Raw genomic sequence first — 72,089 nt, 5'->3', positions numbered from 1 at the left:
TTAACACTAATAATTAAAATCTTAAAATATGTTAGTAATCTCATTCTTTTCCTTCTGGTTTTCGTGATTTCTCATTCTTTTTCTTTTGTTTTTTTTTAGTATGATACTGATGATGATGATATTGTTGTTTGCATGTTTGCGGAAATTTTGGAACTATATTTTAATTTGAAACTATGGTTATGAGTGTCTTATAGTTTATCAAAAATAAAAAAATTGTCAATAAATATCAAGATTTTGGTCTTTTTCTATTTTCTTGTATTCTCCTTTATCTCAATTTTCTTTATCTCAATTTTTTTTCTCCTGTACTTGTTTCGTTATTATCACCACTATTATAGTGTATGATATCTAGATCAAATTTGTCGTCGCGAGAAAACTAATGTTTATTTTACTAACAAAGTTATTGACTAATTTTAAAAAATATAATTGATGACAAATATATTAATGAATTTTCAAATTTTATTTACTAGCGATAAATTTTTAAAATATTCAATTACCAAATATTTAAAGAAAAAATAATTTCCTAAAAATTTATTGATTAATTTTATCAAAGCTACTAATAATTTTGACACCCATTTTATCATAAAAATTTATTGACAAAACTATGCATCACTATTAAAAATTTTGAATTATTAATGAATTTTATTGACAAATTCATTATAGATAAATATTTTTATCAATAATTAAAATCTTAAAATATGTTGATAAATTCTGATTTACCAACAAAATCCTTATAATCAGTCAAATTAGTCGATAAATATTATTTTATTCATATTTTTGGCTTAATTATTTGGTTTGTCTCATGTTTTGTTGAAAAATTTTAAGTTGGTGTTAACTTGAATTTTTATTTCAATTAAGACTCATTTTTTAAAACTTCATTCAATTAGTGTTTTTTAATATTTAATAAGGATGTTAAATACTTGACATGTGTGTTAGTTTGTAATATTCTTTTACTTTTTAAATAATTCCTTTTAATATTCTTAATTTTTTCTTTAAAATTACTATCCATGTGTCTAATCTATAGCTTATCGTATCCATGTGTCTAATCTATAGCTTATCGTATCACATGTTAATGTAATGTATTAATGTCTAATTTATTATCTTATTTTTAATTAAGTCTCCTGTGTTTGTTTCTTATTCAATTCATTTCTAAATTTAAAAAAATTGAAAAATATCTCTCGAAACCAAATTTATTATATTAAATTAAAATAATTAATGTTATTACATATTAAATTACTTTGTTATAATAATAATAATAATAATTAAAATTTAATTCATATATATTAATTATTTAAACAACTGAATATATTTTTATTTATATAATAAAAATGATTTTTTAAATTATGTTCATTTAAATTTTAATATTTTAAAGTCTGATAAATATTTATTCTTTTTAATATATTTTATGTTAAGTCAGACAATACTTATTATTGGTCATATAAATATTACATTTGTCATATAAGTATTATTATATTATTAAATAAATTTGTATATACATGTTGGCACCACAATCGATATAAAAGTAACTTCTATATATGTATAATTTTATCTTTTCAAGTAGAGTTCTAAATCGGTTTTCGAAACATGTATAGAAAATGAATTTTTTATGTATATTTTTAATCGGTGTAGAAAAATTAATACTTTCGACTCTTGCTTCTATACGAATTTCATAATTAACATAGAAAACTTTGTTTAACAGATATGAAATTATTTTTCTGGACTAGTAATTATCGACTAGAAAAACAATAAATTAACTTTTAAATATTATTGTATGTGATGATTAAAATCGATTAAATTAACCATATATTCTAACTAAACTCCTAATAAGTGATAAATACATTAATACTATGTCTTATTTGACTTTTGTAACTAATTAAAAATGTAATAGTTTTTTTATATTTAAACATTTTTTATTGAAAACCGTAAGACTGCCCAAAATTTTATGTTTGATAATTTAATTAGTTAATTAATTTAATGGCATTCCACCACAAGTCTAGTTGGCGATGGACAACGTCACTCATAGAAGACACATAGGGAAAGAGAAAACAATGAGTTCGTAACTATATTCCAAATCAAATTCAGAGCCATATTCAATCACCGAAAGAAAAGCTTGAACTAAACATTCAAACGACAAATAGTAACTCAAAGCCAATCATTCTTCATTAGATGATAAAAGAGAGTAATACATTGGAGTTCTGAATCGCAACATGAAGAACAATTATTGATAACATATCAAGAAAGAAAATGTAGTTTAATTCCATTTAGCACAAATTTTATTGGCACCTTCATACCTACATGGTTCATATTGACCTATAAACCAATTGCACTGTTTGCAACCTCCACCTTCACCTGCCACACACATATCAAAGCTCTGAAATCCACCTCGCCATTGAAAGAAACAGAAGAATGGTGACTTCCCAGACGGCATACTACCAGAATAGTTCAACTCAGAGAAATTTCCTGGGTGAATAAGGTGAAGTGTAGGACCAAAACTGCTGCAATACATGGTTAAGTCCAAATCTCCACCCAAAGAATTTGTGACTTTAACAAGTCCCATGGCATTCTTTGCTGATAATAATAACATCATAAGCACCCACAGCAGTGAAACACTCCTAACTGATGATGACATAGTTGCACTTTTTATCAATCTTTTTTCTTTGTTCAAGAACTTTTTCGTACGCTTATTGAAGAAATGAATGCTTGTGTAGGTTTTTATAGTTAAAAATAAATAAAATATAGTGTGATGTGAAGTATAAATAATTTACAAGTTTAGTTTTCTTATTAACAGCAAAACTTGTCGTGTTTGGATTTGAAGATAGATTTGATTAGGAGAATGTATTTGAAGGGAAAAAGAGGTGGAGATAAGTTTTTTGGAATAAAGGAAAGATGGTGAGAAATGAAGGATTTTGAAATGAAAGTTTATAAAAATTAAGGGTGATGTCATATATTTGATAGATTTAAAAAAAATGTTTTAATTAATAAAAATAGAAAAATACCATTTTATCCTTATTCATAAAAGTAATTTAAAATAAAATATAATTATTTTTAATTATAACAAACGTAAGAAGTTATTATTAATTATTATTACTATTATGATAATAATAATAAACAAAACCTTGGCACTTAGGTTTTTCTTTTTCTTTATAGATATCATAGGATCACCAAGGAGGGACTAGTGACAAAGTTCAGTTTATTCGTTGGTTTTTTACTTTTTCAGGTTATTTTATTAATTGGTTTTCCTTTTTATTTGTTAGTTTTTTTGTTTTTCAGTAAAGTTATTCATTTAAAAAAGACAAATAAATTGATGAGGTCGGAAAATGATAAAAGAATACGTTGATTGATGTCTGAAATTGTTATTCTTTGGCGTCATAAGAAATTGGATAATTTCCAACGTTAAATAATATTGAAAAATGAAATTTTTTTACGTCAATATCTTATTTTACTTCCGACGTTAATTTAAAACGTTTTCCAATATGATATTAGTACTTTTTTAAACCTTGAAAGCCGAAAACAACAAAGTAAAATTCTTTTCTGCAGTAGTGTTTGTACAAATTGAAGTCCAATAAAAGAGGGACACTTGTGTTAATTACTTCATCTGATCTGGCTTTCTCCTTTCTTCCGGTCGTTTCATAGAAGAAATCTACCAGGTTTCTTTCTTGCAAATCCATCGTTACAAATTTGCTCAAATCATTCGAAAAAATACATCAATCATTTGTTCTTTAGTCTGCGTAAATAGTACGTATCTCACTCGAAATACAGAATGGAATTTTGATAAAATTTTATAAAAGTTAACAAATTCTAAAAAATATTTTAATTCATAATAATAAATGATTATCATTTTATCCTTCCTTATAAAAATAATTTAAAATAAAATATAATTGGTATTAATTATATTAATACAATTATAATTTAAAACATTATAACATTATGTTTAATTCCTAATTTTATTTATTAAGTATATTTATAAATTGAGTAAAGAAAAAATACAATAAAATAAAAAGATATATAGATTAATTAAGTCTAAATTTTTTGGAACCGTGGTTTCCATTTTCGGAAAGACGGTTGCCCTTTATTCGTGTTAGAAATAGGCTTAATTTCATTGTTGATTTCTATTTTCGTCAACTTTATTCGATTCATATTTTATGAATGTTCAATGTAGTCTCTTATATCGTAATTTATGTTCAATTTGGTTCTTTTAGTTCACATCGTTTAAATTGCTAACGGCGTAGAGTCCACATAAAAAAATGGAATGACCTGTCACGCATCTCGTAATATCATCACCATATTCCCCATAATTTTCCTTCCATCAACACGTCATCGTGTACCACACTCAGGCCATCATCTTCTTCACGTCGCCAGACCACCATGAGCTTCGTCATTAGCAAGCGCACAAGCCACCACGAATCAACCAAGAAACCCAATCTGCAAAAGAAACCTTTCACTACAACGAATCAGACCCAAATCTCGAGCCCAAATAGCTATGCATCATTAGAACCACCATCAACATCTCACCATCTTGATCTTCTCCCCAACTTCATGAGAACCTGCAAAGTGAAACCCAAAAAATCACAAAACCATTGAACCTGCAAAAAACAAAAAAATTACATAACCCAAATCGACAAAACCCAATTCACGATGAACCCTCAATTCGCGAAATCGCGCCTCTTTCGTGAAAACCTATAAAATCTCAAATCGCTCCACCATTGAACATGTTCAACCTCCATTGATGATGCAAAACCATCTGCAAAGAACGAAACTCCCAGATCATTTTCCATTAAATCACAGAAACTTACAAAATTAGGGGTTTTGATTTGGGGAAGATAATGATGATGTGAGTCATCCATTATGAGCATTATTGTGTAACAACTCATGATGACTGCCTTGATATTGTGCCGTTAACAATTTAAACGTCGCAAAAAGGACCAAATTGAATATAAATTACGATATAAGGAACTACATTGAATATTCGGAAAAAATGAATCCCATATCAAACAAAATTGACGAAAATAAGAATCAACAATATTAAGCCTTAAAAATATAAGTGTAATCTAATTGTAAATTACATTGAACAAAAGTGCGAAATTTTGACCAATATACTATATGAAAGATATACAAATCTACTATTTAAATATTTTATGTAAAAGATATTGATCTTTTATATTTTTTATAGCAAAAAAGAAAAATATCGACAACATATAAAAAATCATTTTATAATTGTAACGTTTTGAATGATTTTTTTTTTCAGTATTTTCTTTTGCATTTACAATCTAATGTGTTAATTTTGTTGTATTATAAAATTGTCTTTTAGTGATGGGTTAAATATCGAAAACATAAAAAAATCATTTTATAAATGTAACGTTTGGAATGATTTTTTTTTCAGTATTTTCTTTTTCAATCACAATCTAATGTGTTAATTTTGTTCTCTTACAAAATTGTGATTTATTGATGAGTTAAATATATTTTTAATCCCTCAACTATCATGCGTTTTTGTGTTTAGTTTCTCTTTCAAAGTTTGCTTCATTTTCACACTCTCCTTAATGAAACTGTAATATTTAGTCCTTGAAAACCAACAACGTTAATTTTTGAGTGAGCTGGCTAACAGTATGTCACATTTCATGCCATGTATAAACATAAAAATCAAGTTGGTAGGGGTTATTCACGCTGAGCTAAGATTATGGGTTATTCACTTCGAAGGAAAATTAGGACTCTTTAGGAAATCTTCAATTCAATTAAAGAAATCACGATTAGGGTTGTTTTGTTCCATCAAATTGTGGTAGCGATGCTTGGTGTGGTTGCGATGCTTCGTGGCGTTGCAGTGCTTCGTGGCGTTGCAGTGCTTCGTGTGGTTGCGGTGCTTGTTGTGATTATTTGAAAAACATCTAAGCAAGTGTTGGAAGAAATGCGTAAGCAAGTAAATTTTTTCCTTTTGTTTTTTGTTTAGGGTTGCTGTTATTTGATTGAAATTGTTGATGTTACAATGTAGGTTTATAAATGGTTTTCAATGTGTGTTTGTATCACATGGGCAAGTTCGTTAATAATAAGCACTACAAGAAAAAGTTGAATTACATACAACCAAAATCCGTATATAAGACCCAAAATCCGTATATAACACTTGGTTACATACGACTTATATACGGACAAAAATCCGTATATAAAATCATCGTAGCTAAATTATATACGGATAAATCCGTATATAAATTATATACGGATAAATCCGTATATAAATTATATACGGATAAATCCGTATATAATTTATATACGGATAAATCCGTATATAATTTATATACGGATAAATCCGTATATAATATCTGTATATAATATATCAAAAAAATATTTTTTTTTACATACAGATAAATCCGTATGTAACATACAATAGAGAAAAAAAATTTATTTGTAAAAAAAAAAAGCTTTAAAACAAAGAAACTTACAATATAAATGGGTGATAATATAGTGATTAAAAAGTCTTGGTAAAAGCAAAAATTATAATTTAGTTGTTAGATATGTAAAAAATATCTCAATCATATTTTGTATAATTTAAGGACAAATTGATCTTCTTTGACATTACAACATAATAATTATTTTTTTACATATTAAATAACTAAATCAAGATGTACCAAGATGATTTGCCTTTATCATAAAAGTACTACAAAATCATAAAATGAAGTGCAAGTGATGGCAAACTTGTATAAATTGACATAACAAAAAAGAATGAGAACATTACATTTTTGTAACTAATTTATCTATACAAATATTCACAAACAAAATTGGAGTACTTGGCAACGGATCAAGCTGATACTCAGACTTTGTCAAAGTCACTGTTTTGGAATGTATTTCCTTCCACCTCATTGTCAAGTTTCTGCAACACAGTGAATTTTGTCATTGAAGACAATAATCCAAGTTAATGTATAAGTATGTCAAACCTATGCAAAAGAAACAAAAGCAACAAATCATATACCATAAAAAACCAATTCTTCCATTATTTTTTTCATCAGTCAAAGAGAATGGCTGGTGCAAATTAGGTTCTTTACTGACAAGTAACAATTAAGTTGCTTAGGAATTAAAGGAAACGTAGCTAGAATTATGCATTACACAAATGTGAAGGGAATAAGTTCTATCACTTGAAATAATGACAGCAGACAAGACCTTACTAGTATTGCTTGACTCAGCTTTTTTCCTAGTTTTTCTTCTACTTAAAAAAATGGTGAAAAACTCTTCCGAATTAGGGAGCTGATGATAAAAGAAAGGCAGGGATAAAGTGGGTTTTAGACAAGAAAAGGAAAACTGACTGAAGTAGTTTTTAGAAATAAGTTGCACATTCTAGCCTCCTTTTTTCTCTCATTTAAAAATAATTGAAGCAATGTTGTATGGAGAAACAAAGCTGCAAAACGACTTTTACTTTGTTTTTAGAACTCTAGTATTTTGAAAAAAAAGTGAACCAAACAGAGAGGAAAACATTATCCTTTATTTTTCCATTTTGACCACAGAAAATAAATTTGATCACAGGACAACAACAACTCAATTTCCTTTCAAACGTGAAAAGAAAGAGATGATGAGCTGAACTTATATTAACTCCTTAGCTTGTTCTTTTATCAGGAAAAAAAAACATTCTAATGTAGTATTCATTCCATCATAGAAACAGTAATATAAGCGGCGGCAACAACAAGCATGTTTAGATACTATGGAAGGATTGAGGAACAAAAATACTAGAGGAAAAAGACAGTTGTGTTATATGATTACAAGGAGTGCTATACAGATATATAATAGAGCTTATCGAAAAAATATATATAAATATATACTGGAGATTCATATACGTACTTTGGTAGGTATATCAGCTGGAAACAAATTTATAGCTGTTGCATTGAATTCAAATTCACTGCAGACGACAGAAATTTCACATCAGAAACATGCACAGAGCAAGAAGACCATTTTTGAAGGTAATCAACAAAAGTTATAGTAAAAAACAAGATGATGAATTTAATATACCCCCATAATCAACAAAGTTCGAACAATAAAAGAGGAAAAAATATATGTATTTCGTGATTAAGAATGAAGGATTTCAAGGAGTAAGAAGCTTCACTAACATGTCAAACTATATCTATGAGTAATATTTGTTCCCTCACAAGATTTTAGGACCACTTCTCCATGTCCCTCTAGAATGTATACCAGAGCTGTGTTCTCTATACATTTCATAATTGAAAATAAACTTCAAGACATACACCAGTAATATAATATTGGCCATCACAATCAATCAGTCTAACACAGTTTGTAAGGGGTGGACTGTGTCGGGTTCCATCTACACTTTTTTTATGTGTTGTAAAAGGAAGAGAAAATTTTCCATCCAATATTTGCACCTTTTCATCAGAGATCTCATTATATTGTAGGATGTATCAAGTATCTTTTTCTTAAAATATTCTAAATTAATTGACATGATTAGAAAAAATAATAAATATTACAAATTAGTGAAAAAAAGTATTTCTCTTTCAATATGATCAGAACGAATACCAAAGTCTCACTCACTCCTGTTTTGACTTTAAATATAAAGAAATAAGATTAATTAACTTTGAAAAGAAAATATGAATAATTTGAAAAAAGTAATACGAATTACTGAAAAAATTATCTTAGCTAACTTCCTTATAAAAAATACGAACTAGTTGAAAAAAGATTTGGAAATAGGACAGTTTGATACATATGGCATCTTAGTGGTCCCCCTGTTTGTCAGTCTCAAACCTGTTGGTCAGAATAACAGGTGGTAGCAGAGGACCACAATGCCTTAAAACATAAATTCCAATACACACAAATGGCAATGGAAATTCATGACAATTTTGGGCACCTTTCTCCATGACAGAGCAAGCTCTGGAGATATATCATACTTGTTACTCCTTATATAATAAAAGTCCAACAAAACTTTAAAATAAAAATATTATAAGTAGAATTCGTTAAGACATTCAAATAAAAAATAATAATCCAAGAAAGATGGGTAAGTTGATAATGTCATTCAAAGGATACAAGTTGAAAAGCTAAAATGGAGAAAGGCTTTTGAGAGTTAATTGAGATCACAAAGTACTTAAAAAACTCAAAGTTCTACAATACTGATATAGATCATCTATACTAAGAGTGTTCATCATGCTCTTTTCCACTATATAAACATTCTTCCAATACAAAAAATACTGGATAAACTGATATTCCACATGCTAGCAAACAGTTAGAATTATAAGTTTCTCATGCTATTTTGCATTTAATATATTCCACAGTAACAAACATAGCAAGTACAAAGCTGAAATTTAATAAAAACTGACCTGATACTTAGTCTTGTACACATTAACCACAACTGCATGAGCAACAAGTTGGTGATGTGTTGTGAAATAGGGTTCTGTTCCTATATTAAAGTATGTGATTTTTTAGGAATGTTCCCAAAACATTTTAGCAAAGCATTCAAGTGAAAATGTTAATTAAATTGCAAAACTTACACAATGCGAGGACTTAAGAAATGCCCATATTCATCTTCTAAACATTGAGGAAGATCCCAATGAAATAGAGTTACAAATGCTTCAAAACCTGAAATTATTTTAATATAAAAGATGATTAATATTAATGTTTTATCATCACCAATAACATGAGAAGTTGCTATATGTAAAGCATAATAAAAATATCCATAATAAAGTTTTTATTCTTACCATTTGCCAATACCTCAATGATAAGGTTGTTGTAAGAGTCAATTCCTTCATGGTTTATACCTCCACTTAGCTTTCCATATGTGAATATATATGCAGTTTATAGTAGATAAATAAGTAATGATTGTAATGAAACACCCAAACAAGTAAAGCTTACTCCAAAATAATCATAGATCTATATTTAAATTACTCGGAAGAATTCTTGACCATGTAAAATCTATAAACATCCAAATTCATATCCTTCATAACCTGAACATTGTCCTAAAATATAAGATGTAACAAAACATGTTTATTTGAAAACGATGGAAAACAAACTAAAACAACAATTCTTTAAATTTTTTTAATGTTTAACATTTCTTTTAGTTAAACTTTCCCAGGGTCTAGTCTAAGTAATAAATAATCATTTAATTTAGATAGAATGTTCTAAATATATTTATCTAGAGTTTGATAAACAAGCTCTTAATGGTAATCATTAGGTGTAGCAATAATAATCGTGATAAGAAATGAAATTTACAAAAGCAACACTTTATTTCATTAGTGATGATAGTTGATAAATTACATCAAAAGAAATAAAAACTTTGAATCGACAATACCTTGTAGCTGTGATACGAGTCAACTGCAACATCCTCATTGCTTCTGTCTTCTACCTTTTTTGCATGTTAATTACTATATATCAATAATTATATAAATTTTGGAAAAGATCTTCAGTATAACCATAAGAGAAAATCAGAATCATATATATTTACCTGGATATTTGTGAGTGAAGGTATCCCAAATACTCGGTCCTCTACCACCCTCATTGGCTGCACCTTCATACTGCATACATACATAATCAAGCAGAGCAGTCAAGCAGAGTAGTCAAACAGAGTAGGATGTTGTTTGGTTCTGATTTGTGATGGAGAACCCTAGAAAAAGAGGGTCTTTTTTTAAGTTTTTAAAATTGGGTCCATATAAACCCTACCCCGAAAGGCCAACTACATGTGTTGGCCTCCGATCTAGACAACAAAGCTCAAGCCCGCATAAATGCTTTCACGTAAGTGAACGAAAGAAAGAAAAGAAGAGAGAAATTAGGGTTTTCGGGTTTTATGAATTTAGGGATTTAATGATGAATGAAGAACATGATTTACCACATCAATGAACAATGAACGAACTTTGTGTGTCAAGAAGTAGGAAGAACGATCTTCATCAGCGAGAGCCCAAGAGATGAACACTGTGAGTGAACGCGAGCCAGTGGCAGTGAATGACAGACTGAGCTGAGAGTGAACGAGAATGGAGGCAACGGGAGGGGCTGAACTGAGAGTGAGCAAGAGTACTGATGCGTCAAGAAAGGAGAAGAAAGCTAGGGTTCGTACTTTGAGAGAACTTAGAGTACTGACTAAGATTATTAAGATTATTGATTAATTTTGAATGGAATTTGTAAAATTTTTAGATTTTATAAATTGAGGGAAAAGGGTGACTGTAAGAGAGGAAAAAAATGTAAAATTTTTAGATTTTGGAAAGTAGTGGGAAAAGGGTGACCGTAAAAGAGGGAAAAGAATTTTTAGATTTTATCTTTAATAATTATTATTTTTAATTACATACAGATTATACACCATTATATACGGATGTTGGTTTTCACAATTTTTCCCATTCTAACATGCTAAACTTTATATATGAATTTTATATACAGAAAAAATCCGTACATAAAGTTTGTATGTAATTCACTTTCCAAAATCCGTATATAAAATCTGTATATAATATATATATTATATACGGATTAAAATCCGTATATAAATATCAGTAGATAATTTGCATTTTTCTTGTAGTGAAGGGACTACAATATGTTGGGGTAGAGGTACACGTAATAAAAGAAGTTGATCTCGATTGTTGGTCGTACTTTGAAGCAATGAGAATTATTAAATATTTGAAGTATGATGGAGAGTTCAAGCTATGGTGGAAGGGGTCTAAACAAAGACTAGTGAACAATCTTATAATCCAGTGATGACAAGGAAGTAATAAACTTGGCTAACTAAGTAGAGGCAAATGATGAAGAGATTGAAATATATGTGCACTATGTTCGTAGTGATGCACAAGAAATTAAGTTTATTACTTTTGGTGAAGAGGGAGGCAAGACACATAGAGGACATGGAGGAAGAGGTAAATGTGGGTGAGGAAGAGGTAAATATGGGTGAGGAAGATGTCAATGTGGCTAAGGAAGAGGCGAATGTGGGTGATGAAGACGTTAACATGGTTGAGGAAGAGGCGGATGTGAGTGACGATGAGGTTAACATGGTTGAGGAAGAGGCAAATGTGGAGGAGGAAGAGGTTAACATGGCTGAGGAAGAGCCTTATGTTGCTGAAGAAGAAGGTTGAGCTAAAGATAAAGTGGATGACAATGAAGAAGAAAGAATGGCAAATGATGATGATGGTTTTGGGAAGAAGGGAAGTTGATGAACATGTCAGTCATAAAAAGTTGTCAAAGAATTATATTGTTATGAAGTGTAGCAGCTGTAATCAATATGGACATAATGTTAGAACCTGTAGACATGGAAAGAAAACCACAAAGGTACAACTACGACACAAGTTTTAGTCAAGCTAGTAACAATACAAGTTTTAGACAAGTCATGTCATATATTTAATGTTTTTTGTAGACGATTTCACCCACTTAGGGAACAACTTAACAGTGAGTATCTATTTTTTGGATCTTTTTTTTGTCATGTACTAGCACATGTATGGTTCATTAAAGTGCTAAGAGGCCACTACAACGATGTAGCTCAATTACTTATGTTATTTAATGCTAACGAACCACTTTTTAATGCTAAGTGCAGCACCACCCATTTATTTATTTCTACTACTATTTGTACATGTTTTTGGCTTTGTTCATGATAAAATAGAAATGCTAGCATTCAAAATCTACACTTATTTTTCAACTCTTCACCAAAAAAATGGCTTGAAATTGGTGGTTTGAAACTCAATTTTGCTCAACAGTGGCTCTAACTCAAAATTGATCACTCTAGCAACTTTGTTTAGTGATTTCAAATGTGTTCAAACTAAAAACTAACTTCAAATCAAACTGTTACACAAAATCACCTTGCCACTTCCAATCTGGGGCACAACATCTCTCAAGTTTGCTCAAGGTTCAAAATTTTGATAAATATTGTGCCAAGAATATTGACCACAATTAAAATCAAGCATTTACCTAAATAGATGAGAGCAACCACAATCTATGTTCAACAAGCTCAACCAACATCATCTTAATCAGATTTTCAAAGCAATTCGCATAGATACAGAGCAAGCATAAGTGATTTTCATTCAGGTTAAGCATAACATAATCATTAACTCAAGTTATCACACTAGTTGCATGAAAAGTATCCACTAGGTAAGTTAAAAGCTTATAACTAAAATTTAAAAATCAAACTACAATAGGAATTTAAAATAAAACTTTGCTCAAAAGATGTTGTCCTCACTCCATCAGATTCGTCATCCTCCTCCTCATAAATGTCATTTGTCTCCTCTTTATCATCATACTCAACTTCTTCCTCCTCTTCATCATCTTCTCCAGCTTGTTTACTAGTTGTAGCGCGGGTAGAAGCTCCATCTCCCCTACTAGAGTAGGCCTGGTCCCCAGCCATGCTACTCGAGCATAAAATTCTTCTGGTTACATAAGGTTTAGATCGAGAAAAGCGGAGGAGAGTTCCATGAACATTTTAGCAGTGGCCACTCCACTCCTATGGAGTGCATCTAGTTTGGCCTCTAATAAGTTTGTCTTCATCTCAATCAACTGGTATGGATCATCTCAACTAGACAACATATCAAATATATACCATAATTGTCAAGGAATTCCAAGAGTGGCTAGAATACTCAAGTGCTAGGAGTGGATAAAATACTTGAAAACTAGGAGTGGATGAAACTCAACTAGGAAGTGTATTAGAGAGATACCAAGATTGTTCAAGGTTACTAGGAGTGGTGAATAATACTATTCAAATTCTATTTTACAACTACATCTCATTCATTCATCAAACGAAATGTTGTGAAAAGAATTTTAAAACACTATTCAACCCCGCTCCTTTCTATTGTTTTATTGTAGCTTTAATGTCATACCTACTTAGAGTTAAAATTGGCTTTATGCAACAACTAATTTAATAAATAATTGTACTTTATTTATCTATAAAAACATTAACAATAAACATATTATTTATTAAAGTAGTTTTAGATTTTAATTGTGTTAATAACCTTATTTTCATTACTTATTAATTAATGTAATTAGTTATGTTCTTGGTCCCTAAACTATTATGTAATTTTTATTTTCATCCATTTTCCAAACTTTGTTCTATTTAGGTCCCTCTCTTTTTAGAAAGTTATAGATTTAGTCTTCCGTGACCAATATTGTTAGTTTTTCTTTTTACGTGGCAAACAGTGTGCCACTCTTTAAGACACATGTATTGTGTCCCCAAGTCGGCAGATAGCTCGGTGGAAAATGGTGTGTCACGTCGCCAGCCCGATTAGGTCAGCAAGATACGTGTATCATGTCCCTAGGTTGGCAAGATATTCAAATAGCTTGGTGGGAAATTCGGATAGCCCAATAAAGTGCATACTAAACTCATAGCTCGGTGGAAAGTCTAGATAGCTTGGTAAGGTGCAAGAAGAACTTAGGTAGCTCTCTAGGTAGTCTAGATAGCTCAAATCCTTATCGACCTATCTAGACTTTCCATCAAGCTATTTGAGTTTTCCATGTACCTTACCAAGCTATTCGAATATCTTATTGGGCTATTTGGATATCTTACCGACCTAGAACAACAATACACATATCTAGCAAACCTTACCAGATTGGGGATGTGATACATTGTTTACCATCGAGCTATCTTGCTGATTCGGAGGCACAATATACCTGTCTTAAACAAATTGGGTATTGTGGTGTAATTCAAACAATATTCAAATTCGTTTTCTGTTACTTTCAGTTACTGTTTTATCAGTAACTAAACTTTGTATATAAAGCTTTACTTTTATCCGTTTTAATAATCAATAATATTCATTCATTCACTTTTGCTGTTTGCTCTCTTTCTGCATCCCACTTCTCTGTTTCAATATTGGGAACGTGACACGCTGTTTGCTACGTAAGAAAAAACTAACGACATTAATCATGGATAACTAAATCCATAACTTTCTAAAATGTGAGGAACATAAATATAACAAAATTTGAGAGAGAAACGAAAACACAAAAAAAAATACATAAGGACAAAAATATAATTTACCCTTATTTAAAATTAAGATAAAGTTGTCATCAACTTGGTGGATCTATTTAAACAACCAAAAAGTTAACCTTGAGTTGGTTATGTGAAGAAGTTATGGAAAACTAGACCTTTGAATTGGTCCGTTGACAATTTTGTAACAATTAAAAAAATGAAAATTTTGGTGATTGATAATTTAATGATAATTATTGATTATATCAATTGTATTTATTTATTACTTAAAATGTTATGTTCTCAAAATGAGTAATGATAAAAAGACATCTAAATTAAAATCTTCAGTATTTTTTTTAAATATTAACATTAATATTAATTTTCGTATAAAAAAGCATTAATTATTAATAAAATTTAAAAGAAATTAATAAAATTTAAAAGAAATTAATAAAATTAAAATTTTGATATTAATATTATATTTTTATTCTTATTATATCAAATCAAGTATTTACTCAGATTTTATTTTTAATATTACAATATTTTAAATATTACAAACTTAAAGTGTTCTCTAACTAAAATTAAAGTATTTGTTAATGTTGACTGGTATGTTTCTATATAACTAATAAAACAATCTCTTAGAAAAACTCAGAAAATAACCATATATTTTTTACACATGTTCATTATTTGGGTATTTTTTTTTGTCATTTCAGACGTTCAATTTATATTTCTCCCATTCGTCTTTCGTTTGGCACGTGTTTCATGTGTTGATTTTTTCGTAATTTTTGAAGTCCTTTCACTACAAAAAATTAGATTTTTACCGGGAGTTATTTTTTCCGTTTCCGGCGGTTTTAACCCCCGGAAAATATGTTACCCGCGGTTAGAAAAACCGTTGGAAAAACCTGCGTCGCTAAGTAATTACCGGCGGTTTTTTTAAAAACCGCCGCAATTAGCGGGGGTTTTGAAAAACCGCCGGTAGTAGTGGGGGTTTCACTAAAACCGCCGGAAATAACCAGGGTTAAGCAAAACCGCCGGTAATTTGTGAGGGTTTATGAAAACTGCCGGTACTTTTGAGGGTTTTCCAAAACCGCCAGAAATGTAAATAATTTAATTTTTTTTAATATTCAAATGACTTGATTATCATTAATAAACCAAAATTAAATAATATGGAACCAAAATTAAATGTAAACATTAAATATAAACCAAAATATTATTATATAAATTGTAAACATTAGAAATACAATTAATGTTTCTTAAAAATTAAAATTAACATGTTATGAATAATAATTATAGTTTTGTACTTCTTCAATTGTCTTCTTCATTTGATACTTTTTCATTAACTTTGTCATTTGGTACTTCTTCATTTTTTCCATCATTTGATATGCTTCCTTTTTCAAATACCTAAAACATAAAACAATAATTAGTTAATGTTTTAAAACGGTTCAATTCACTAATATCTCTTCTACCCTCACAAAGTAAGCTAGTGTTTGTGAGATGCACAACCTGCATGTGGGTCATCACCATTTATGCTACACCAACAAAAATTAATGCAAGGATTTTCCTAAGCTGCTTGCTTTGCCAACTTTTGGAACATAAAGTTCTAAGCTTTCTCTTTACCTGTTTACCTCTTCTTTTTTGAAATTATACACTTGTTCTCTAACTCCTTCAGGGTCCGCTGTTGCAATTTGTCATAAAAGTAGAGTGCATATTCAAAGACACATTATACCTTGTCATTTCTAAAAAAATTGAAATTAAATCTTACCATTTCTGTGTTTACTTAATCAGCAGTAGTGGATTGTGTATCTTTCAATTCTCAATGCATATTTATATACACACTAGATTACTGAGTTTGGAAATGAAATATAACTCTTATTTTAACTGCTATTTCCACTGTTTTTACTTAGAAGTTGAAATCATACTCACAGAATAATTGGGAACAGGATGTGACCATATCAGAAAGATGGCATGTAATTTTCACCAAACAATACAGCTCACCCATTGCCGAAGGAAATGGGGGAAACAACAAAGAAATACAGTTAAACGAAAGAACAATATAATAGAAAGTTGGCCATAATTATAGTCTTGTAATGCATTATGTATAATTACTTTTTGGAGGAAGATGCATGTTGCAATAAAGTCACATACGTCACGTGAACCTTTATCATAAAAAAACCATCCCATCAAAACGGGAAAACATAGGCAAAATAACTAAAAATGGCTTATCCATATATTTAAGACATATTTTAGATATTAAACAACTATTAATAACATATACAATGTTGTATTTGAGTTTTGATCTGATGTTATATTCTCGTGTTCAAGTTTATGACAGATTAAACAATCATTAACATTTTTATCATAAATTTATTTAAATTTTTCATGCAATTCTGATCTCTCTTGCTTGTTATTATGTACTGTAAATTTTTGTAACATGTTATTGCTCTCAGTTAAGAATTGTTTTAACTGATTCCCTTCCCTTTTCATTTCCAGAAGATCAGCCTCAACCTTTGGGATGCTTTCCACATCACTGTACAATCTATTTGATCTCATCCCTGTATTCAGAAACAGCAAATTCTTGCTTCTGCAAATCAACCTTCAACTGCTCAATCTCTGTATAAGACAACATTCTCAATAATCTCTGTTAAAACTTGAAAAAGATAAGTTGATATAAACTCATTAACTACATAAGAAACCGGCCAATAAAAAAACTATTCACTTAAGGGTTCCTAATAAAAAAGAGAAATGCTACATATTTCAATACATTCTTTGTTACTTTCTTTATCAAAATATTGAATCTGCACTCTATCAGAGACATGCAAACAGAGACTATTGCATCCTAGAAACATACTTAGGTATATATAAAATCTACACCCATACCACTATTTATAAAATAATTTATAACCTGGAATTTGCCCCTTTAATTCAACATAAGGCATAAGCACATTTAACATTTCAATAATTAGTTCCTTAGGTTCATATTACTGATATAATTAATGTACATTTTAAAATAAAATACTGACTGATGTTAAAAAAAAATATTCTTTAACATAAACTTTTGAGAAGACAGAAACCAAGTGATGCAAAGAAAAGAAGGCTATGGAATTATTAATGGGGTAGATGTAGATGAAGTTCAAACCTTAAGATTAAGCTCATTATACAGGACCTTTACTTTAACATCATTTCTGGCTTTTATCAAGCGAAGCAGAACTTGTTCTGCAGAAGCTCTCTGGTGTTGCTTCTCATAAAGTTATGCCAACTCCTTCTTTGATATCTTTATCTTCACTTTCCCACTGGCATTAGGAGAAACTCCCAGTCTTTTTTTAAACTACCATTGTAAAATGAGATTAACCACATAGTTTGAACACAACCAGTTTGTCAATATGTCTTGCATAATAATAATTAGTATACCTTAGCTCTTTTTATCTGATAAGCATTATTATTCAATACCTTAGCTCTTTTTATCTAATAAGAATTATTATTCAATACCGTGATTGATGTTGAGCTGCAAAAAACAAAACCAAGTTTATGAATTCATTCATACTTTAAAATATATGGAAGAATGTTAAAAAAAAATTAGAATGTTGAACAAGAAAACCAAGGAAGCCATGACAGAGGATATCACAAAAGGAACACGGTTTTCTTTTCTCTCTGTCTCCATTACCAAATCTATATCCTTTTCACCATCACATTATACTCAAATCAAATTTAAATTTACTAGCAGAAGAAAGGGAGGATGAAAACCCTATATTGCATCGCACGACGATTACTCTGACTGATACCGAATGCGGTGACACGCCTCGCTAGATCCTCCATAGGGAACCAGATTTGGGAAGAATGAAGAAGGAAGAGCAAAACCCCTCCCATCAGATGAAAAAATCGAATGAAGAAAGGGAGGGAGCTCACAACGGTGCCGGTGAGGCCAGAAGCAACTACTGTCGTCGATGACGGAGATCTGAATGACGACAGCTTCAACCGTTTGACGAAGGTGCAGAAGAAGAAGAAGGAGTGGAGAGTGGAGCTGGCCGCACCAGTACCGTCGCCACCATGCTCGCAGTGATTCTGGTCAAGAAGAAGATGAAGCATGGGCACGGTGTGAGAATGAAAGTTATTTTCGAGAAAGACGAAATCTAATTTATGAGCGCCATAAAACGAAAAAATACTTTTACCTTACTGGCAGTCTCTTATTAAACCGTGGAATTTATTTTATTAAAAAAAAATTACAATTTATCTGCGGTTTTCGACAAAACCGTAGGAATTTAGAGAGGTTTTCAAAACCCCCGTTAATAAACCCCTTCTAAAATACGTTAATTTTGTAGTGTTTCCTGGTGGGTCTTTGAACAGACATAAATTTCTCGTCTTAGCCTCTTTTTTTTTTTCAGCTTTTTTATGCGTCTTTTGCATAGCTTCTACCGTGGTGTTTTTGAAAGTCCCTTCTTTGTGGGTCTTTTGAACAAACTGAAATTTCACGTTTAGCCTTTCTTCAGCCTTTTACAACTCGAAGTTGGAGTAGGTCTGATGGGTTTATTTAAAATTGATATGCTTAACTTGTTTGTGCTAGGTTAAGTATTTTAGATATGTTAAAGGTTGGTTATTTGAGTCAAATTGATTCAATCTGATGTTGTTTTGAACATTAAATATCAATTTTGACAAGAAATGAATAGACACTAGCGCAAAACGTGGAAAAGAACGCGAGTAATACGTCTCAGTTTTCAGAAAATCGAAATATATGTAAAGACGGTGACATTTTTACAATTTAAACAAACTTATAGGCTTCGGTTCCTCTTGAACCGAGGCATAAAGGTCAAATTACCTTAGTTAATGGCCAAACCGAGGCGTAATGTTCTACTGTTTCCCACCTAACTCTGAGTGTTCCACCGACAACTTTTTAAAATTGACCTACAACATTGCTTGCAATTAGACTTGAGGCAGTAGAGCGACGTACAACAACGGTTGCCAGCAGACCCGAGGTAGTAGGGTGAGTATAGGCATCGGTGTTAGTAAAGAACCGAGGCACTATCGGTTTTTATCTTCACCCCATGAAGGAAATTACCTACTCTGCACTGTTCTCTTCTTCTTCCTTTGCTCCAGCGAACTCCTCCGCTACATCCAACCTCTCCTTCATCGTCGCCGCTACAGGGTCGCTGCTCCGTCATCACCGCCGCTACAGGGTCACCGCTTCATTGCCGCCTCTATAGTGTTGTCGTGTTGCCTCTTCTCGCGGTGTTCTTCTTCCACATCATTGGTTCCATATCGGTGTTGCTGTCTCTATGCTCCAATCTTGCTCCTTGCAATGCCTGCTCTAAGCACCCGCCTCGCCACCGCCGAGAGCCACCACCACCTCGTCGTGTGCGATGGTTGCGAGCACGGCTTCCAGCTCGCCTACGAGTGCGTCGCCTCTGGAGTGAAGATCAAGCGGTGGTCGTTGGGAGTGAAGCAGCTTCTCGATAACAGCTCCTAGGTTCTAATCCAGAAACCCATCCCCAATTTTAGTGTTGTTATCCCCTTTCTCAGATCTATACTGCTTCAGCTGTTATCCTCTTTCTCTCCCTTTTTTTTTGGTTTCTCAGATCATTTGGTGTTGTTCGTGGATCGCCTGGTGCGGCCCATGCTAGTGGTGGAGCCGCTGGCCTAGCACCCGGTCCAGCCCACTCCCGAGCCCTCTACCACCATGGATGAAGCTGTGGCGGGACCATCCGGCTTCGCTTCGGAGGCCGAGGACGAAAGCGTCGACGAGAACGCGCTGTTGTTGCCCTTGGCGATTTTCAAAGACTGACCAACGTGCGATTTTGATTCAAGAGGATTGTGATGACGAGGTTCAAGGTTCTGCTCTGATGCTCCGTTTGCTTGCATCTCTGTGACTGATGAAGCCAAGATTGTTCACTTACTGGACGGTCAACATCTCTCCCTTAATCACACTATCATTTTGTTAACCAGTCTAAAGATTTTCTATTCTGATTTATCATAATGATGTTTAGATGCAAAAAATATTTGAGAGTGATGATTTTGTGGATTATGCAGAGTGATTCATATCAGGCAACAAGATGTTATAACCTCCTCTATGCTGGTTTTGTGCAAACAAACAGCAGAATAGCCATTAGAGTTGCCATTTCCCCCATTTCATCCTACTCTAACCAATACGGCATCACCATCCTGATTTGAAAGGTTCGTGTTTCTTCTTCCACATGCAAATTACATGTTAAACTTTTCAGTTTTGTTCATTTTCTTTTGTAACACCAATATGAGGACCTGAATATAGGGAATTGGTGAATAAAGTTTCGATGATGGCACATTGGTGGGGATGAATCCTTTGCCTTCTTTATCTTTCATTGTGTTAGTGGATGAAAGGGAGGTGGGGATGAGATTGAGAGATGGTTGTTGAACTCAAATAGTGTGGAGTTTGTTGAAAAGATTGGGCCAAATTCGTACAAGAGGGTTGGGATTGATAAGCTAAAGGGGTGTGATAAAAGGGAATTCTTACGAGTTTGAGCTCCACAAGGATCTGTTGGAACTCGTGACTTGTGGTCATAGGAAAATTCTATAGTTCTGCGGTATTTGCGTGGATGATAATCATGGGTTGTGTGTGCTGACCAAGTTCATGAAAGGTGGATTTGTTCATGACCATTCTTGGATAAATGTTAAAAAAAACCCCTTCTACTGCCTCGGTTCAACTCTAACCGAGACATAAAGCCCCCTCTACTGCCTCGGCTCAATAGCAATTGAGGCCAAAAGTCTGACGAAAAAAAAAATTCAAAAAAGGAACACCATCTACTGCCTCAGTTTCATTTGAATCTAGGCAAAAGCATACACATTTTTTTCTAGGTTCAGAATCGAGGCATAAAGTGGTAGAATTTTTACCTTGCCTGTATTCATATAAGTTTTTTAATGTCTTTAATTTAATTATAATAGAAATATTTTTTATTTGGCTGAGATTTGAGTGTTACAGTTTTAACATTCTCTTTGATAAATGCATTACTTTTATTAAGTTCATAGAAGAATTAATGTATTTTGCTTATATATATAAATAGAAAATCGGTAGTTTCTTTTATCTCGATATTAAATGAAAGTAATTAATTGTCATCAACAGAAGATCAAGTAACGCATTATAGGGATAAAAACCATTACAGTTGAGTTGAAAACTAAGAAAAAATAGTGCCTTTGGAACTATGCAGTCAAGGAAAGATTAACCAATAAGAGGAATAAAATCATAATAAATTGTCGGTTTAAATTTGAAGAAAACAGTTCTATCAAACTAACTGCACTTTATTCTTGGCCAATATTATGTTTACATATTTCTTTTGACCTAAAATTTCTCAGCTGCATGCTTCTAGTTTTAATCCTTTTTTGGGTTTAGATAATAAGAGAGATAGAAGAAATATTAAAATGTGTGTGTTTGTAAGAAGTATTTTCTTAGTTTTGTGGCTAAGGCTACTATCAAGCAGCAATGGGTTTGAAATAAGAACTCATAAAAGTCATGTAAGTGTTACAAATTCTTTAGAAGAAGGATTGATCCTAACCCTTCATTGCAAATCTGCAGATGATGATCTTGGACTGAAAATTCTTTCACCCAATTCTTCTTTCGTCTGGACTTTTAAAGTTAACTTCTTTTCTTCAACATTGTTCCATTGTTCCTTTCAATGGCAACAAGATGTTATTCATAAGTTTCCTATATATGTAGCAAACAGGGATGAGTTTAGATGCATGACTTGTGATTGGACTATTAAAAAAGATGGACCATGTTTGTTTCTATACAATCATTTCAACTCTTGCTATCCTTGGAATGATTAATCACAAAAAGACATCTTCGATCCTAATTTATATATGAATAAAACTGAAAAAAATTCGTCACATTTCATCAAATTTTGATATTTTAGTTTTCAACCCAGTTATATAAAAATATTATTCATGGTTTTTTTTATATTTATATTTATCTTCTCTGTCATTTGGAATATTCTAAGAGATTGAGCATAGTCCAATTCAGCTAAACCATTTGCTTGTTTTTTAGATTATCTCGAATTCTGAAAATGGCTAAGTTAAATAAAAATAAAACTGTTAAAAGAATGAACATAACATTCCATATCTACAAAAGGAAGAAGTTACGAAGAGGAGATTTATGATAATCAGGGTTGTTAAACTATATTTAAATTAATATTAAATTGAATTGCATAATAACAAATGTACTTAAATTATTCTGTTAAAATTATATGGTCATTACTTATGTAAACCGAAAGCTAAAATTAGTATTTAAAGTTTTACTAGAACCAAAGCAACAAAAATACATGCCTCAACGAAAGTGATTCAGAAAAATAAGAGAGAGAACAGACATGATTATTATTAATAATATTGATTAACAGTCATTATTAGAATCATATACAGAATTTGAAGCAAGAAAGAAGATGAGTCTAAGTTTTCCAGTGAAAGCAAAGAGAGGTTCCATTAGGAGCAAACCTACATGGACCATCTTGTTTAATAAACCATGAGCAAGGGTTTGAACCTTCATCCCTAGATTTTACGAACATATCAAAGGAGTGATAGCCGCTGCTAACACCTAACCACCGAAAGAAACATTCGAATTCCTTATCAAAAGAATACTTCCATTGATGGTAAGCTCCATGTTTCACAGTAATGGGAGGACCTCTATCGATGTTGCATTGAATGTCTAAGTCCAGATTTCCCTCAAAAGAATTTCCCTCCAAAGAATTTGTAGCCCTAACAACAACTTCCTCTCCCATACCATTCTTCACCATTGATAATACCAACACAACCACCCATACCACTGAAACACTTCTACCTGATGAACACATTTTCTTCCACTTCTGTTTACATTCTCTGTGTGTATGTGTTTCTCTCCCTCTATATAAAGATTTCACAAGCATTGATTGGTTTTGAAATTTCACATTCTCTTTTTCCAGCATTCACTTTTTAATCTTTCTTTATTTTGATCTGTAACCCCCTTATCTTTTACCAGCATTCAATTTTTGAAGGATTTATATAATAATTTTTAATGCCTTAAGGTTTTTCCATTACTGTTATTTACTCTCTCAATCATCGTAAATTATATGCATTGAATGCATATATTTAATAGTTGTGTTAATAGTAAATAAGGAAATGTTAATAGCATAAAAAACATTTGTATGCTTCTTTAATAAAAGGATTTCTTTCCTCATTATTCTATATAATAAATAAGAAGACGTGGAAAATGATTATATATTATTGTGTTTTAAAATAATTTATAAGTATATTAGTTAAGAAAAGTTACTCAAAATTATTCGTAACACATTTTTCGCAAACCAACAAAAAATTATGCTGTAAAACTAAAATGAACTTGGTTGCAAAATGGTCATTCTTTTGGTTTTGGGTATTCATTCTATTTTTAACTCATCATATGTGAATTATCCTTCCCTTTGTTTTGTCTAAGAAAAAAGAAGAAGAAAACTTCACCACTAATAGTACCATTGACATGTGTCCCTTTTCAACTAGATAAGTCCTCATCTAAACGTGATTTATGTTAATTTATATTATAATATAAGAAAAAATATTACCAAATTTATTTATATTATCCATTTTATTTAGTTGACAAGTGATTTAAAAGTTAAGTTTTTAATCATCTTACATTTTCAATTTCTTTTTTATTTATATTTATTTTATTATTATATGTGCATAGTTATTTTATTTTCTTACCTATTTATTTTAATTTTTAATTTTTTTATTTATATTTATTTTGCTATCACCTGTATAAAATTTACTTTACCTTTTTTTATCTATTTATTTTTTAACATCCCAAAAATACAGTAATAAACCATATAATAGAATTGATTACATTTAATAATAAATCAGTTCTGTCTTACACTAATCAACGTACGCTTATGGCCGAACGACCTTACATAAACTTTCCAACTAAAATGTACAATATAAGAGAAAACATGACCGAACAGTATACAAAAGAACTTACCGAACGGTCAGATTACAACAAAAGAGAGGAGGTGACCGAACGATCACCTCACAATATAAGAGAAAACCTAACCGAACGTTCTACTGTTCGGTTTTGACTTCAACTTCCACCAAGTTTTCTTCTTCCAGCGCCTCTTCCAGCAGCGCGTCTCCTTCTGCTCACATCCACATGGATAATCATTGCAACGACAAGACGGACGCACAAGACGAGACAACATAAGGAAAACACAGGGTAAGCTTATGTAATTTAATTCATGCATCAACATATAAGTTAAACAATCCAACACACAAGAGCATTCAACACATGTATCATTACGAAGCCTATCACTAGACTGACCGTCCGAACTGTATGAAATCTGTGTAGCTACAGGCGTTCGTGCACCCGGGTGATGTAGTAACTGGGATACACTCAACAGCTGCCACCCGAGGTTAGCCCTATCTGTCCAAAGTACCCCTAAGGACTAGGACCTCCTGCCGTTCCCACACATGACCTACCCTCCTCTACGTGAAGACGAGTACTCACGGAACATCAGGATGAACGACCAGCTTACATGCCCACAGTCATACTCTACCAAATCCAGTATTCATACATGAGTCGTTCCTCCCTGGAACGCTCGTCCATAATCCACAACATTTCTATATCACATTTTCTTCATCTTTCACTAATACATATCTCATTTAAACACCTCGTACAAAGATTCATGAGAATTACAAATAACGAACGTTCAACCCGAACTTAAAAACTAGGCTGAACACATAGAGCGAGATCTGGAGATCTTCAAATTTGAGAATAGATTAAGACCGAGGGTTGACATCGGGTCTTAAGAAAGATAGCGAGCACAATAATATATATTCCAAGGACGAATGGGACGAACGTCAATTTCGACATTGAGTCAATTAGATGAACTGACTCTTGAGAACTCACTCAGAACATTAAAAGACTAACCAAGAACGTGGACTCTAGGGTGAAACCAATGAATAAGGATATTTCAAGGCATTCAAGGACTGGTACATAGAGTGATTCACATGAAGAAAACCGAACACTTGTGTTTGATAGAGTTTAGTATCAAGAAATCAAAATGTCAGTCAAAGACTGAACACTATAGAGGGCGAACCCTAGAGGGCTTAAACGAACGCTCGTATTAAAATTAACTTAAGGAGATGGAACAAGTGCCTGGTGTAAGACCGAGCACTACTCAGTACGAGTGCTTGGTGTAAGACCGAGCACCAATAAACTTAACATAAGGCTTGATAAACATAGTACGATAATATTGAAGTAGTGTTTACGAACAATAAAATATACAATTACATATATACTTAGATTTATAACCGAACGCTCATGCACAGTATTCCGAAGTGAAGACGCTCGTCCTCAACTAGGATTCTTCCCAAATGAAAGAATCCACTACAAATCCAACTTCACTAGAAAACCCAACGGTCAAGGACCGTTCAGTAACGTACGTACACTTTCTTAAGGGAATTTCTTACCAAAATCAATATTATTCAAATTCAGTTCTTAACATATAGTTTCACACTTTTATACATTCATACCATCCAATCATAGAAATTTCATACATTTCATGCATCATAACATAGTACCATCATTTTTCATATCCAATCAAGTCAACGAACGTTCATGCAACACTTAGTCATATAAATTAAACTAATAAGCTTCCCTTACCTCTTAAGGTGGTCGAACGTTCACAGATATGGGCTAGGGTTCTCCTTCTAACAGAGGCCTTAACGTCCTACAACACGTTCTACGAACTATAACCAACATAAAACCAGACAGATACTCAGAATGATAGGATCAACTCATGCAAGCCATGAATATGGGTTTGCATGTTACAGAAAAGACACCAATGGAGGAAGGATGAACTTACCAGTTCAGAATCTTAAACTGATCGGTTCAAACGATCGTCCTCTACGCCGGAAGTGTAGAACTGGTGCCTGAAGTGTGATCGAAGAAGAAAAAGAGTGAGTTTTGGTAGAGAGAAGGGAGAGCTGTTTAGAGAGAAGGAGGAGAAATGAAGATCAGAGTTTTTGGAGAAGAAGAGTGCATGCAGAGAGAGTGACGCGGATTTCAGAAAAATCAATTTTGTTTAAAACGAACGTCCGCTCTCCTGTTGACACCTGCATTCCACTATCTGATTTTCGGATCCTCGTTTCTTGACACCTGGCGTCCATTCTGAGGAGTTTTGGGTGCGTTTTACATGAGGTTTGACAATTTTATTTTCAAACTAATTTTTCTATACTATTTTTTAATTCTTAATTTTATCCTTTTTTAACTTTTAATTAATTGGTCATTTAATAAATTATTAAAGAATAATTTATATTTGAGTATAAATTTTTATATTATTCTTTTTATTTTTAATTTTATCTTTTATGATTTATAATTATTAGGTCATTAATAAAATTAAATTTAGAAACATACATTTTTATTTTTATTTCTTAAAATAATATTATTAATAATTTTTTATAAAAGATTGTCTTTAAAGTTATTTAATTATTTAATTATTTTATTCATTTGATTTTTTAATTAATTTATTGTAAAAATAAACAATATATTTCAACTCTATAATTTAATATCTAATAAATTATTATTTTAGTTATTAAATAGAAATATTAATTTTTAAAATTCGAAATTTTCATATCAATATGAAATTGTAACTATATATAAAGTTTGAATTATATTGTTAATTAATTTAATTCACGATATGCATTCCTCAAAATTAATTTAAAAATTTGTTGATTTTTAAAATAAATAAATAATTATTTTTTTAATGTGTTTTCTTAAATACATTTTAATTATATATAAAAAAATTTTAATGTATTTTTAATATATTTATTATTAAAGAATAACTTATATTTAAAATATTAACTCCTTTATTCGACACTAATTTTTTCATTCTTATCCATTTATAATTTATAATTACTTAGTCATTTAATAAATTATTAAAGAATAACTTATATTAAAGTATTAATTTTTCATACTATTTTTCATTTTTGATTTTATCCTTTATGATATTAATTACTTAGTTGGTCATTTAATAAAATTAAATTTAAACAAAAAAATATTTCTTAAAATAATATATATTTATTAACAATGAATAATATATAGTTATAGTGTTATAAAAAAATCTTTTTCATATCATTTTTTTTTCTTAATAAATAAATAATTACTTCTTAGAGACATTTTAGCTATATTTAGCTATATTTAAAAATTTTTTTACCTAAAATATTTTTAATCATATTTGTTAAAAAATAAATTAAAGGATTGTACTTAATAATTTATTTCAAAGGTTTAATAAATAAAAATCACACTTTCTAAAAAGATGGTGAATTATGCTTGAGCGGAGCGAAGCTAGAGGAAACTCTAGTGGAGGCCTGTAGCGATATTGACGTGCAAATCGTTCATCTGACTTGGGTATAGGGGCGAAAGACTAATCGAACCGTCTAGTAGCTAGTTCCCTTCGAAGTTTTCCTCAAGAGAGTTGGAGCCTGCGGACGAGTTCTATCGGGTAAAGCCAATGATTAGAGACATCAGGGGCGCAACGCCCTCGTCCTACTCTCAAACTTTAAATAGGTAGGATGGTGTGACTGCCGTGCCACAAAATTGAGAGCTCCAAGTGGGCCATTTTTGGTAAGCAGAACTGGTGATGCGGGATGAACCGAAAGCTGGGTTACGATGCCCAACTGCGCGCTAACCTAGACCCCACAAAGGGTGTTGGTCGATTAAGATAGGAGACAGTGGTAATTTTTGGGGCTAGTTGATTCCATGACCACTTTTTAGTCATTTATATGAGTTTATGTTGATCAGGTATCATAATTGTATTTCCTAATCATTTGTATTATATTTTTATGTGTAGATAAAACATCTGCAAATTGGAAGAAGTTTCGTTGGTAAGGATCTTAGGAACGGTTGGTTAGATAAAAGAAACTAATTGCACTATTTTTAAGTTATAAATACTTTGGAATATCTAATTTTATGATTGTATGGTAAATTGATTGAATGATTGGTCTATGTGATGATGTAATATGTTGAAATTATAAAAAAAATGAAAAAAAATGAAAATTGTTATATTTTAAAAAATCAATAAATATGTGTTTGAAATGGTCACACAATTAGGAAATTCAATTGGGAAATTTATCAACAAAAAATAAAATTAAACTAAAGAAACTAAAAAGTAATTAAGGTTTGAAAGATGAAAAACATATAAGGAAGAAGAAAAACAGGTGATTCAAAAGAAGACGCAATTAAAACCAGTGACATGAATAAAGCTTCTGAACTCAAATTTGAAAGACATGAACAATGATATCACTCTTTTATTGAGATGAAAGAAAAGGGGAATATCTGGGAAGAAAACTTGAAACTGTGAACCCTAGATTCTAGAACTGATAGCAGAAATTATGAATCCCAATTAGAGCAAATAGTAGGCTTATTAGGACGGTTATAGACCCTACAAGGTCCAGTTTCTTTGATATACCAATGACACTCTTCACAATCAAAATCCCTAGAAGGATTATACATGTTAAACATGTGAGATGCACCTTTCCATTGAAAGGAACACTTGAAAAATGGCCCTCCGGATGGAGACGAATCAGCATTGTTAATCCATTGATGGAATTGACCACCGTGCAGAAGGTAGCTTTTGTTCTCAATATTAGGACATGCAACGGTTAAGTCCAAACTTCCATTGTCCAAACCATTTGTCACTTCAATAAGCACCAGTGCCGAAACCATGCAATTGTTTGCAGATGACAGTACAATGATCAACACCCATAGGAATGAAACACTTTTCCCAAACATAGCCATTGTTCCACCTTTTCTCAGTCTTTGATGATCATCAACATTCATCTATACAAGAGAAATCAGGTTCATCAGAAATATATAATGGGGGAAAAGGAACAACTGTTGCAAGAATAAATAATGACAAACAAAAAAATGAGTGCATTCAATGGTGCTTTGGAAAACAGCTCTAACGACATAAATATTTCTGCTTAGAAATAAAAATTGTCATTAAATATAATTAATTTTTATTTTAATGCAAATTTAACATATTTTTAGTTTAACTTAATTAGTCCTTATTTATTTTTAAATACACATTTTTTTATGCTTAAAAAAAGATTACCTGAATTAGACAGAGTTATCTTTAATTGGGTAGCATTATCAAGTTACTTAATCGTTAAATTCAGTCGATATATAAAATAAATAATTTATTCTATATATATAATATCGCAACCAAAATTACAATGGGACAGCTAATCATGAAAAAATTGGTTTAAGAAAAAGGTTTTAGAATTACAAAATGTGCCCTAACCTAAGACAATAAAATGTACGAAATTAATATGGTTTTCAAAAAATTTAATCTTTCCAAAAATAAAACTATACGCGTTTGGATTTTTTTCGGAAATGAACTAAGAAGGACTCACTTTGGAAAACAGCTAAGTCAACCATTAGAATTATAACAACATAAATATTTCTGCTTAGAAATAAAAATTGTCATTAAATATTAGCACCTACAACCCTGAAACAATACCTAAATGTATGAAGTTAACGTTGTTTTCAAATATTTAATCTTTCCAAAAAAAAAATAACACTATTAGAAAACAAAAATTTTTGGATTTTTTTGGAAATGAACTCAAAAAGAATTGACTCTATTCCTGAGGGAAAATCAAGAATCACAGAGTTCAGACATTCTTTCATTAAAAATATTGATATTTTCTATTTTTGAGAATTATATACATATATTTATATTTTGGAATTATTTAAAAAATGTCAATGTGAATAGTCTCACAAACATAAAAAAACAAGTGATGAATAAAGCTATATTTTTTAATCTTTGAAGATTTTATATATTTTTTATCTTAACATGGTTGAAAAAAACAAAAATATTAAGTACTAGGACAAACAAATACTCATTATTTTAAAACATTATTTAACTATTTTAAAAAAATAGTATTAAATACTAAGACAATTCAGATGATCACAGAGTAATTTTTAAAACATTATTCAATTAAGAAAAAAATATTAAGTATTAGGATAATAGGGACATACTCATATTTGTAAAAATGCTGAAAAATCATTTTTTATAATTTCATAGTTCTTTACCATCTTTTATATTTTGTTTTTTTTAAGAAAAAAAATAGTTTGAAAATCTATGATATACAAATGTAAAAGAGTATAATGGAACATGGAAAGTGAAATAAATGTTGTAGAAAAAATAAAAAGTAAATTCATAACATTAGAAAGTGAGCACAATAATGTAGCAAAAGTGGAATAAGAAAAATGTGTGTACCTTACTTAAAAATGTTAAGAGAAGGATGAAATGAAGTATGAAGTTTAATGTGTAGAGATGTGTAGAGAGGAGGTATGAAAAAGAAAAATAAAGTAAAGTTTTGAAGAAGATATGTGTATTTGTGTGGTTGTTTTTTTATACGATAGGTTGTCTATTTATAAGCAAATATTATAATCTTATTCTTAATTATAAATTAACAGTATTAAAAAAATCAAATCATAATAAAATATCTGAAATATTAATTTTAATTATTATAAAGTATATTTTTTAAAATGATTAGAATCGTATTTTTCTAAAAAACCTAACAGAGCAAATCATTACATAATATTGATTCTAATTATTATTATGCTTCTAATTATCAAAATCACATATTTCCTTAAAATCAAATATTTTAAAATATATTTTTTTAAGAGTCTCGTGAGAGATAAAAGAAAGAGTAGGAGTGAAAATATGTATAAAACTCCTAAATGATTGGACTCACAAAATGAATTAAAAACAAATTGAACTATTTTATTTTATTTTTATTATATTTATTTTTTTGTGCTAAAACTAAAGTTTAAAAATTTTTAAAAAATTTATTTCATTTCTTATTTTTCTCACTTATCATTAGAAAACATATTTTTTATATTTTTCATTTTTTTTATTTTTTAAATGAATTTATTTACTCTAACAAAATTGGAGATTAACATATATAATATATAATATTTAATATATATATATATATATATATATATATATATATATATATATATATATATATATATATATATATATAAAATAATGATGCATATGTTATGAAATGATAATTGTGAATATCTTTAGCTTTAAATCAATGGACTGACACTTAAATCAATGATGTGTGACAATTATTTTTTTATCACCTCATTTAGTTTTTGTTACATATGATTTTATAATTATATAATATTATAATTGCATAATTTTATAGTTTTATAATATTATAGACAAGAAAAAAAGTACAAAGAATAAAGAAAGTAGAAAAAGAAAGAAGTAGATGAAATCAAATATATATTAATAAATTTTAACAAGAGATATTGATGATCAATGAATATATAGTTATTAGTCTGTCTCGACTTTAAACTTGAATAGATATGTTCTAACTTTTAATCAAATCAGTCATGCCACGTACATACCAATTAAACGGTGTTTGTCCAATTTGACGGTAAACTCTTATTTACTTAAATTTTTCAAAAATAAAGATCCAATTTAGAAAACGAATAAGAAGGGGACCTATTTGAGATTCTAGTCGAAAAAAAGGATCTACCGAAACATTAAACATTTAATTACAAATCTGATTATCATATGAAAGGCATCGTTAACATTAAGTGAAATTTGCTTATTCAAAATCTTCAGGTTGGTAAGACAATCTGATAGTTGAATGAGAGGTCTAGATAGCTTAATAAATTGCATGTAGAACTTAGATAGTTCAGTGGAAAGTTTAGATATTTCGATAAGGTGTATGAAGAACTTAGATAACTCTATGGGTAAATTAGATAGCTCGAATCCTTATCGACCTATCTAGATTTCCCACCGAACTATTTGACTTCTCCATGCATTTTATTCAAATGTCTTATCATACTATTTGAATATTTTGTTGACCTAGAAAAACAATACAGGTATCTAATAACTTTATCGGGTGTGACACACCGTTAATCATATAAAAGAAAAAACTATAACGACATTAATCATGAAAAACTAAATTCATGACTTTAACTTTTTAAAAGGTGAGAGACCTAAACAGAACAAAGTTTAGAAAAAAAAGACAAAAACAAAAAATACATAATAATTTATAATAATTTAGGGATAAAAACATAATTAATTCTTATTTAAAGTTGACATGAACTAGGTAGATCTACTTAAAGAAACAAAAAAATCAACCTTGAGGTGGTTACGTGGAGAACTGATGGAAAACTAGACCTTTGAATTGGTCCGTTTTGTAACAATTAAAAGATGAAAATTTATGGTGATTGATAATTTTATGAGAATTGTTAATTATATGAAATGTATTTATTTTGATGAAATTAAAAATATAATATAATAATGAGTTAAATGAAAATAAAAAAAGAAATGATGATATAGTTGAGAGAAGCAATGTTACATTTAGAGGAGACAGGAGAGTAAGTGAAAATTGTTTATTTAAAATCCAGAGAAGATGGGTAGCTAAAACTCATGGAACGAGGGTCTTAGTATTTTGGTTGAGTAGAGGATGTTTTGTTGTTGTTGTTGTGGTTGGGAGCCATTTCAAGCAAACGAGTTTGTTGGAGTAAAAGTAATTACATGGTCCAGATTCTCTTATAAACCATTGGCAGTGTTGTTTACATTGAAAATCAAATAATGTAAACATATTATACATATAAACTTGAAAGTTTTCACCCCATCGAAATAAACATAGGAATGGTGGTTTCGAAATTGGAGCATCGCCAGAATAATCCCATTGATACGAAGTGTTGTGATGAATAAGTCGCTCGTTAGAATCAACATGGTTGCAATACACATGTAGGTCAACATTTTCATCCAAAGCATTTGTCACCTCCACATGAACTTCCACACACATTCCATTTTTTCCATTCCACAATAAAACAACCATAATTAACATCAATTCTATCCAACAAACTCTTCTGCCAAATGAACACATTCTTCCACCCTTTTCTTCTTTTTCCTCTCACTATCACTTTTTTCTTTTTGGCTCAACAATCACATCTATATATAAACATATATGACTCTCTAGTTAATTAACTTTCAAATAATCTAATTATTATACATTTATTTATTAATAATGACTTCTTACGTTATTATTAATTATACTTTTATACAATCATGAAGATAATATTGTTTATTTTTCTAATGAGTTCCGTAAAAGTCTAGGGTAACGATTCACCACGTGTCTAAGTGAATAAACAATTTTTTTATTTTTAATAAATTAGACAATATTTTTAACTTTTTTTAATATTAAGAATTAAATCTCATGAGTAAATACTTAGTTTAATATAACAAGCATTGATATATTTTATCTTTAGTATAATAAAAAAAAATATAGTCTTATTACAGAAGTTTTAATTCTCTTAACTTCGTTAGAATTTCTTCTAATAGTTAAGAGAATTGAACACATATGTTATTTAGAAATTGCCAAATGTGTTTTTTAAGGAAAAATTAATATTATTATTCAATTAAGGTTAAGGTTCACTTCTTTCTTTTTAATTTTACTTCAATGTTTATAATGTATTAATATTAACTTTTTATTTAATACATTAATTATACTCGATAAATATACTTTAATAAATATATTAATATCCTAACCAGCTCAAACGTTTAAATATTAATATTAATTTTTTATTTAATAATTTAATAAATATATTAATATTAATTTTGAACCTTTTTAACTAGTTTTGCACCAGTTCTTTACATAACCAGCTCAAACGCTTACATATATTAATATTAATATTAATTTTTATTTAAATCGTTAATAAATATACTTGATAACTGTACTTTAATAAATTTAATAATATTAATTTTCAACCATTTTAACTATATATATATATATATATTAATTTTTATTTGACACTTTAATAAATATATTAATATTAATGTTAAACCATTACATAACCAGCGTTACTCACTACAAAAATAATTAATTTTAAGGGGGTTATTTACCGGCGGTTTTAAAAACCCCGAGTAGTTCCTGCGGTTTATGTCTAAAACCGCATGTATTTCTGGCGGTTATAACAAAACCGCCCCTAAAATATAATTTTTTAATTTTTAAAATACTTATCAACATATCCCCGCTCTCGCCTTCACTCATTACTTTCGAAATCCATCTAATCTAATTCTCTGAAACTATCACTAAACCCTAACCTCCTTCCCCGCCTTTATCAAATTCTCCCCCAAACCCTTCACTGCACCACAATCTTCTCCTGCTCTCCTTCGTGTTCGTCTTCTCCTGCTCTCCTTCGTGTTCGTCTTCTCCTGCTTGAGATATGTGAACATTTGATGATTTATCTGATGATGGAGGCGTCTATGACTCTGTAGGAAAGGGGAGCCAAAATACCTGCACAGTGTTGGAGCTGTTTGCACTCGCTGCTCCTCCTCCTCCATATCTGTCCGTGGTGTTGCTTGGAATGTTTGATTGTGAATCAAGGTTTAATTTTATTACCCTTTTTCTGTTTCATTTTTGGAATAGGTTTTAGATTAGGTATATTTTTCTGTTGAAAATAAAGCAAGTTTCTCTGATTCTTTTCTTAATATGGTTTTTTCATATGCTTTGCCTCTGAAGTGCCTCTTTCTGATACGAGTTACTTTCTTGTTCTCCTATCTTGCACACTCTGCCTCCACAAATTTCTACAAAGCTTCTGCCTCCACAAATGATCTACCGGTATTTTTGTAGGTCCCAAGCTCTGAAATATTCTTCAGTTTGAATGCTACTATTGTTGGCTTAGCTGTTGATTCTGAAGGACCTGAAAATTTACCTTGGTGTTTTGGCCTTGGTACGTCATTTGACTAACTTCCTGAATTTGAAGTGTTTCATTATGTTCTGTTCTGAAACCGAGGATAATTTTTTACTGAAATACTTCTGCAGCATTGAAATTTTAGATTAAAAAGCTAATAAGGTTGCAATAGTAAAGCAAACTACCTGAAAATGCCCATTCTATGTTTTACAAGTCTTTGAAAACATCAAATGCCTTGTAAACAAAATGGTAATGCTATTTGAAAGAAATGGTATTATTGAACTTAAACAATTTCAAATTTTGTAAGACAAAAGTATTGTGAACTAAATGTGCATTTTTGAGTTAGCTTATCTTGTATATCTGTCTATTGGTTGTGAGAAGTTTACCACTGTCTCAGCTTTGCAATGACATAAACTGTAGTATATCTGGAGAGATCTCTACCTATCTAGGCTATCATGCTTCCAAAGATGTTGAAGAGAGAGAATAAAACAAGAATATGACTGTCACAAATCAAAAAGGCTATTGTTCTAGTTGAGTAGTTATGCATTTTGATAATTCTAAGCAAATCATTTTTTAACACATCTTGATTTCTTATGTTTCAGGGATTGTGAGGGGCATTGACACAGTAAAAGGTGTGCTATATGTCATTACTCCTGTGCCACATAGTTCCTTGGAAAAGGTCAACCTCTTGCTACAGGGTTATATTCAAATTCCCTCTTGTTTGTTGCAGGCAAGATATTGTTTTACATGCTTTTTCTTTCTTCTTAACATAATATTACAGAAATGAAAGATAATATGTTGAAGTTCATTCAATCTGCTTTCTTTCTGTTGTCTCAGCCTTTTCTACTAGTTGCTAGAATGTGTTCAGTTATTTATATTAGTAGGTTTATTCTTTATTGCTGATGGCAGCTAATAGACGAACAGATATTTAACACGATAATAATTATTATTATTTCTGACTGGAATTCATGATTAAGAAAATGTTTCTTCTTATACAAAAAATGACTTATTTTCAGGTTCAGGGATGCATCTCACCATACATGTCAGCAAATACTTTGGCTATAAACTAGTTATTCATGTGTTAGCGAAGAGAATCATTTCAGTAGCATATTAGCAGGGTAACAGCCATTATAGTTTACTTATATTATCATTTTTCCTTATTTGCTATATACAATTTTGTTTACTGTTATTTATATTTATAAACAGTAGATGTACATTTGTGGATATTTAGCATTGAAATTATACTCGATTGCTTGTGGATATATATATATATATATATATATATATATATATATATATATATATATATATACTTTCTTTTCTATTTTTTACAAGATCAATTAGGTATCTTTTAAATACTACAATTTCATAAACTTCCTCGGTCTTCATTTTTTAACGTATGTAATTTTTTTCTTTTTTGTATTTGTTTTTAATTAATAAGGTGAATCAGGTTTGTATTTTTAGAAGATACTCCGATCCTTAAATTTAGTATAATTACTTTTATCATTAATGTGAACGTAAATAAATTAATTTTATCAATATAATATTTATAGTATAATTTAATATTAATGGGTCTTTAGATTTGAATCCAGTGATCCATTTATCTTAATTAAGTTAGTGTTTAACTATATTTTGTTATGTTTAAAAATAAACACTATGTCATTAGTTTTAATCAAAGCTTCACTCATTTTTTTTAATTCTCTTTGCTTTGTTCAATCAACATTAGAACTTTTCATATTTTGTGAATTTTTTTGTTGGCACAACTTATGTTGAGAGATCAATTTCATTCTTTTTAGTAAGTGTATTCTTGTATATATTCTAATTTATTTTGATGATCTAAAAATTCATAATCAATATTATAACAACATTTTTGTATTCACTTCTTGTGTATCAGGGAGTCCTATTAGCTGTGTTACAAGATTTGGAGACTATTCTGCTAAAAAATCTCAAGTGGTAATACAAAAGATTTGGAGACTATTCTTGTTCATTTTAGTGCTTTGATGGCTGGATTTTGTTCCCTGTACTTTGGTGTACTTAGAAATTTTCTAGAAAATATTTCTTGAAATTGCACTTGCTAAGAGTCATTTTTGCATCATTGCTCTTGTATTCTGAATTGAGATTGATCAACTTGGGATTTAAGTGTGTAGGCTTTGCTTGTATGTTCTAGTAGAGGTCTTAAACACATCAATTTTAGCTTTGATCAAAAACACATAATTAATCAATCATGTTTGGTCGAGACTCCTAAATTCAAATCTGCATGCTCCAGCAAAATCAAATTAAAAACCAAATTTGTTTGCTTGCATTGGCTGGTATATGTAATGAAACCTTGTATTTGCTTTGTCAGAAATTATAGTTCACTTTCACTAAATGGCTACTGCATGACTTTTCACATAACTAGTCCTAGCTAGTACAACAACAAATAACTTACCCTTTCAACTTTGTATGCATCACACAATGCGTTTATTAATCCTTTGGTATATGTAAATTACAGCTATAAATATCATCACTTATCACACAGTATAAATGGATCATCTTTTGTAAACTTTGGTCTCATTGGGATTTCAAATGAGTACAAACCCTTGCTTCCTTGTAAACTTTGCCTGCTCTGCAATAGTAACCTCTGCTTGGATTGCAATGACTATCCTGTGAGCAAATGCACACCTCTTCTAAAGCCCATCCATCTTTCACTATCATCACCCCATCTTTTAGTCCAAGCATTTGGTCTGTCCACGTACTTGAGAAAACCCCTTCTGAATCATACTTCTCTTTAACCCTCAAAAATTTCTCTGCATTTTTGTACTTCTTGATGGCTCCTTCAAACGCCAAGTTCCTATTCTTACCCCAATGAGGTAATCCTCCATATTTGAAAATCCCAATTTGCTCAATCTCTTCAACAATGTCTTCATAGAGCCTAGGACTCATAGGGTCCTTGCTACGGTAGTAGGTAATATCAAAGTCTAAAGCATCCTCTTGCTTCCCCAAGTAGGCATTTGAAGCCTTCACATAACGCATGAGAATTCCCTTGTAAAGCATCATCTTGCTTCATATATTGTAAAATCAAAGCCATTCATTGTAAGAAACCATTATAGTTCAGACAGTTAAGCATTAGATGTGATCTTTCTTTGGATTGTCATAATCTCTTTAGTGACAATTCATGATGTATCTCTTTAGTGATATAATTATTGATTGACAATTCTTGCTACTGTTTTTGCAAACATCTTAAGTTTAAATATAAGTATATTGCTGCCAACTCAATAGTTTGTCTCTTTATACAAATGCAATGTTTTTAATGTTGGCATCATTGATTACGTTGTATGTAGGAAAAAATTCAAACATATGAATCTACAACATCGTCTCAATCAAAAGAAATATCAAGTTTAGATTCATTGGCTCATGCTTTAGGAAGCCAAGAGCATTGTGGACGTGTTCGCGGTCTAGGTTTGGGTCCTTGCCCATCTAAAGTCTTTGGAATCCATGCTCGTTCTCATATTGGATCATCTTCATCTACTCCTTCTAATGTTGAATTACAATCCCAGGTTAATGAATATTTAAATATTTATTTGGTTTGTTCCTTTTAAAATTAACATGTTAGGTATCATATTTCTCACTTTTTAAATAAATTTTTCTGTTATAGGTATCTTCATTGACTTCTTCTAATGTTAAATTGGAATCTCAGGTTAATGAATATTTACTTGGTTTGTTTCTTTTAAGATTAACATGTTAGGTATCATATTTCTAACTTTTTAAATAAATTTTTCTGTTATAGGTATCTTCATTGACATCACAAGTCAATGAAATGAAGGCAATCATGACACTTTTGTTGCAAAATCATCAAGGTCCATTGCCTTCACAATTTGCAGTATTTCAAAGATCATCGGTAATAATTGTTAAATTTATTTGTACGATTTTTTATTAAATATATTATCGACTAACTATTATGTTATATTATAGGTATATGATCAAGGGAGTGGACCAAACAATGGATGTAATGAAGAAAAAAATTAGATAGTTATTGAATACTTTTATGAGTCATACTTTTAGTATTGAACATCTATATTGAACATATGTAATGAACATCTTTCTTTTTAATTTTTATGTATGAACAATTAGTTGTATGAATGCTATTAGGTTGAACAATTAGTTGTATGAATGCTATTAGGTTGAATAATGTAGTTTATTTTATACAATATTATTAAATTTTAGTTCATATTAATTTATTGTTTGTTTTGTCAATAAAACCATTTCTATTATAATCTAATTTTATTACATTAAAAAAAAATGAACTATACAAATTCCCGGCGGTTTTAACCCCGGTAAACTAAACCATCAAAAGTAGGGGCGGTTTTGAGATAACCCCAGCTTGTTCCGGCGGTTTTTGACTCGCCCCGCTATTCCCGGCGGTTTCTACAAAACCCCCGGAAATTCCGGCGGTTTCTACAAAACCCCTGGAAATTCCGGCGGTTCCAGGGAACCCCCGCTAATACTGGCGGTTTTTTCAGAACCGCCGGTGCTTGCTTGGCGACGGACGTTTTCCCACCGGTTTTTCCAACCGCGGGAAATATGATTTGCGGGGGTTAAAACCGCCGGTAACATTTAAAATAACCGCCGGTAAAAATACAGATTTTTGTAGTGACTTCAATGTTGTAATATTAGTATTAAACCATTTTAACTAGTTTTGCATAATAATAATAATAATAATAATAATAATAATAATAATAATAATAATAAAAGAAAAAGAAAACATCATATAAATATTTTTATGCTTTTAATTGATTAATTAATATTTTAATTTGATAATTTAAAATAAGGTTTAATTGTTTGGGTGGTTCTCAAGATAATGTATCTCTTTGGTATCCGCTTTTGAAAAAGTGCCAAACTTCATTTACAATCTTCTTAATATGCATCAATTAAGTATATTTTGTTAATTATTCAGCAATGATGTGTCCCCATTTTTTAAAAAGTGTCAATTTCGTTTGAAATTGTGTTAATATGCATCAATTAAGTGTCCATTAGTCTTCTCATTGATCTCTCAATGCATTGTAGTGTCTACTTCTCCAAATCCCACCAAACTTAAACGTAATTGTCTTGACACAATTTGAAATTGGGGTTATGGTCTTCACCACCTTTGTCCAAAAAAGAAAGGGAAAGAAGGAAAAAGGATACAAACATAGTGATATTACAAAAGGTGTCTCAGATCGTCTTCTTTATCATCACGGTATAAATCTTGGTGTGCAATCCTCTGCGGTGTTCCATGGTAGCAAAAACAATATCATGAAGGTCCATCCTTTTTCGCAAAAACCACAACATCTCAATCCTGTTCGGCGTAGACGGGTGAACCCATGTCAAAGACGCAAGCGCAATTAAGGATCACTGGCAAGAAGCTCCAAAGACTCTCATTCTGCTTCGACGCCGACGTGGTGGTGGAGGAGACCCTTGCTTTTGAAAATGATAATTTTTTTTTCTAAATCCTAATCCCAAGTTCTCACGTTAGAAAACCTTATGGGTTATATGTTGCAAATGTATTTTACCACATCGCAACTATTAGAAAATCGTAGTGGAATCGCATTCTATAGTAATGATTCTTCTGTTTCTTTCAATGGCAATTTGATGAGGAGGAAATCGTAAATAAATAACATTCATTCTCCTCCAAGTATTAGAAAAGTATAGGATAAGAGAAGTATTGTAAAATAGATTAGGTTATTGTAAGATATTTGGTGTAGTTTTGACATATATCTTATATTATGATAACGTTTAAACCATACGAGAGATTTTATTATTTGAAGTTATCTTTTATAAATATTTGTATTTATATATTTTTGTATAAATTTAGGTTGTATTTTGTATTGATATATTTTTTGTACATGCTAAGTGTATAACACAGTTGATAGTTTAATTTTAGGGTAGTAGACATTTAGATAGTATAGTAATTGATAATAATAATTAAAAAGCTTGATAGATGCAGAATGAAGAATAGATATTATTAAGATAGAATATATTTTAAGTTTTAAGCCATTTAAAGCAAACAAGTTTAGTATAGTAATACTTACATGGTCCAGCTTCTTTTATGGACCAATGGCAGTGTTGTTTACATTCAAAATCCCACAATGGAACAACCAAATTATACATATGATCTTGAAGACCCCATCGAAAGGAACAGAGGAATGGTGGTTTGGAAGATGGAACATCGCCAGTATAATCCCATTGATAAGAAGTATTGGGTTGAAGAAGGTGCTGCATATGATCAATATTGTCGCAAGAAACTGTTAGGTCAGAATTTCCTTCCAAAGAACTTGTCACCTGAACATGGAGTGTCACAGACTTTGTCACCTTAACATCGACTTCCTCAGACATACCACTTTTTGCAGAGGACAAAATAACAACCATAATTAACAACCATTCTATGGATACTCTTCTGTCAAAGGAAGACATTGTTGCTTTGTTATACTCTTTGCTTCAGGGAACAATATATATATATATAATATACACTACAAAAATAGTATATTATTATAGGGGTTAAATTCTGACGGTTTTAAAAACCTCAGATAATTTCTAGTGATTTTTTTCAAAATCGCAGTTAAGTTTTTAATTATTTTTTTAAATATATTTCTCGCAGTTTTCTTCTAAACCGTCCTTAATTTTTGAATTTATTTTTTTTATAAATAAATTTCTACGTTTTTAAAGTTATATTTTTAGCGGTTTGCTAGTAAAAATATCTAAAAGAATTCCCTCAAATCCTTCTTATTATCTCATGTTTCCTCTTTCTTCTTCTCCATTTTCCATTTTGTTCTCCAGGGTCTTCACAGCTGATAATTTGCTTCTCTATTTTCAAGTTTCCATCTTGTCTGTTTCACTGTTCAGCATCGTCTTCTCTTCACTGCAGTTTTCGACTTGCACTCCTTTTTCGCGATTCGTTAGGGAGTGTGCGACGGTATCCTTCGTCGTTGGTCCCTCACCGATAAGTTATATTCTTCTGCAATTCCTAAATGCTTGACCTTTCGTTTGAACTCCGTTTTTCAACCGCTACACTATTCCGAAAATTCTAGAAATTAGAGAATCTAATACCTATTGGAATTTTGCGAAATTAGTTTTACAAATGTGGATAGAAAATAGGGTTGGATGCAAAGATTTTGTATATTAAAGCTTTCATTGTTTTGAAGTTTATGTTTGTTCTACCTTTCTCTTGCTTTATATGCATTTTCAATTTACCTATTAGAGCTTGACCATGACCTATGTTTTGTTAATTTGGTCATTTCGCATAAAGCATATTTGATTTCGCTTTAATTAAATAGGTTATGAAGTTATATGCACAATGTTGTTTCCTTTCTTAGGTTTTTGTGTCTCATAGAGTTTGTTCCTCCATTGTGCAAAAGAAGCAAAAGAAGGTACTCGTTTTTTTCACATTCTCCTAACATATTTTATAATCTTTTCCTTCAAGATAAAGAATTTGCATAAACTATAATTGGACCAATAATTAATTAATTAAATAATTAATTAAAAACGACAAAGATTAATCAGAACCCTTCATATAATTACTCCTGTTTCATGCTCAGGTTTTATGAATCATTATACAATCAACTTTCGTAGATATTTTAGTAAAAAATTGTAATGATACTAGACAGTACAAATTCTTCTCACCAAAACTAAGCATTTACCTTTTTAAGAGAGATTCCTTACTTTGTTTATTTGTCTTTATCGAAACAAAACAAATATAGGAGTGCGTTTTCACCCTATTAGTGGATTAAAGTAACGGAATAAATTAAATTAAATTAAATAAAGTATATGACAGAAGTTCTTTTGCCCCAAGGACTTAGAAGTTCTTTTTCGTATATCCATTTATTTTATTTATGATTTTGGAGTTGACTTTTATGTTAGCATTCGTCCAGTATTATCTCAGAAAATATATCACTTTCAGTAGTATTGTTTATCACCTGACGAGGTTCTATACCAAGAAAACAGCTTGAGAAGCATAAAAGAACTCCATGTGAATGGATTTGAGTTCGTCCCTGAACAATTTCATTGAGCAGCTTGTAATTTCCTTTTCTTGTAGAGTCATGTGCAATTGTGGCTCTTGTGGATCGAGGAAGCAAACACTTAGTGAATGGGAAAAACATACAGGTTGCAGAGCGAAAAGATGGAAACATAGTGTGAAAGTGAAAAGTACAATGCTACCTCTGGAAAAATGGGTATGAAGTGTTTCTTGATAGATTAGGGGGATGCCTAGTATTCTGTTGGGTGGTTTTTAATTAACAGTGATAGCATTAGTCTTGTGACATGGATTTCTTGATTACTGCCTATATCTATTTTATTTCCAGAAGTCTCCACATTCTGAGTTTGAATACTTTGTGTTTTTTAGTGTCTATTATTGTGCTCTTGTTTTGTTACCGTTCTGTACTTATTTCTTGTGGTTGACTTGACATGAATTACTTCAGTTGGCTGAACACATTCCATTAGAGGGAGTATCCCAGTAGTTAGATCAGCAGCAGGTACTTGCTTTTTTGCAAGGTAAATGTGCATTTCATGTAAACTATTACGCACTGATTGCTTGTATTTTTTTTAATTGACTGGTTCTTATTCCACATAGCATATACATGTTTTCTTTTGAATATATCTCAAGAAACAAATTTATTTTACTTATACCTTGTTGTTTCAGAGAAGTATGAGCCTGTTAATGCAAAATGGACAACAAAAAGATGTGCTGTTTGCAGATGGGTTGAAGATTTGGAAGATAACAAAATTATTATCTGTAACAGGTTTTTTTCCATTTTTTTATAATTTTTTGGGTTTTCAAATGCTTTGTTTCAAATTTCTTAGGCTTTAAAGGTAGTGATTTACACAGGTTCACTTGTTCATTGTGCAGATGCCAAATAGCAGTCCACCAAGAGTGCTGTGGGGAAAAAATGTTTAGGATTTAACTTCTTGGGTTTGTAGAGTATGTGAAACTCCCGATGTTGAGAGAGAGTGTTGCCTCTGTCTAGTAAAAGGCATGTCACATTTAGTATTTTGAAAGTCTGACCTCTTTTTTCTTGTCTATTTCCTGTGATGTTAAATTATTTATGAAAGTAGTACACGATGGATTCAGCATTCTTAAAAGGAGGTCTTTTTCATTATTATATATTGAGTTAACCTTTTAATTATTTAAAAAAAATTGTTTTACTTTGGTGGATCATCAATAATAATATTTTTCCTTTTTTGTCCATTTTCACATTGTTAAGAAATCCTCTTATAACTCTAATCCTGATACAAATGTGGTTGTAGTTGTCTAGGAATTCTAGTGTTATGAATTTGCAATTTGCACCGGCCTTGTTTTTTTTCCTCCATAAGTTTTATCCTTAATTGTCAGTGTCGTGATCAAGTGCTAATATGCTTTTACCACATTGGAAGCACTTGCTTTTCAGGTGGTGCTCTTAAGCCAACTGATGTTGAAATGTTGTGGGTTCATGTAACATGTGCTTGGTTTCGACCTCAAGTTGTTTTCCAAGAACATGTGCTTGGAATCAAGCATTTCATTTACCTTGATATTTATGAAAAGATTGCAATGTTCTATAAAAATAACCGAATTGGTTTTTTTGACTGCTTAATTGGCTTAACTGCATTCTTCTTTTTCGTGCTTCAATTGCGTTTTTCAGATATGTGGCTTCGGAATATGCCAATTCTGGCTTACTGAATGAGAAGAGTGATGGAGGTGGAGGCTTAGAGGGAGATTTCTCTTAAAGAGAAGAGTGACACTCTAGATTCAAAGTCCAATGGAAGAAGGAACCAAATGATGATGAATGAATTGAAGAAGATCTAGTCATTTTAAGTGAACATATTTCTCTTTAATGTGTATTTGAATGATGTTATTATTTATATGGAACAAGTATTAAAACATGTTTATAATTTATTTTATAAAATATTTTAGTTTCAAATTATTTTATTATATGTTTTGTTTATTATAGCATTTTTTTAATATAATCAACTAAATATTACCAAAAAAAACCAATCTGACAGCATTTCCAGCGATTTTGGAACTCCTGCAAGTTTCGGTGATTTGCAAAACCTCTGTGATTCCCGGCGGATTTTAAAATTCCTGTAATTTTCGGCGGTTTTGACTAAAACTCTTGAAAATAGCAGCAGTTTGAATCAAAACCCCCGGTAATCACTACCAACGATGCTTTTTCCAGAGATTTTCGTAATCGCGAAAAATGCATTTATCAAGGTTAAAAACACGACAAAAATAATCCCTGGTAAAATTAGTTTTTTTTGTAGTGATATATGACTGTGTACTTAATTAGTTTTAAAAATTTTTAATTAGGATACATTTAATAAGTATTATAATTTCTTTGTATATGTAGATGTAAATATTATAATTGTATATAGTATATAGGTATGTTAAAAAGGATGGTTAATTTCTTTAAAGGAATAATTAAATAATTAAATTATTACCTAACAACATTTAATGGAAAAAAAGTGTGGTCATATTAATAGTAAATAATAATAATTAAACAAATGAATTTGGTTTGATATTTCATTTTATTCACCAAAAAATTACAAAATCTTCAAAACCAAAATGTCAACATTGCTAAATAAATTTTCTTTACCAGACTTATATGATTTCTAATTTTCTATCATAAATGGATTCTATCATAAATGGAGATACGTAGAGACAATATCAGTCCTTGTCGGATTCACCTTATGAAAATCCTAAACAATCCATAATAATTTTCAAACAAATATTCAAACAGTACGTAATCCAGATTTTTCATTCTGAACGAGAATACATAGGAACAAGGTCAATCAATTGTCGGATCCATAAAACAAAAAAAACATTTTTGTTTCTTTATAGTATTATAATTGGGGAAAATTAAATATTTTTGAAAAAATTTGTTTAGTTAATAAATATTTTTGAAATATTGGTTTCTAGATAAATGTATTTTTTAATATGATAATAATTTGAATCAATATTATGTTAATAATTATAAGCAATATTCCTTATGATAATTAGATATAATATCTTGATATTATACTATAATTTGCTACGTTAGTTTCTTTTCAAAAGAGAAAGATATGATCCTAAAAATTGAGAAAACTTTTGACAATAATCAATGTCTTAGATATTATTTGATTTTTTTGAAATATATTGCAACAAAGACCATTTCTTTTCTCATATCTTTTATTGTTAATTAATTCACAATTAAGACAAGATTACCATAATATTACAATGTGTATATAAATACACACTATCATACAAAAAATGAAGAAAAAAATACTGAGAGACACGCATAAATAATAGGAATAAAAAGAGCGGAAAAGGGAATAAGTTCTCACATAAGAGGGGGCTTTGCAACAATAATTACTAAAAAGGAAATGGTTGGAGTATCAAAAGCTACGAAGATATGTCACCTCCAATTGTTTTTTTCTTTTGATTTGGATATTATATTATATTATCCAAGACCATTTCTTTTCTCATATCTTTTATTGTTAATTAATTCACAATTAAGACAAAATTACCATAATATTACAATGTGTATATAAATACACACTATCATACAAAAAATGAAGAAAAAAAATACTGAGAGACACGCATAAATAATAAGAATAGAAAGAGCGGGGAGGGGAATAAGTTCTCACATAAAAGGGGACTTTGCAACAATAATTACTAAAAAAGAAATGGTTGGAGTATCAAAAGCTAGGAAGATATGTCACCTCCAATTTTTTTTTCTTTTGATTTGGATATTATATTGTACTCAGTTTTCTTTGACACTTAGCTATGACATTTTTCTCTAAGGGAATTATTTAACTACTCGCAAATATCTTGTTTGAAATCATAAAAAAACAAAAGTCTTCCTTAGTTTCCTTTAGTATTAGTTAGATCTCTTGCAGCGTTATACCTATTTTCAAATTTCCTTTTCTAAAATAAATAAATAAACAATTCCAAAAGGTAAAGAATATTTACATATTATTTTTTAAAAAAAAATAAATTATAAAATAAAAGATAAAGATGCTTTCACATGTATGAACAATCGTGTGATTGCCCGCATCATACTAGTACTTAATTCTTTCTCTAAATAATTAAATTTTGTTTTAAGAAAAAAATATAAGAAGTTCACTTTCTCAAAATCCAAAAGAATCCATAATAATTTTCAAATAGTACGTTTTGTAGAACATTCTTATTTTTTGGTTTTTCAAAATAAATTATGGGGACGATGTGACATCCCCAAAATATACGACATGCATATATAATAAAGACGTCATTCAGTTATAATATTGGAAAACAGTTAGAGACATATGGCAGACTATATGAGTTATAGTCATCCAAAATAAGATCAGATTTGGTCTCTTAACCATAGAGGACCACTGGAAATCGTCATCAGAATAGTTCTACTAATCTAGATCCTAAACATACTAAGCTGCAGCATCACCGTCTTCCAGCGCTTGCTCCACAGACACCTCCTCTTCATCTGCTCACATCCAATTGGATGATCATTGCAAAAGAAAACACATACCCCAAGCACACAAACAAGCAAGGGTGAGCTAGTTTTACAAACAAGCATACTATATTAGAGTAAACAATTCATCAAATACATACCTTAAGCCAAGCAAGTTAAATAATACCAAGAAACATGTCATAAACTAGACTTGACTCGTCCGGACTTAGAATGATTACCGAGCTATGACAGGTCATGCACTCGTGGTGGCTTATGAAACTTGGGTTCCCCACCCTACCACACTCACGAGGCTAGCTTGTTCCGGGCCTTGAGGCATACTGGAAGCCCCCAAGACTAAGACCTCCTGCTACTCCTCACCACATGGTTCAATCCTCCCTACTTGAGAATGAAAGACCATTGGAGGGTCAGGATAACCCCCAAGATTGAGCTTCCCTGTAGATCATTCTAAACACTACTGCACCACCATGAATCTTCTCCTTGAAGATCATGGAATTACGTCAATCCACCATACTCTTAACCACATATCCTTTTTCTTTAACCATACATCACATTGTTGAATATTCTCATACATTCACATATTTCCCACATAAATCACATCATACTATGCATTCCAAGCAATTGATCCAATCAAAGATATCAAAAGAAGAGACTTGACCCGACAGGAGTCACATAGCGCATCCTATTCGCAAGGCGAGATAGAAGGATCTCGCACAGTGCACACCTTAATTCGCATAGCGAATTGAGTCGCAACATACATCAGACCCCAAACCTCTCGCATAACGCGCCCAAGTCGCTATGCGAGAACTCAGACAAAGACCAACCTCCCCAAAGCTCTCGCTATGCGCCCTACTCGCCCTTCGAATTAAATGGGCAGTGATCCCAGACTACCACCATTGGCATAGCGACAAGATTTGTCATAGCGAGTCCAAAAACAGTGAGCACCATCCTCTGGTAATTCGCACAGCGCACCAACTCCCATATCGAATTACCAAGACAGTGAGCACCCTTTACAGGGTCTCCCTATGCGAGACAACTCGCATAGCGAGTCTGCATAATCTGCAGGACGCAGATTCTGCATAATTATGCAACTCACACATCCTTTACCATTTTTAGTTATTTTCCCCAACTTCTAACCCTCCTAATTCTTGTATCACGCCTAATTAAACTTGTCTAGATGATTATAAACGTTCTTAGCATGATTCTAAAGCGATCACTACCACTTTTTAACTTAAACTTCCAATTCTCATTAACCCAAAGACCCAATTTCGATTCTACCATTTTGAACATGACTTTACTCATTTTTATGATTCTAACATGCTCTAATTGACTCATATAAGCTAGCCACACTGTCCAATTTCACTCAAGACCACCTATGCTCAAATTCCCTGCCTCAGTTCCTCTCCAAGGACCAAAAACAATACTTTCTTAACCTTTTACTCCTCTGACAAGACTAACACATGATTTTCACCTCATCCCCACCTTACTAACCCAATTGGTCTTCGGAGAAGAATCAGACGTCTGAACGCATCAGTCTCACCTTCGACGCCAACACATATGACTAGTCACAACTAACTGGACCAGGCCAGGGCTGCTCTATGATCAGGGATGTGCCAACTCAGGTTTTTAAGATTCTTCTATCCTACCAACTCAGTACTCTCAACAAGTCACACAAATTTCACATATTCACCAATACAAATCAACATGCTCCCTACAGAATATAATTCAACGGTAATAAATCACAAATTATCAAGCATACATACCATACAGTTCAAACAAAACATAACTAGCTCCCCTTACCTTGAAGTTGAGCAGTATAGCCAACTAGAGTGCCCTAACTGTGCCTTCACAGAGAGAATTCAAACGGTGCCCTACAACCACCTAAATGGTGATGAAAACAAATCTTAGAGCTAGAATAGACAGAGAATAAAAAAGGAGCACCACTAGTTGCATGCCCTAGGTTCAAGAAAGGTGGAGAAGCTGACTTATCCGTCCAAATCGAAAACTAATCGGATAGATAGGAAGCCCTCAACTCCGTGAGCGAAAGAACACCACCTAATCGAAAATGCAACGGTGGAAAGTGGTGGAAAAGTAGAGAGAAGTCAGAGCAAGAAGAGGGAAATGAAACTGAGTTTAGAGAGAGAAAGAGGAAGAGCAGAAATGAATAATCTGGCTTTTTGGGGAAGGACCCTTACTAAGGTCAGGTTCCCTTAATCTGGGCCTCGCTGCCTCCAACTAGGGCCCAATAGCCCTTTTTATTTACAGGCCCTTACAAACGACTCCTAAAATATTTTTTTCTTTAAACCCGTTTATTTTTGGTTTGCCGTTTCGTTGCGATATTGGTTGTGATAATAATTTTTGAATAAATTAATAATTTAAATGAATAAATATTAGTTTTTTTCCTATTTTTTAAATTTTATTAAAATATGTATCCAATTTTTATTAATTTTTAATATAAATTTTTTAAAATTGTATTGAAAAGTTAAAATTATGTAAAATATTTAGTTATAATGTTTGAATAATGTTAACATTATTAATTTAATAATCAAATAATAAATAAGTTTTAATGTATGTTATTTATGAAAATAAAATTATAAAGTAGTCAATGTAATTCATATTCATTTATGAATTGAATTTTCACTTAATAAATTAATAAAATAAATTATTATTAATGACTGGAATTTGAGTTGACTCGGTATTATTTATTTAATTTTAGGTTCAAATATAATACAGGCTCTCGATCATATGATAAATGCATCATATTTGTAATTTTTTACATCTTCAGTGTTAACAAATATAATGCAAAGCTGTTAAAATAATGAGTCCAATTAAAATAGTAAAATTATACTAGAGAAAAAGAAATTTTATAGTAGATTTGAGAAAATTTAAGTTATTTTTAGTGCACTTAATCCTTGCCTACGTACGCAATTGTTTTTTATTTGTATTTTTTTAAAGAAAAATAATAAAATTAAATATATTTTTGAATAAATAAGATTTGAGTTTTTTTTAATAATAATATATAGAAAGCAAAAAACATGTTATATGGATGTACTTGAAATATATATATATATATATATATATATATATATATATATATATATATATATATATATATATATATATATATATATATATATATATATTATGCGATATTAAAATGTTTAACAGTAATTAAATGGGTAAACGATTATACGTTCACGATTTTTTTTTCTAAGTAATGTTTAGATAAATAAATAATTTAAATGAATAAATATTATCTGAAACCGAGCCACTACTACAAAAAAACAGTTTTGAAGTCAGTGTTTTTCGGTTTTTATATTGGACGTTATTAATGTTGGAAACTGATAATTTTTGACGTTAGCAACAATTTTTTTTGTCATGTTAATCAACTTTTTTTGTTTTATTAATAAATAATGATCTACTTTTATACATCTACAAGGCATAAAAACAACAAATATAATCTAGTTTATATCATTTTATAGAGCATGAAATATATGAAATATAAACTAAAGCAAAAGCGAGGATAATATTTTTAGTTTTAATAATTATGGTTATTGATTTTGGTTGGATACTTTTACTATTTATTAGAATTCCTATTAAACACGTGGAGCTTACTTTTGGATCTTTTTTGAAGTATAAAAATAATTTGAAAAGTTAATTGCGATAGATTTTTAAACGATCATAAAAAAGGTCGTTTTCTATTTTTTGTTAATTTTTTTTGTTTTTTTTTCAAACTTTGTAAAAATATTTCAGATAGTTAAAAGTTGAATTTTGATCTAAAATTTGTTCGAGGGGCTTCTTATGATATTTTGGTGCTTTGGACAAATTTTTAAGTCATTTGGAATTGTTTTAAATATACTTTCAATTTAACTTAAGCTTTGATATATAACGTGTAGTATGAACAACAAATGTATAACCTATAGTATGAACAACAAACAAGTTCAAAATATCAATATCAATATCAACAAGTTCAACCTTCTTGAAAATGAAAACAAAAACTAACATTTTTGAAGGTGACTTTGTCGAAATAAAGTGTTGCTGTCAGTGAGAGAGGAAAAAGAATTCGCCTATGAAGGAGAGCACAAAATCAATCGATCAAAATGAACGAAAATCATTCATAAATTAGTTAATCAACATGGATTTGTATAAAATGAAAGAAAAATAACATATGTTGGTCGCCAAACTTCGTTTAAGAAAAGATTACATTTTGACGTCTTATACCCTTTTGATGTTTGAAACAAGGGCATCTAACTTCATACGTGAGTACATTTTTGTAAGGGCCGAAGGGCTCATTCCCCTCAGTCCTTCCAGAAGCCCAAACACAGTTGTTACTCCAGCTCTAGTTGTTGAGAAACCGTTAGAGGAGAAAGCCAAAAGAACCACAAAACAACCACGTTACCTAAAGGATTATGTGGTCATGTGTCCAGCAACTAGTAAAAAGGGGAATTCAATTAGCAAGAAATGGTTGGAATTATTATTGTATTTTTTCTTTTATTGCTATATGCACATGATTAGGACTACAAGGCAAAGCCGAGTGCATATATAATACAGTATTGTAATATAGAGGAGACAAGAATATAACAGTAAATTTTCCTCTCTCAAATTTTCTCTCTTCTTCACTGAATATTCTCTTTTCTCTACCATCTCCCTTTTCTATTTCCTGCAGCATCCTTACAATTTTAACCTTCGCACCAAAGATTTTAATGAAATTTAGCGAATATGACGTCGAATTTCTCAATTTTTGAAGACCAATAATTAATTGACCTCGGAAAACTCCAAATTTCGACTTCTTAAATGAACTTCTATTTAAAAAATTATCACTGGTCAATTTTAACGTTGACTTTTTTGTTTTCTAACGTTTAACGCGAAACGTTGAAGCCTTATTTTGCACTAGTGAGTGTAAACATGAGCTGACGTTTTTCTCTTTTTTTTCCAAATTTTATTAAAATATTTAATAAGTTTTTATATTATTTTTAACTTGTACTTAGAAGTTAAATTTATGTAAAACATTAATAATGTTGCTTGATTAAAGTTAATAGTATTAGTTTAATAATTAAATTTTAATGTATATTATATAAAAAAATAAATTTATAAACAATAATAAATATATTAAAATGTAAAATAGGAACAGAAAATAAACATTGTAACATTCCATTTTAATAGCACAAAACCACTAAAATAAGAGTTACAAAGATGATAATTACTAAGAAAATCTACATATTTCAAAAGAAGAAGATTCTAGACTTAAAGAACAAAAAATCTATTAATGTTGTTGGTTCACCCTCAACCTCAAACTTCAAACTGAAACAACTAGAAAATATGCATGATCGTATACATGATCATATAAATAATCTTGTTTCCAATTCATATTATAAACCAATTCATACTTCACAATAAGTATTATAAACCAATCATTCAAACAATCACCTATATTGAACACACCTTAAGAAGTATATAAAAACATAGTTGAAAATTATGATATTTTCGCTTAGTTACCAGATCTGCTCGCTCAACTAAAAGTGCCAACTAGCCCACTCCTTAGTCACCATGGCTCACTCTATGAATACAAAAACAGTGAGTTCTACTTGCTTTGTGACTACACTCGCTAAGCTAGATATAGTTTTACTCGCTCAGCGACTACACTCGTTCAGCGGCTACACTCGCTTAGTGGCTACACTCGCTCAGCAGCTACACTCGCTCAGCGAGATTGTAGAATTCTACAACATCCATTATGCAGAATTTGCACCCCTCAACCCCTCATGACCTACCTTATTTACTTTCACCAACTTCTAACATTCCTAGATTGAATTCTAAACTAAAATTGACCTAATCAAAAGTATATAAACCAACCTAAACTTATTTTGAATTGTTTTACCACAAGATTTCAATCCAAAAATAACCAAAATCTCACTTTAGAGATCAAAATTTAATTCTACAAGTTTTAGCTCATAATTAAACCACTTGAGGGTCTGAACAAATCCAAAATGACTCAATCATAGACCCCAAACCCTCTAATATACTTTAGACCTATTGTTTCTAATTTTCACTACTCTAAACCTCCCAAAACATACTTAAAACCATCAAAAAAACATAACCAATTGTATACTACTTTGATTTAGATCATAATTTTTCCAATTCTCAACTCAACAAGTTCAAAATAACCATACAACACTACAAGAAAAATCATTGTTACATACGGCCAAAATTCGTATGTAAGCTCAAAAATTCGTATGTAATGATGAGTTACATACGAATTACATATAAATAAAAATCCGTATGTAATTCGGTTGTAGATAACGTTACATACGGATAAAACACTACAAAAATATGCAATTTTAGTAGAGGTTATTTTTAACGATAGTGGGGGTTTTAACCCCCAAAAAAATACAATTCCCGGGGTTACAAAAACCCTTGGGAAAAGTTGCGTCGGTATTACCGGCGGTTGGAAAAACCGCCGGAATTGGTAGTAGTTTTGCAAAAACCACCTGGATTAGCAGAGGTTTTGTAAAAACTGTCGGAATTAGCAAAGATTTTGTAAAAACCACCGAGATTGGCAAGGGTTTTACAAAAACCACTGGGATTGGTAGGGGTTTTACGAAAACCGCCGAAATTTGCAAGGATTTCTTCAAAACCGCCGGAACTATCCTATTTTCACCATTCTTTTCCATCTTTATCATCTTTGTTCACGACATAGTCTATATTCCCAAAAATATAACTTATATACCATTTGTTAGAAATAATATTTTATATTCATTTTCATAAAACAACACTAAATAGTTTATAATAATATAAAAAGTAAACACAAGTTTTAATAATAATTTGTGAACGCAAAACATATTATAATCTTTATTATTTTAATAAATAAAAAATGAAAAGGGGAACAAATAATTTTGGCAACCTGAGTTGACTTGTTAGCTGTCACTGTTGTTTTTTAAGGAAAGAAAGTATCAATACATGTACTATCAGCCATTGTGAATAATATAACATAATGAACTTAACTAAATTATGAATAACATAAGCAAAAAAGTAGAAGATGAAGGAATCAAATTAATGATCGAGGTATCTCCTGATACAAACTATGAAGTATGTGAGATTATATATAACAAGGCATAAATACATATGATAAACGCAGAAACAAGCATACACTTACAAACACTTATAAACTCGGCAGCACTAATTTGAAAGCAACAAATGGAAGCTTCATATGATAAACGCTAAAACGGGCACTGCAAGCACGTATTCATCTCTTGAAAGCATACTTTATGATTCTAGGAAAATGGATATTCATGAAATAGTCTTCCCAATCAATCATTTTGGGGTCAAAGTAAAACAATTCAGTCTCTACTCCACCTTCTCTTCCCATTGACAACAACTTTTCTCTGTTCAAATCATCAAATCTGTGTACAAAACATGCATTCTCGTTAGTTAATCAATATCACTGTCAAAACAAGCTTTTTTTTGCCACTAATAATTAACTTACATCCCATTGAAGAACAAGTAAGGCTTGTAAAGCTCAACCAATCTCATGATTGTGCGGATCTTCCTATTGAAGTCCACACAAATTTCCTGAAAATAATGTCAACTCCTTCACATGTTTTTAGTTAACTTCTTCAAGAGTTAAAGCAATGCAAGGTTTTTAGAATTGAAACGATGCACAGTTATGTGAATCTTTTTACCACTAATACTCTGTCCGTACTTTTCAACCAATGTGTTAAGCTTTCAACAAAAATTTAATCTTAGAAGGAAGCAATGACAACGTTGGCATTGTCTAAGGAAGAAGTGTGAATAATATAAAGGAACAAATATGATGAAGCATGTTGGGGGCTATAGTTTGGTGCATTACACCATGAATGGTAAGAAGAAGAATAAGAAGGAGAGAGGGTTGACTTACCTTTAAATGAAAAAATAGCTGAGAAGACAGAAACCAAGTGATGCAAAGAGAAGAAGGCTATGGAATTATTAATGAGGTAGATGTAGATGAAGTTCAAACCTTAAGATTAAGCTCGTTATACAAAACCTTAAACCCTAAACCTCGTTATACAAGGCCTTTACTTTAACAACATTTTCTAGATCTGTTCAACCCTACGTGTGTACAAAATATAACAATATATGACTCATAAATATGTTTATTATATATGACAACTTACGAGGATGTTATGTAAAGAAAAGATCTAGGAATAGGATAACATAAAAACCTGCTCTTTGAGGAACAAGATGCCACTTTCCTTCGCCATAGAGTTGCACGCATTCTCTGAGAAGCTCGTCTTCAGCTTGACTCCATGCTCCTTTCCTCACACCTGATAATCTTCCTTCCATCATCACACAAAGTATATGTGTGTCTTAAAAAGATAGAGTTATTCTCATAATGCATGACCCAGCAAAATATATACAGAGAGAGAGAGAGAGAGGTGTATACACATGTATCAAACAATTTGTGGTGAGAATGGATACAGGCTTCAGAAATTGCCTGTGTCCTCATCAGCAACTAGATTTTTATGAATGCCATCCTCTTTTTTTGATACCATAGCATTGACTGGACTTTTATGAATGCTATCTTTTTTCGTTACCACATGAATCTTCTTCTTCTCCCCCTGATCGAAAAATACGTGGTTATAAGAATTATAGCATTTTCAAGTATCATGAAGGTCCTGAAATATGTTAAACACTGACCATGTTACCTTTTTATCTACCACAACAGAACCATTGCTTTGAGAAACAGGATCAATCAAAGTTACTTTTGCATGGGAAGTTACAAGATAGTGAAGAAAATCAAGAACAGCTTGTCAACAAAGTCACCTTAAGAAACAACCAGTACACTCTAGGAAAGGACTAAACTCATAACAGGACATGCCGATTATCCAAAAACTAAGAAAATTATGAGTAGGTAAAATTCCTTTTCAGGCTTGCTATTCGTTGTTCAAACTCCTCTACAACCTTGCACAAAACAGATTCAACCAACTGTACCGTGCACAAGAAAAAAATATTAAAAGCTAGCTTTAAAGGCACTCTTGCTCTTAGTATTATGAATGACTAAAACAATATTGAATGGAATACGGTTTTCCAATTTCTAGGGTTTTGGAAAGAGGATAGAGCAATGGAAAAGAGAATTTAGATGAGGCTAAGAGGATGAGAGGATTAAGGATTGCAGAAGAAGAGAACTTAACTGTGACGGATGAAGCTCAAGCAACGATGGCGGACAACAAGTGAAGAGTCATGGACGCGACTTAGGCGAAGGACACGGCTTAGACGAAGAACACGACTTAGACGAAGGACGTGACTCAGGCGAAGGACGCGACTCAGGCGGGGACGATAAGGACTCAGGCCAGTGTAGTGAATGACAAAGAAAGGTGTCGAAGAGCAGTGGTGAAAAATGAAAAAGAGGCATGCCGAAGAGCAGAAGAGATTAGGAAAATTAAGGAGAAAGACAGCCAAATTAGGAGAACAAAATAATTATTTCACTCTTCTCGACTTTTTCTTCCCAAAGCACCGAAAACAGATTTAAAAAAAATCATAACTTAATTACGATTTTTATCAAAACCGTCATAATTTATGGGAGGTTTTCAAAACTCCCATAATTAAACCTCAATTAAAATACATTATTTTTGTAGTGTAGTCTGTATGTAATTAAATACAGATATTACATACCGATATTACATACCGATATTACATACAAATAGTACATAAAGATTTTACATACGAATATTACATACAGATATTACATACGGATGTTGCATACGGATATTACATACGAACACATCCGTATGTAAGTACATGCAGATATTACATACGAATTTGTCTATATGTTTGTGTTGGCAGATTTAAATGTATAACCTGGTGCAAAGATCCCACATACCTATAAAATCAGTTCAATCATACAACTGTAAACATTTAAAGAAGCACAATACTCTCATACATTTATATATTGATGGAATAATAATAGTCCTCATATATAATAATTTGTTGGATCCATACATAATAGTCTTCATTCATATAAGATATCTAACAAGTTACTAATAATATCAAATGTCTGAAATTCCTAATACTAATAATCCTTATAAGGATTTTCTGCAGCTTCTTGCTGGTCTTCATTGTGCTAGGGCTGATTTTGTTGGTCTGTCGTTGGGAGGATACTTTTTGCAGCCATGGCTATCGGTAGTGAAAGATACTGCATTATTGCACCAATAAAAGTTTGGAATTGTGAAGTGATATGTCTTATTTGTTCCTCACAACTAGTTGGTCATAACTCACTCTATGCTAGTCTGGTTTGTAACTCCTCCTCATTAACTTGTTGACTAGAAGATGATTGTGTCTACTACAAGTAGCTATCGACACATTCATCCTGAGAATCCACATGTCCCAATAATATGCATTTAGATCTTTATTTCTCAAACTCATCTATTAAAACCTCCCATTTTAGACCAAAATAACATACAACTCAGCCTAACTTTTCCTTCCCAATAATTCCAATTCAATTAACATCACTAACTTCACAAACACAAAAATTCAACATCAAGAACACATCCAAATAGATTCATCATATTCTTAAACATCCATCACAACACCAAACATCAATTAACTATTTTAAAACATTCAAATCACAATTCATACAAAGAGAGATAAACTTCTAATTTAACCAAATTCAACACGATCGTCCTAATTAAATCATCAACTAAAATAGCATCAAGAAAGGTCACTAACTTCCCTTACCTTAGACCAAAATCGTTTGCTTCAAGCTCAAGGAACCCTAAGAACGCCTACAAACCGCATAATTGAGATCAGAATAGGTCACTACGATCGTTGATCAAAGAACGAAGAATAGATAAGGGTGGACACATGCGTCAACCTTCAAATTTAGGGATTTTAGAACATAATAGCAAAAAAAAAGAGAGCAGAAACTTACTTGCTCTATAGAAGAAATTGATTGAATAAAAATGTAGACTTAATTGTTGTGGTCGTTTAGACACCTCTTGATCGTCAAAGATATGACTCAAGAGTCAAATACCTTAGAGAGAAGGTAGAGAAATGCAAGATCGAATTTTTAGAGAGATGATTTGTGTTTTAGATAATGAGACGCGATATAAACCATTGTTTATATTATAACATATTTATTATTAAAATAAGTCGTCTCATTAAAATAAAACATCCATCTACTTTAAATACTCAAATTTCTAGGTTATCACAAACATAATATAATATTTTTTTAAATATAAAATAGTAATAATTATTGGAATTAAATTTTTGTAAAGTTAAATATAATCCAATAATAAAATTACAAAAAATACATCATATATTAAAATATTAAAAGAATAAAAAAAGTTCAACATAACCTAATAATAATAACATATTTGAAATATAATATATTTGTATAAATGGGTTTAGTATATATAAATTTAAATTTTATAATTGTATATATTATAAAGGTATGTTATTAAAATGGATTTTTAATTTTGTAAAGAAATAATTAAATAATTAAATTATTGCCTTATATCATTTAATGAAAAATATGGTAATTTTTAATAGCAAATAATGAAAGAATTGAATGTTGTTTGATATTTCTTTTATCTATAAGGCATTTTGAATTAGATTATATTTTAAAAAATTGGAAGTAATAATTGTTTTTAACAAAGAAAGGAAAAATTCAATGTAATTCATATTCAGGAAATTAATATGATAATACAAATTAATTATTGAAATTTGAATTGACCTATGCACTTTGAGCTTCAAATATAATAAAAGCTCGGAATCATATGATAAATGTATTATATGTAATTTCTTATATCGTCAGAATGCAAAGTTGTTAAATAATAAATCCAACACGTTTGGCAATTACTAAATAACATATGTGTTCAATTCTCTTAACCATTAGAAGAAATTCTAAGGAAGTTAACAGAATTAAAAAATATGTATTAAGACTATATTTTTTTTTATTATACTAAAGATAAAATATATCAATGCTTGTTATATTAAACTAAGTATTTACTCATGAGATTTAATTCTTAATATTAAAAAAAGTTAAAAATATTGTCTAATTTATTAAAAATAAAAAAATTGTTTATTCACTCAGACACGTGGTGAATCGTTACCCTAGACTTTTACGGAACTCATTAGAAAAATAAACAATATTATCTTCATGATGGTATAAAGGTATAATTAATAATAACGTAAGAAGTCATTATTAATAAATAAATGTATAATAATTAGATTATTTGAAAGTTAATTAACTAGAGAGTCATATATGTTTATATATAGATGTGATTGTTGAGCCAAAAAGAAAAAAGTGATAGTGAGAGGAAAAAGAAGAAAAGGGTGGAAGAATGTGTTCATTTGGCAGAAGAGTTTGTTGGATAGAATTGATGTTAATTATGGTTGTTTTATTGTGGAATGGAAAAAATGGAATGTGTGTGGAAGTTCATGTGGAGGTGACAAATGCTTTGGATGAAAATGTTGACCTACATGTGTATTGCAACCATGTTGATTCTAACGAGCGACTTATTCATCACAACACTTCGTATCAATGGGATTATTCTGGCGATGCTCCAATTTCGAAACCACCATTCCTATGTTTATTTCGATGGGGTGAAAACTTTCAAGTTTATATGTATAATATGTTTACATTATTTGATTTTCAATGTAAACAACACTGCCAATGGTTTATAAGAGAATCTGGACCATGTAATTACTTTTACTCCAACAAACTCGTTTGCTTGAAATGGCTCCCAACCACAACAACAACAACAAAACATCCTCTACTCAACCAAAATACTAAGACCCTCGTTCCATGAGTTTTAGCTACCCATCTTCTCTGGATTTTAAATAAACAATTTTCACTTACTCTCCTGTCTCCTCTAAATGTAACATTGCTTCTCTCAACTATATCATCATTTCTTTTTTTATTTTCATTTAACTCATTATTATATTATATTTTTAATTTGATATAACAAATACATTTGATATAATTAACAATTCTCATAAAATTATCAATCACCAAAAATTTTCATCTTTTAATTGTTACAAAACGGACCAATTCAAAGGTCTAGTTTTCCATCAGTTCTCCACGTAACCACCTCAAGGTTGATTTTTTTGTTTCTTTAAGTAGATCTACCTAGTTCATGTCAACTTTAAATAAGAATTAATTATGTTTTTATCCCTAAATTATTATAAATTATTATGTATTTTTTGTTTTTGTCTTTTTTTCTAAACTTTGTTCTGTTTAGGTCTCTCACCTTTTAAAAAGTTAAAGTCATGAATTTAGTCTTTCATGATTAATGTCGTTAGTTTTTTCTTTTATATCATTTAGGTCTCTCACCTTTTAAAAAGTTAAAGTCATGAATTTAGTCTTTCATGATTAATGTTGTTAGTTTTTTCTTTTATATGATTAATGGTGTGTCACACCCGATAAAGTTATTAGATACCTGTATTGTTTTTCTAGGTCAACAAAATATTCAAATAGTATGATAAGACATTTGAATAAAGTGTATGGAGAAGTCAAATAGTTCGGTGGAAAGTCTAGATAGGTCGGTAAGGATCCAAACTATCTAATTTACCCATAAAGTTATCTAAGTTCTTCATACACCTTATTGAACTATCTAAACTTTTCATCGAGCTATCTAAGTTCTACATGCAATTTATTAAGCTATCTAGATTTTCCATTGAACTATGAGGTTGTCTTACCGACCTAAAGATTTTGAATAAGCAAATTTCACTTAATGTTAACGATGCCTTTCATATAATAACCAGATTTGTAATTAAATGTTTAATGTTTCAGTAGATCCTTTTATTCGGCTAGAATCTCAAATAGGTTCCCTGCTTATTCGTTTTCTAAATTGGATCTTTATTTTTGAAAAATTTAAGTAAATAGGAGTTTACTGTCAAATTGGACAAACATCGTTTAATTGGTGTGTACGTGGCATGACTGATTTGATTGAAGGTTAGAACATATCTATTCAAGTTTAAAGTCGAGTGAGACCAATAGTTATATATTCATCCATAATTATTGATAATCAATATCTCTCGTTAAAATTTATTAATATATATTTTGATTTCATCTACTTCTTTCTTTTTCTACTTTCTTTATTCTTTGTATTCTTTGTATTTTTTTTCTTGTCTATAATATTATAAAACTATAAAATTATGCAATTATAATATTATATAATTATAAAATCATATGTAACAAAAACTAAATGAGGTCATAAAAATAATTGTCACACATCATTGATTTAAGTGTCACACCACTCCATTGATTTAAAGCTGAAGATATTCACAATTATCATTTCATAACATATATGCATCATTATTTTATATATATATATATATATATATATATATATATATATATATATATATATATTAAATATTATATATTATATATGTTAATCTCCAATTTTGTCAGAGTAAATAAATTCATTTAAAAAAAATGAAAATATATAAAAAATATGTTTTCTAATGATAAGTGAGAAAAATAAGAAATGAAATAAATTTTTTAAAAATTTTTAAACTTTAGTTTTAGCACAAAAAATAAATATAATAAAAATAAAATAAAATAGTTCAATTTGTTTTTAATTCATTTTGTGAGTCCATGGAGTTTTTTACATATTTTTACCCATACACTTTCTTTTACCTCTCACGAGACTCTTACAAAAATAATATTTTAAAATATTTGATTTTAAAGGAATATGTGATTTTGATAATTAGAAGCGTGATAATAATTAGAATCAATATAATATTATGTTATGATTTGTTCTGTTAGGTTTTTTAGAAAAATATGATTCTAATCATTTAAAAAAATATACTTTATAATAATTAAAATTAATATTTCAGATATTTTATTATGATTTGATTTTTTTAATACTGTTCATTTATAATTAAGAATAAGATTATAATATTTGCTTATAAATACACAACCTATCGTATAAAAAAACAGGACCACACAAACACACATATCTTCTTCAAAACTTTACTTTATTTTTCTTTTTCACACCATCATTTCATACTTCCTCTCTACACATTAAACTTCATACTTCATTTCATCCTTCTCTTAACATTTTTAAGTAAGGTACACACATTTTTCTTATTCCACTTTTGCTACATTATTGTGGTCACTTTCTAATGTTATGAATTTCCTTTTTATTTTTCTACAACATTTTTCACTTTCCATGTTCCATTATACTCTTTTACATTTGTATATCATAGATTTTCAAACTATTTTTTTTTCTTAAAAAAAACAAAATATAAAAGATGGTAAAAAACTATAAAATTATAAAAAATGATTTTTCAGCATTTTTACAAATATGAGTATGTCCATGTTATCCTAATACTTAATATTTTTTTCTTAATTGAATAATGTTTTAAAAATTACTCTGTGATCATCTGAATTGTCTTAGTATTAAATACTATTTTTTTAAAATAGTTAAATAATGTTTTAAAATAAATGAGTATTTGTTTGTCCTAGTACTTAATATTTTTGTTTTTTTCAACCATATTAAGATAAAAAATATATAAAATCTTCAAAGATTAAAAAATATAGCTTTATTCATCACTTGTTTTTTTATGTTTGTGAGACTATTCACATTGACATTTTTTAAATAATTCCAAAATATAAAAATATATATATAATTCTCAAAAATAGAAAATATCAATATTTTTAATGAAAGAATGTCTGAACTCTGTGATTCTTGATTTTCCCACAGCAATAGAGTCAATTCTTTTTGAGTTCATTTCCAAAAAAATCCAAAATTTTTTGTTTTCTAATAACGTTGTTTATTTGAAAACAACGTTAACTTCATACATTTAGGTATTGTTTGAGGATTGTAGGTGCTAATATTTAATGACAATTTTTATTTCTAAGCAGAAATATTTATGTCGTTATAATTCTAATGGTTGACTTAGCTGTTTTCCAAAGTGAGTCCTTCTTAGTTCATTTCCGAAAAAAATCCAAACGCGTATAGTGTTATTTTTGGAGAGATTAAATTTTTTGAAAACCATATTAATTTCGTACATTTTATTGTCTTAGGTTAGGGCACATTTTGTAATTCTAAAACCTTTTTCTTAAACCAATTTTTTCATGATTAGCTGTCCCATTGTAATTTTGGTTGCGATATTATATATATATATAATAAATTATTTATTTTATATATGGACTGAATTTAACGATTAAGTAACTTGATAATGCTACCTAATTAAAGATAACTCTGTCTAATTCAGGTAATCTTTTTTTAAGCATAAAAAAATGTGTATTTAAAAATAAATAAGGACTAATTAAGTTAAACTAAAAATATGTTAAATTTGCATTAAAATAAAAATTAATTATATTTAATGACAATTTTTATTTCTAAGCAGAAATATTTATGTTGTTAGAGCTGTTTTCCAAAGCACCATTGAATGCACTCATTTTTTTGTTTGTCATTATTTATTCTTGCAACAGTTGTTCCTTTTCCCCATTATATATTTCTGATGAACCTGATTTCTCTTGTATACATGAATGTTGATGATCACCAAAGACTGAGAAAAGGTGGAACAATGGCTATGTTTGGGAAAAGTGTTTCATTCCTATGGGTGTTGATCATTGTACTGTCATCTGCAAACAATTGCATGGTTTCGGCACTGGTGCTTATTGAAGTGACAAATCGTTTGGACAATGGAAGTTTGGACTTAACCGTTGCATGTCCTAATATTGAGAACAAAAGCTACCTTCTGCACGGTGGTCAATTCCATCAATGGATTAACAATGCTGATTCGTCTCCATCCGGAGGGCCATTTTTCAAGTGTTCCTTTCAATGGAAAGGTGCATCTCACATGTTTAACATGTACAATCCTTCTAGGGATTTTGATTGTGAAGAGTGTCATTGGTATATCAAAGAAACTGGACCTTGTAGGGTCTATAACCGTCCTAATAAGCCTACTATTTGCTCAAATTGGGATTCATAATTTCTGCTATCAGTTCTAGAATCTAGGGTTCACAGTTTCAAGTTTTCTTCCCAGATATTCCCCTTTTCTTTCATCTCAATAAAAGAGTGATATCATTGTTCATGTCTTTCAAATTTGAGTTCAGAAGCTTTATTCATGTCACTGGTTTTAATTGCGTCTTCTTTTGAATCACCTGTTTTTCTTCTTCCTTATATGTTTTTCATCTTTCAAACCTTAATTACTTTTTAGTTTCTTTAGTTTAATTTTATTTTTTGTTGATAAATTTCCCAATTGAATTTCCTAATTGTGTGACCATTTCAAACACATATTTATTGATTTTTTAAAATATAACAATTTTCATTTTTTTTCATTTTTTTTATAATTTCAACATATTACATCATCACATAGACCAATCATTCAATCAATTTACCATACAATCATAAAATTAAATATTCCAAAGTATTTATAACTTAAAAATAGTGCAATTAGTTTCTTTTATCTGACCAACCGTTCTTAAGATCCTTACCAACAAAACTTCTTCCAATTTGTAGATGTTTTATCTACACATAAAAACATAATAAGAATGATTAGGAAATACAATTATGATACTTGATCAGCATAAACTCATATAAATGACTAAAAAGTGGTCATGGAATCAACTAGCCCCGAAAATGACCATTGTCTCCTATCTTAATCGACCAACACCCTTTGTGGGGTCTAGGTTAGCGCGCAGTTGGGCATCGTAACCCAGCTTCCGGTTCATCCCGCATCGCCAGTTCTCCTTACCAAAAATGGCCCACTTGGAGCTCTCAATTTCGTGGCACTGCTCAACAGAGCAGCCGCACCATCCTACCTATTTAAAGTTTGAGAGTAGGACGAGGGCGTTGCGCCCCCGATGCCTCTAATAATTGGTTTTACTCGATAGAACTCGTCCGCAGGCTCCAACTATCCTGAGGGAAGCTTCGGAGGGAACTAGCTACTAGACGGTTCGATTAGTCTTTTGCTCCTATACTCAAGTCAAACAAACGATTTTTAAATATAAGTTATTCTTTAATAATAAATATATTAAAAATACATAAAAAACTTTTTATATATAATTAAAATGTATTTAAGAAAACACATTAAAAAAATAATTATTTATTTATTTTAAAAATCAACAAATTTTTAAATTAATTTTGAGGAATGCATATCATGAATTAAATTGATTAACAATATAATTCAAACTTTACATATAGTTACAATTTCAAATTGATATGAAAATTTCAAATTTTAAAAATTAATATTTCTATTTAAGAACTAAAATAATAATTTATTAGATATTAAATGATAGAGTTGAAATATATTGTTTATTTTTACAATAAATCAATTAAAAAAATCAAATGAATAAAATAATTAAATAATTAAATAACTTTAAAGACAATCTTTTATAAAAAATTTCATTATTAATAATATTATTTTAAGAAATAAAAATTAAAATATATGGTTCTAAATTTAATTTTATTAATGACCTAATAATTATAAATCATAAAAGATAAAATTAAAAATAAAAAGAATAATATAAAAAATTTATACTCTAAATATAAATTATTATTTAATAATTTATTAAATGACCAATTAATTAAAAGTTATAAAAGGATAAAAATTAAGAATTAAAAAATAGTATAGAAAAATTAGTTTGAAAATAAAATAAATAGATAAAAAAAGGTAAAGTAAATTTTATACAGGTGATAGCAAAATAAATATAAATAAAAAATTAAAAATTAAAATAAATAGGTAAGAAAATAAAATAACTATGCACATATAATGATAAAATAAATATAAATAAAAAAGAAATTGAAAATGTAAGATGATTAAAAAATTAACTTTTAAATCACTTGTCAACTAAATAAAATGGATAATATAAATAAATTTGCTAATATTTTTTCTTATATTATAATATAAATTAACATAAATCACGTTTAGATGAGGACTTATCTAGTTGAAAAGGGACACATGTCAATGGTACTATTAGTGGTGAAGTTTTCTTCTTCTTTTTTCTTAGACAAAACAAAGGGAAGTATAATTTACGGGTGTTGCTCCCTCCACCGCACCCTTTTGCTCCTTCACCTCCCCAACCTTTTGCAAATATTTTTTAATTACAAAAAAACCCTTTTTTTTTACCTTTTAACCCTATTTTAATTACTATGAATCCTAAATTTCTACCATTTCCAACTCTCCTTCTCTCTTTCCGCAGCGCACCCCTAACTCTCCCAGTCTCAGTTCCTTTCATTCCACATTCTCACCACACTCTCACCTACCCTACTTCACCTTTAGCTACTCTAAATATTTTACACAGAAAATAAATTAAGACAAGTTATTGTTTTTAGTTACTTAAGGAACGCCAAATTGTGATTAGTAGTTTATGTGGTTAATGCTGATCAAAGGTTTATTCTGCCATGGCAATATTGCACGGCCATGCAATGGAAAATGGTTGCAATTGTCGAAAGAGGAAAATTTGATTTATGTCGGCCAGTTTTTGGCGGAGCATGGTTTGTTTGGACCGAAGCCACTTGTTTTCGGTTCATAGACGGATACAATGGTGAAGGAGAAACTGAAACCCGTTTTTCAGTTCCCGGTTTTCAACCCGAAACAGGTTCATCTGGTTTCGTAAGTTCTCTAGGTGTCTCTGTTTACGCATGCGTGACCTTCGTGCCGAATCCATGTTCGATATCATTCTCGTGCGTTTTTGCTCCTCCATGAGGGACACAACCCAGTCGGACTGGTCCGAGGGCGGTTTTTGGTCGGCAGGCATTGTTTTGGGGTCGTCCGAAGCAGAACTGGAGGTGATGAGGTTGGGGCTAGTAAGGAAAAAAATCTGGCCCATCCCAGGGTGCGAAATCATAGTCGAACGCGGGGAATGCATTTCCCAACAGAGAATCGGAAGAGGTAAGATCAGAAAGCTTGGTCTGAAACTTGGGAGGGGGAAAGGAAGGAGGGAGAAAGGGAAGAACGCAACTTAGGGTGGTCGTATTTAAAGAGATGCGGTAGGGCGAAACCTACGTAATTGGGTTGGATTAATATAAAAAAATAATAAACTAATAAAAAAAACTTAAAATAATCATGAAAACGTTAAACGGATGCTCACATCCGTTAGCGGATGTCAACATCCGTTTAAGGCAAAACGAACGTCGATATCCGTTTTAGCTTAAACATTCGTTTTGCCTTAAACGGATGTTGACATCCGCTGACAGATGCTCACATTCGTTTAAGATTTTCATGTTTATTTTAAGGTTTATTTTAGGGTTTATTACATATCTGGACGATGAAGTTGCTTTGCACTGCACCTTCACCACCCCCACCGACCTTTGACATTGATGGATCAATTCCTGATAAAATGAAACGTTCAAGAGAAAGAAGATCACAATGAAACAATGAGATGATGAATTGAAAGAGAGGAAGAAGTGTGTTTGCCATCATGCATTCATGTAAAGGATTACAGTGAGTAAAAGTTATAAAATATGAATCCTAAAAATAAAATTTTACTAAGGATAAAACAGGAATAGAGAGGTGAAAGGAGAAGTAAAATAGAAATGGGGTAGTGGAGGAATGGGTGGTGGTGGAGGGAGCAACACCCATAATTCACATATGATGAGTCAAAAGTAGAATGAATACCCAAAACCAAAAGAATGACCATTTTGCAACCATGTCGATATCCGTTTTAGCTTAAACAGATGTTGATATCCGTTTTAGCTTAAACGGATGTTGACATCCGCTGACAGATGCTCACATTCGTTTAAGATTTTCATGTTTATTTTAAGGTTTATTACATATCTGGACGATGAAGTTGCTCTCACTGCCCTTCACCACCCCCACCGACCTTTGACATTGATGGATCAATTCTTGAAGAAATGAAACGTTCAAGAGAAAGAAGATCACAATGAAACAATGAGAGGATGAATTGAAAGAAAGAAAGAAGAGTGTGTTTGCCGTCATGCATTCATGTAAAGGATTACAATGAGTAAAAGTTATAAAATATGAATTCTAAAAATAAAATTTTACTAAGAATAAAACAGGAATAGAGAGGTGAAAGGAGGGGTAAAATAGGAATGAGGTGGTGGAGGGAACAATGGGTGGTGGTGGAGCACCACCCATAATTCACATATGATGAGTTAAAAATATTATGAATACCCAAAACTAAAAGAATGACCATTTTGCAACCAAGTTCATTTTAGTTTTACAGCATCCATACATTGGGAAAGTTATCGTCATTATTTTACCATAATTTTTTGTTGGTTTGCGAAAAATGTGTTACGAATAATTTTGAGTAACTTTTCTTAACTAATATACTTATAAATTATTTTAAAACACAATAATATATAATCATTTTCCACGTCTTCTTATTTATTATATAGAATAATGAGGAAAGAAATCCTTTTATTAAAGAAGCATACAAATGTTTTTTATGCTATTAACGTTTCCTTATTTACTATTAACACAACTATTAAATATATGCATTCAATGCATATAATTTACGATGATTGAGAGAGTAAATAACAGTAATGGAAAAACCTTAAGGCATTAAAAATTATTATATAAATCCTTCAAAAATTGAATGCTGGTAAAAGATAAGGGGGTTACAGATCAAAATAAAGAAAGATTAAAAAGTGAATGCTGGAAAAAGAGAATGTGAAATTTCAAAACCAATCAATGCTTGTGAAATCTTTATATAGAGGGAGAGAAACACATACTCACAGAGAATGTAAACAGAAGTGGAAGAAAATGTGTTCATCAGGTAGAAGTGTTTCAGTGGTATGGGTGGTTGTGTTGGTATTATCAATGGTGAAGAATGGTATGGGAGAGGAAGTTGTTGTTAGGGCTACAAATTCTTTGGAGGGAAATTCTTTTGAGGGAAATCTGGACTTAGACATTCAATGCAACATCGATAGAGGTCCTCCCATTACTGTGAAACATGGAGCTTACCATCAATGGAAGTATTCTTTTGATAAGGAATTCGAATGTTTCTTTCGGTGGTTAGGTGTTAGCAGCGGCTATCACTCCTTTGATATGTTCGTAAAATCTAGGGATGAAGGTTCAAACCCTTGCTCATGGTTTATTAAACAAGATGGTCCATGTAGGTTTGCTCCTAATGGAACCTCTCTTTGCTTTCACTGGAAAACTTAGACTCATCTTCTTTCTTGCTTCAAATTCTGTATATGATTCTAATAATGACTGTTAATCAATATTAATAATAATAATCATGTCTCTTCTGTCTCTTATTTTTCTGAATCACTTTCGTTGAGGCATGTATTTTTGTTGCTTTGGTTCCAGTAAAACTTTAAATACTAATTTTAACTTTCAGTTTACATAAGTAATGACCATATAATTTTAACAGAATAATTTAAGTACATTTGTTATTATGCAATTCAATTTAATATAATTTAAATATAGTTTAAAAACCCTGATTATCATAATCTCCTCTTCGTAACTTCTTCCTTTTGTAGATATGGAATGTTACATTCTTTTAAAAGTTTTATTTTTATTTAATTTAGCCATTTTCAGAATTCAAGATAATCTGAAAAACAAGCAAATGGTTTAGCTGAATTGGACTATGCTCAATCTCTTAGAATATTCCAAATGACAGAGAAGATAAATATAAATATAAAAAAAACCATGAATAATATTTTTATATAACTGGGTTGAAAACTAAAATATCAAAATTTGATGAAATGTGACGAAATTTTTTCAGTTTTATTGATATATAAATTAGGATCGAAGATGTATTTTTGTGATTAATCATTCCAAGGATAGCAAGAGTTGAAATGATTGTATAGAAACAAACATGGTCCATCTTTTTTAATAGTCCAATTACAAGTCATGCATCTAAACTCATCCCTGTTTGCTACATATATAGGAAACTTATGAATAACATCTTGTTGCCATTGAAAGGAACAATGGAACAATGTTGAAGAAAAGAAGTTAACTTTAAAAGTCCGGACGAAAGAAGAATTGGGTGAAAGAATTTGCAGTCCAAGATCATCATCTGCAGATTTGCAATGAAGGGTTAGGATCAATCCTTCTTCTAAAGAATTTGTAACACTTACATGACTTTTATGAGTTCTTATTTCAAACCCATTGCTGCTTGATAGTAGCCTTAGCCACAAAACTAAGAAAATACTTCTTACAAACACACACATTTTAATATTTCTTCTATCTCTCTTATTATCTAAACCCAAAAAAGATTAAAACTAGAAGCATGCAGCTGAGAAATTTTAGGTCAAAAGAAATATGTAAACATAATATTGGCCAAGAATAAAGTGCAGTTAGTTTGGTAGAACTGTTTTCTTCAAGTTTAAACCGACAATTTATTATGATTTTATTCCTCTTATTGGTTAATCTTTCCTTGACTGCATAGTTCCAAAGGCACTATTTTTTCTTAGTTTTCAACTCAACTGTAATGGTTTTTATCCCTATAATGCGTTACTTGATCTTCTGTTGATGACAATTAATTACTTTCATTTAATATCGAGATAAAAGAAACTACCGATTTTCTATTTATATATAGCAAAATACATTAATTCTTCTATGAACTTAATAAAAGTAATGCATTTATCAAAAAGAATGTTAAAATTGTAACACTCAAATCTCAGCCAAATAAAAAATATTTCTATTATAATTAAATTAAAGACATTAAAAAACTTATATGAGAAAACACCAGTATAATATTTGCTTTTAAACTCGCATAATATACCTTATTTTACACCAAATCGCTGCCTATCACAACGCGGTGGCAGTTTTGCAATAAAGTCGACCTTATAGGCCTTGGTTGCATGCAGAACCGAAGCAGAGCAGATATACGACCTCGGTTTTGTGAAGAACCGGTGCCTAAAAGGTGACAACTTTATGAAAAGGTGATACGAGCTCAGGCTTTTTGGCTAACAATTTTATGAAAAAGTGATACTACCTCGGGTTCGTGCAGAACCGAGGCATAAAGCCTGAGCTACCACCTCGGTTAACTTAGACCCGGTGCCAAAATGTTCTTCGGCTTTGATTCCTTCCTAACCGAAGCATATAGGCTTCAGATTCATTTTAAACATCGGTTTCGTTCATAACCGATGATGTAGAGCTCTACGGCCTCGGTTATTCGGCACAATCAGAGTTTGTTCATTTCTGCTCGCGCTGTTGCTTCTGCTTCTTCTTCTTTCTCTTCACGCTGCTGCTGTACATTGCTTGTGTTCACTTCTTCTTCGTTGCTTCT

At 30.5% G+C, this 72,089-nt stretch overlaps 2 protein-coding genes, 1 long non-coding RNA gene and 2 pseudogenes across 10 annotated transcripts; 2 read left to right on the top strand and 3 right to left on the bottom strand.

The window, feature by feature from the left end:
* Nucleotides 1–6,656: 6,656 nt before the first annotated feature.
* Nucleotides 6,657–11,051, bottom strand: LOC124822331 (cyanogenic beta-glucosidase-like). 8 transcript variants are annotated; one of them, XR_015785709.1, is made up of 9 exons: nt 10,796–11,051; nt 10,415–10,484; nt 10,262–10,334; nt 9,859–9,929; nt 9,672–9,741; nt 9,465–9,552; nt 9,294–9,373; nt 7,813–7,870; nt 6,657–6,853 (listed from the first exon to the last, which is right to left on the bottom strand). XR_015785709.1 is itself a non-coding variant. In XM_088112008.1 (5 exons), the coding sequence occupies exons 1-5, from the start codon at nt 10,798–10,800 to the stop codon at nt 9,461–9,463; spliced, it is 291 nt and encodes a 96-aa protein (XP_087968134.1). In that variant the 5' UTR covers nt 10,801–11,051. The 8 variants fall into 8 exon arrangements, 1 of the variants encoding a protein (XP_087968134.1); XR_015785707.1 differs by having other exon boundaries at nt 10,262–10,315; nt 10,796–10,812; XR_015785711.1 differs by lacking the exon at nt 9,859–9,929.
* A 24,278-nt stretch (nt 11,052–35,329) lies between these two features.
* Nucleotides 35,330–39,748, top strand: LOC148199132 (uncharacterized). The gene is made up of 8 exons (XM_088111582.1): nt 35,330–35,377; nt 35,471–35,570; nt 36,134–36,229; nt 37,426–37,484; nt 38,852–39,067; nt 39,166–39,207; nt 39,298–39,408; nt 39,483–39,748. The coding sequence occupies exons 1-8, from the start codon at nt 35,330–35,332 to the stop codon at nt 39,534–39,536; spliced, it is 726 nt and encodes a 241-aa protein (XP_087967708.1). The 3' UTR covers nt 39,537–39,748.
* LOC148199133 (putative L-gulonolactone oxidase 6 pseudogene) lies at nt 37,520–38,842 on the bottom strand (annotated as a pseudogene).
* Nucleotides 39,749–42,263: 2,515 nt separating the features above from the next.
* On the top strand, nt 42,264–45,435 carry LOC124827847 (uncharacterized). Its single transcript, XR_015786370.1, has 6 exons — nt 42,264–42,913; nt 43,579–43,714; nt 43,961–44,033; nt 44,182–44,281; nt 44,389–44,512; nt 45,158–45,435. It is a non-coding gene; the product is annotated as an uncharacterized LOC124827847 (long non-coding RNA).
* A 21,845-nt stretch (nt 45,436–67,280) lies between these two features.
* LOC148199131 (uncharacterized) overlaps nt 67,281–72,089 on the bottom strand; it is a 5,033-nt pseudogene continuing 224 nt past the window's right edge.

Source organism: Vigna umbellata, chromosome 4 (assembly GCF_029865625.1).
Source record: "Vigna umbellata cultivar VRB3 chromosome 4, Vumbellata_1.0, whole genome shotgun sequence".
NCBI lineage: Eukaryota > Viridiplantae > Streptophyta > Magnoliopsida > Fabales > Fabaceae > Vigna > Vigna umbellata.
Note: the sequence above shows the minus strand (reverse complement) of the source record. Positions and strands in the feature narration are given on the sequence as shown.

What these genes read in the sequence shown, in the direction of transcription:
- LOC124822331 (XM_088112008.1), bottom strand. An exon ending in CTTCACTCACAAATATCCAG is followed by an intron (nt 10,316 to 10,414) that starts GTAAATATATAT and finishes CATGCAAAAAAG; the next exon opens with GTAGAAGACAGAAGCAATGA. An exon ending in ACTCGTATCACAGCTACAAG is followed by an intron (nt 9,742 to 10,261) that starts GTATTGTCGATT and finishes ACATATGGAAAG; the next exon opens with CTAAGTGGAGGTATAAACCA.
- LOC148199132 (XM_088111582.1), top strand. Translation starts at nt 35,330, where the DNA reads ATGGTTTTTTCATATGCTTTGCCTCTGAAGTGCCTCTTTCTGATACGA. An exon ending in ATGTTAAATTGGAATCTCAG is followed by an intron (nt 39,208 to 39,297) that starts GTTAATGAATAT and finishes TTTCTGTTATAG; the next exon opens with GTATCTTCATTGACATCACA. An exon ending in CAGTATTTCAAAGATCATCG is followed by an intron (nt 39,409 to 39,482) that starts GTAATAATTGTT and finishes GTTATATTATAG; the next exon opens with GTATATGATCAAGGGAGTGG.